The sequence below is a fragment of the Haliotis cracherodii genome, unplaced genomic scaffold (genome assembly GCF_022045235.1).
Source record: "Haliotis cracherodii isolate W230 unplaced genomic scaffold, xgHalCrac1.p SCAF_9, whole genome shotgun sequence".
NCBI lineage: Eukaryota > Metazoa > Mollusca > Gastropoda > Lepetellida > Haliotidae > Haliotis > Haliotis cracherodii.
The window spans coordinates 16,648,801-16,720,889 of NW_027266343.1; the positions used below are offsets into that span (position 1 = coordinate 16,648,801).

General features: G+C 38.0%; 1 pseudogene; it reads right to left on the minus strand.

Annotated features, from left to right (window-relative positions):
- Nucleotides 1-10,566: 10,566 nt before the first annotated feature.
- Nucleotides 10,567-45,495, minus strand: LOC139453288 (uncharacterized; annotated as a pseudogene).
- Between the last annotated feature and the right edge of the window lie 26,594 nt (nt 45,496-72,089).

Genomic DNA, 72,089 nt, shown 5'->3' on the forward strand with positions numbered 1-72,089 from the left:
AAAATGCCACATTTCTGCTAGTCTTTATGATACCCTAACTACTGGGCAGTTTGGCAAGGACAACAGGACGAGTGCCAATATTTAATTCTGGATAGCTAGAATATTGCTAAGTGCGGCGTTAAACAACAAACATAAATCGTGGATATCTTGACGTCACATGCATTATATCCACAGACTCTATTCAAGTCTATCTCAGCATGGCATAATTACACCCAAGTACACTACATATACCTAATATCGATTAAAACATCTCTGTATGTAGACATCGTTATTTCATGCGGTGATTATCCCCGTGCACAAGAAAGCATAGGGACTAGAAAATTGATAGCCGTCGTTCCCTGGTAATATTTAAGACGCGTTACACTAACGAAGGTCGCATTGGAACATAAATCAAGTTACTTCTCTGTCTACAAGGAGATTATAGATTTTATAGGGCTCTCTGAAACTGTAAGATAAGACTTCTAGTTCTCCAAGACACATGGTCCTGCTACTTGGTATTCCCTATCCGAGATTTATCAGCCAATAATTGTTCAAGGCAAATATTTGGTTCGCCCTGTGATTACTGCGTGGTAAGGTTGAAGCGGAAATCATTACCTTTCAAGAACGAGTGAGAGCCGAATATGATTCTGTTATTTGCTGAGTGAATATGATTTGGATATCTTGCCATAAACTCATATCGACTATTTGATAACAGAGTTGGGAATGAATGGTTTGTGTGTTTCTTTTCTTAGTCAGTGATGTCTGCTTGGTAAAGCACAGTTATGGAATGGGTTCCTTGTTATATTGGTGGTTAATGTTTAAAGTTAAAACTGCGTTAATATGGACCTTGTAATTCCGTAATGTTATACCGTACAAACTTGGCAGTTATAGATAAAAGAATATAAGTAGTCATGTAGTTCAGGTTCGATGTTTGATAAAGACCCCAGTCCCAACATACCCAAGATGGATTTCGAACTGACTTTATATTTCTTGCATTTTGAAATCATCACGTTTGAAGCGCTATCGCGACGATAGTGATGCTGTTCGCATTCAGGGGACAGATATAACGATAATTATTTGTTGACTTCCCTGTACCCCATCATCTGTTCTAGAACTCGTTTGTTCCTCTTAATGAAATATTCGGATTAACCGATTTATGGAAATGCATTTCAATGCTGTCATTGGTATGTAATGGGGAAATGGGGAAATTTAATATTTAATGTATCATGGCAATGTTTTTATCAATATGATAACAACACAGGAAGCATTGGCGTGCAGTCTAACAACCTTGGTTGTACAGACGTCATACAACCATGCTAACCCCATGATGTTAAACACCAGCTGAATGCTGATACACACGAAGCATTGACGTGCAGTCTAACAGCCTTTGTTGTACAGACGTCATACAACCATTCGAACCCCATGATGTTAAACACCAGCTGAATGCTAATACACATGAAGAATTGACGTGCAGTCTAACAACCTTGGTTGTACAGACGTCATACAACCATGCTGACCCCATGATGTTAAACACCAGCTGAATGCTAATACACACGAAACATTGACGTGCAGTCTAACAACCTTGGTTGTACAGACGTCATACAACCATTCGAACCCATCCCAAGGTTGTCAGAACACATCCAGTCGCTGAAGACATAGGTACTTATCGTTTCGGCGCCTTGTAGTGATTGAGTGAGTGAGTTGGGTTTAACGCCGCTTTTAACAGGATTCCAGTTATATCGCGGCGGGTCAGCTTCATGTGGGGGGAAAGCCCGAGGTGATGCAGGTCTCAGAGGTTTATCACTTCGGTGAAACCCACGAGCACGGGTATGGCGCTGACAAACCTAGAAACATAATTGGGGCGAACCGGGATTCGAACCCAGAAAATCATAGGTTTCTGGCGTGCCCAAGGGACGCAACTCTGCACAGCGAATCGCAGCGCCTTAGACGACTGGGCCACCCGTGCCCCCTCGGCGCCTTGTAATGAGAGAGGATGTAAAGGCCGCGTTAAACTGTTCTCGAGGACAGAGCTGTTTATGTTGATCCCAATAGGTCATGTCTGTTCTTACAATGGACATCTCCTAGCCTCAGTAAAGATAAGATTTATGGATGAACAACTTCTCTAAATTATTACAATTTAGAGCGACGTTTCGGTGTAGGTTCTAACACCGTTATAAAGCAAGTGACGGTGTTAGAACCTACACCGAAACGTCGCTCTTAAATGTTATAAAGACGTTGTTCATCAAAAAATCTTATCCTTACCTAGTAGTCCAACTTCTAAATGCCTATCAAAGAAGGAATCTCCTAGCCTCGTTTATGTGTCAGAAATGGTTTCCTTGAAATGGAGGGGCGGTCGGGTAGCCTAGTGGTTAAAGCGTTCGCTCGTCACGCCGAAGACCCGGGTTCGATTTCCAATATGGGTACAATGTGTGAAGCCCATTTCTGGTGTTACCCGCCGTGATATTGCTGGAATATTGCTATAAGCGGCGTAAAACCATACTCACCCACTCACTCACTCCTTGAAATGGCTTAATTTGTTTCATAAACATCGAAACTTCGTGCTCTTGGGCGTATCAATCTTTCGTGTAACAGCGAGTGAGTACAGTTTTGCGCCGCTGTTAACAACGTTCCATCAATATCACGGCGGGGCCCAGCAATATGCCTCACACCGTACCCACGTGAATCTGGGTCTTTTACCACTCATCTACCCCAGCGCCCCAGGGGTCCAATGATCACAAGAACCTACATGACACGTTTGTCATGTTCTTCATAACCTATAGAACAATCTTTCGCTGGACATTAGACATGAATTGATTTAGCAGAATGGCCTTGTACATCTGACGCGTTAAGTGTTTGTGTTTTTGTGGCCAGTACATTTCAGTGAAACAGTAACTTACTTTTTTAGTATAATATGAAACAGGTGATGTGAGCTGCATCGGAGTTTAACGTCGCCTTCAAGAATATTCCACTTGAATAGTGACGTGTTAGTGTGCGTGCGCGTGCGCGTGTGTTTATGTGTGTGGCTGCTTGTACTAGTCCGGATTAATGACGGGTTTAGAGATTATATACTCATATACACTCCGAAGTTGAACGTGAATACCCCACTCAGACACAGTTGACTGACTCCGAGCCGACCAGTCCTTGTTTTAGCTCCTTAATGCCAAGCGCCAGACAGGGTAACGAAAATTACGATCGTTTAACGTCTTTTGGTATGACCAAAATTGCGTCATATAGCTGGAATATTGCTGAGTGCGGCGTTAAACAAAAAGCAAGCAAGCACGTACTATGACACGGACGATTAATGAGGACGAAGAGATTCCAGACCAACGAATTACCATAGGACATTTGAAGCCGCAGTGTGGATTAATAAGGTTCTGTCAGAGTATCCAGATACCGTTACGGCATAGATTATCATACTAATGTAAATTGGGATAATGTCCACATCTTCCTAAACGGCACCTATGCACGGCGAACTGTTAACGCATCTTACCTTAGAATCAGTCAGAATGTCCGTGGTTCCAGAACACAATCTACAGATCTTCATCCAAGGCGAGCCTGTCGACGTCTTTCCTTCATCCCAAGATCTACAATGCAATAACTGGTAATTACTGCACTGACACACTACAGCAGATGAAGTAGACGAAACGCTTCAGCGGAAAGAGAAGGCGCATAGGTCTTTGACTTCAAGAAGCACTACCTGAAATAAGACCATTTACTCATTTGATCAAACTCGGCGTTTTATCGGTGTGTCCTCCTATGGGTGCAGGAATAGATTAAGGAGAAACTTATTTAGCCTTGTTAGCACTGCGATAAACAGTCAATGACCCAATACGGCCTCCATCGTCGTCATCACTACCTTCCCGTCTGACGCTGATTAATGAACGTTATCGGAGTGCTGAAGGCGTTTATCAAACAGGCCATTAAGTGAAATTGAGGCACGTTTTGTTTCGGCGCCTTGACGACTGAAAACGGTTTCTGTATTTCGAAGTGATAAAACGTGTACAACAAATCGTCGTTACCTGTGTCAAGAATTTATAACTGTCCATTTCCGTGATAGTGTTGTAACTAGTTACTATCACCAACTCTAGATCTGTATTGTCTGGATAAACGAGGTTCCACGTAACGTATGGAATTGGTAGTTGTGTTTATTGAGCTTGCGTCTTCTGTCAGTGAAGAAAATATGAAAACAATAGTGTAAAAATCAATATTTGATGAAATATTGATTGATGAAAATCCCCAGGGTTTTATTGGAATCGATTATGGCAGACATTTGTTCTGTGACACGCTTGATCTTATATCAACATGTTTACGACATCCCATTAATTGTTCTGTGTTGCTGTTAGGGAAAGCGTAACATGCACTCTTTATAGCCCAAGATAAAGTACAAATTATTCTAAACAAATGTCAGTATGTTTATATAGCAACCGCTATTCGTGTTTAGGGCTGGTAAAAGTGAGTAAGAACTCAGGGTGGGGGATACATATTATTTTCATGATGTGCTCTCCCGTAAGCTACTAAATTATTAATAACAGTACACAAAAGGACATTATTTTTTCGCGATCTGTTAGAAGCTAAACAGCAACCCATGCTTGCCGTAAAAGGCGACAATGCTTGTTGTAAAAGGCGACTAACGGGATCAGGCGGTCAGGCTCGCTGACTTGGTTGATGCATGCTATCGTATCCCAAATGCGTGGATCGATGCTCATGATGCTAATCACTGGATTGTCTAGTCCAGAATATTGCTGAGTGCGGCGTTAAACAAACAAACAAGTTCATATTTCAGGTGTCTGAAAAAGGACTAATGCCGATTTATAGTGCTAGCTGATTGAGATGCCGCAGTTTAACATGAATAGTGAGTTCATATGGTTTTACGCCGCTTTTAGCAATATTCCAGCAATATCACGGCGGGAGACACCAGAAATGGGCTTCACACATTGTACCCATGTCGGGAATCGAACCCGGGTCTTCGGCGTGACGAGCGAATGCTTTAACCACTAGGCTACCCGACCGCCCCTTTAACATGAATACCCCACTCAGACACAGTATATTGACTCCGAGCCGACCAGTCCTTGTTTTAGCCCCTTAATGCCGAGCGCCAGGCAGGGTAACAACAAGTACCATCTTCTAAAGTATTTTGGTATGACGCAGCCGAGGATCGAACCCCGGACCTTCCCCTCTCCGAGCGAACGCTCTACCAAAAGAGCACGGAGAGGGTCTAGTCCCGATGTAGTCGCCCTTGCAATCAGCAATAGGCACAGGAGACTCAACTCCGCATTACCCGTGTGAGAGAGAAGTAAGCCACACATCATCCCACGAACTCCTCTTGGAGATATTCCTGTCCGATAATTGTTTTTTAATTACATTTAACGATAAGCAAGCCCAAAGACTTTCATTATAGTCACCTCAAAAACAAGTAGTTAAAGTCAATTTATAGTTGATTATTAAAGAAGCATGTCTGATCAATTGAGGAATTTAATCTAGAATGAAAATATAATGGTTACCCTGCTGCTGTGTCAAGAACATGATTTATGACCTAATTTTCCTTATTATTCTAGACAACACACCTTAATTACCTCCTTTGAGCATAGTTAACTGGGTCAGTAATGCCAGTCTACATACATACCTTTACAGATTGTGTTTTAATTTAATGTCATGTTTACCACGTTTGAAATGGCTACTTTATATGCGCGCGCATACGCGCACGCGCACACAGACACACACAAAAGGCTATACACTTTATCCGCCGCACGCACGCGGGTCTTTGTATCCTCGTACCCTGATAGAGCGAATCGTCACATCACTGATCATTTGTTTAGTTCACCCCTTTCTGTTTTTACGTTAGGGTCTTAAATATATAATTCAATAGGCATGTGTGAAATTCAAATGACCAATATTGTTTCCGATTTAAAACTTTCAGGTTAAAATTATCATAGTGTTGTTTGAGTATTGCATTGGTGTTGTATTACGACTGTGTTGTGTTGTATGTTGTTATTGTTTTGCACAAGTATTGTATGAACATTCTGTTGTACATTCTTTTTAGCATTTTGTTGTATTACATTAACTAGTATTATTGTTCTGCATTGCATTGTTTTGTATTATCTTGTACTGAATTGTATTATACGTTGTAATGGATTGTTGTACCACATTATATAAGGGTTATGTTGTACTAAAATTTATTGTATTAGTTTTATTGTTTGGTATTGTAGTTTAGTATTGCTTTGTATTATCTTGTACTTCATTGTATCAGTAGTGTGTTGTATTATAAGCTGTATTGTGTTGTTGTACCACAGTATATTAGTGTTGTATTACAATTTATTGTATTAGTATTGTTCTGTACTGTACTCTGTACTGCCTTGTATTATCTTGTACTGCATTGTTGCATTACATTGTATTGTTGAACCACATTGTATTAGTGTTGTGTTGTACATTTTATTGTACATGTATAGGTATTATTGTTCAGTATTGTAGTGTAGTATTGCTTTCTATTATCTTGTACTGCATTGTATCAGTATTGTGTTGTATCTAATTGTACTGTATTGTACCACATTGTTTTGACATTTTATTGTATAGTATTGTTGTACTACATTGCATTGTATTTGTATAGCAATGTATTTGTTATATGGTGTTATGTTGTAACATAAACTGATGGAAATGAATAAGGGAACACCTAGTTTTAGACACAGTAAAATGATATGTTATCATGGGTTCCCAGTCTTGTCTACCAAATACACGTTGGAAAAAATGCACACAAAGACATCTCAACATTTGATTATGCCATTTGTTGAATTTGTATGCTCGCTAATTTAACTGTACTGACAGTAAAGCTTATTTCTCTATATTGTTCCCTTATTCATTTCCAATAGTATGTTTTATTTTATATCATATAGTAGTTTGCATTCTAATGTACTAGTTTTTTCTTCTATTGTATCATATATAGAGGATCGTATAATAGTGTTCATGTCACACTATGTTTACGTGAGTGAGTGAGTTGGGTTTAACGCCGCTTTTAACATTATTCCAGTTATATCACAGTGTGTCAGCTTAATGTGGGAGGAAAGCCCGAAGTGATGCAGGTCTCAGACGTTTACCACTTCGGTGAAACCCACGAGCACAGGTATGGTGCTGACAAACCTAGAAACATATAAATCGGGGCAAACCAGGATTTGAACCCACAATCATAGGTTACTGGTGTGCCCAAGGGACGCAACTCTGCACAGCAAATTGTGGCATCTCAGACAACTGGGCCACCCGTGCCCCCTACTATGTTTACGACACATGAGTGTCATAAACATAGAATGACATGAACACAAATATAATGTTCTATTTATTACCGAAGAAGATGTCAGAGACAAATTTTAGTGTTTACCTATAAGGACAGCAAGTCGCAACAGCATCAGAACCACAATTTGTCGAATGACATCAACAATTCCGACCTCATGTCACAATAAGATTCACATGACGTCAACAATGCCGTCCGGATGACGGAAACAATACACTGTTGTTTCATGACGTGATATGACCCTAGGGCACATATGATTTTAATGAACCCCCGATATGTTTGCCCTCGTAAATAATAATTGTATTTAATGTATTGTGCTGTATTGTATTATATGTGTATTTATTGTTTGGTATTGCCTTGTATAACAATCCCTAGACTAACAATGGTATGGTAGCTTAGAGTGTACCGGTATATTGCAAATATCAAAGATCCGGGGTAAAATAGGTCTTCAGCAACCCATGCTTGCCCTAAAAGGCAACTATGCTTGTCGTAAGAGGCGACCAACAGGATCGAGGGGTAAGGCTCGGTGACTTGGTTGATGCATGTCATCGTATCTCAATTGCATGGATTGATGCTCATGATATCAATCACTGGATTGTCTGGTCCAGACTTGATTATTTACAGACCTCCATCATATAGCTGGAATATTGCTGAGTCAGTGTAAACGACAAACAAATGCAAATATCAATAGTCAATGATAGATCATCTCAGTGAAAACAATGACCAATCCTGTCAAGCAATTTATTCAACAACAACTCCACTAGCAACACATTCTATTCAACTAAATTTCGCACCAAATTTAAGCAAGGAAGCCAGCAGCATTTTAAATGCCAACATCTACGCCTATACCGTTTATGGAACCTTGATGTAAAGGACAACCGTTTCCACAGAAATTCTGAAGAGATGAATTCAGGAACAGCTATCAATACTAAACAACCTATGAACCAAGATTTGTCTTAACTAATCCCATTACCCAACATATAAGTCTCTGGCAATGTGCATGACTGAAATGGGTTCAAATCAACACCAAATGCAACCAGCACTTGTACAGAAGCTGATTTTGGTTCATAGCAAAATTGTTCCAAGGAGGTCGTTCAAAACACTTACAATTTGCACTGATATTGTTTGGGGTGTGATTTTGGTCGGTGATATCAAATCAGTTTAAGTTATCACAAAGAACCATCTTTTCTGGAGAGAAGATTTTAGTCCATCAATGAAAATGGACTTCTAGTTCCTTGGGAACATATTATTGGGGCATATTAACTTATTGGATCTAGATTTTTATAAAAAAGAAAATTACTTTTGATAGTACTTCTTAAGCTGTTTGTTACGGGACCATGCAATCGCTCTGATGTTCAACATCATGAAACATGGAGTGGAATACTGTGGAAACGATCGCCCACAACTAAACTCTGTTACCAACTGCACTGTCGTGAAACTACTGAAAGACGTTCAGGTTAGACATAGGCGTGAAACTACCACTACAGACATTGTGTTGACATACACTTATGATATGAATTTCATATAAAAATAGCAATCATGAGCTCACAATAACAAGACAAGGAAGTATTAGGGGGCATGTTCTAAATAGAAGTCATTGACAAAGATTAATAAATCTTTTAAAGCAAGGTTGAAAACGGCTTTGTGTAAGGTCCATATGTATCATACTCAAAAGAAGTCAATGACAGCTACAGTTACCATAGCATGACAGACAGTCTGTCATGCAGCTCATGCAAGTCTATAATGTTTGGCAAGTCTAGATTACTGCAGTATCAGTCTCTGGGCTCGTTTTTATTATATTATATAACTATAATTTAACAACTGTTTTTTCTGTAAAATATGTTCATTTCAGAGACTAGATGTTAGTTACATGACATATTAACTGTAATAATATGTAAGAATCGGTTGGTCATTATCTTCTTTTAAGTAGTGTAATATGACAAGGGTGAGACATTTTTATGAATTTTGAAAATTCTCAATTGTTCTAACATCATCCCCTGATAAGTTTAAACAACACAAATTGTTTCAAATGTGCTAAATAAATAAGCACATTGTTGCAAGCTGATAATTATCAACAGAGGTATTTCAAAGGTTAATCTTTTTTCGCAAATATGACAATTTCATACAACCCCCTAAGTTGCTATGTACAAAAGAAATCGATTTCGTTATATTAAATACAACAATATTTCCATCAAACTAGGTTCGTTCCACAAACCTTGAACTCCCTTTCACCTTAAAACATGCACATTTCAAGAAAAAGTACTTTTCAAAAACATGGCTGCCTTCATTTTTGTGCATTCCAAAGGTACATCATTTTCTTTGTAAATATTTGAACAAGGGCTAATGAAACCTGCTGAAAAAGATTAGTCATCAGTTGGAGAAATGAAATTCAGTTGTTTTGGAGCTGACCATTCAATATTTAGGGGTTGGGAGAGTGTGACTTTCATTTGAGACATAGTTTTTTCAGAAAGTGATTCAAAAACATACAATTTTTACTCTGAAAAGGGGAGTCAAAGAATTTTGGGACCCACATCACATCATATGTGACGCACCAGGAGAAAACAGACCTTATGGGAGCAAGGACACAATTGTGTTGTGATGTGATAAAGAAAGATGTTTGACATCAACTTACTTCAGTAAATATCGCCATGTGTGTGGACTGTACAAAAATATTGATCTTCCTCTTGTTTGTTTGTAATGTACTAACACTATTTCGAAACATTTCAGCAAATATGTCTACTTTCAATTAATCAAACATTATATCTAAAAACTGCAATCATTACATAAACAGGTATATGTCTGAAAATGGGACTTTGCAAAAATGAGTCCAAATGTTTGATGCTATGTATCTGTAATAAATATGAATTCAAGCTTATGAATTCTATTTTTGTGTTCCAAAGAAATTAGTTTTAAAATATAGCAAGAAGTCAAAAAGTTATTTTTCACCCGTAAGGTCCCTTATCTCATGGTGGGTCACATATTTCAAAATATCCTACATGTTAAGGGAACGTATTCAATTTGGGTAATATCAAATTTTATTCTTTTCAACTATTTTTGGAATCAGATTATTATTTTCTTAAATCCCAGCTAACCCTCCCACCCAAAATATCAATTAGTCAGACCCTCACAAAAACATACATTACATATCTCCAATTACAAAATTTAAATGATAATTTCAATTCTTTCTGAAGTGCTTCTCAAAAACTACAGAGATAGGCCACATTAAAAATGTCTTGTTTCTCAATATAAGATTTTAGAATATATAACTTTCCATGCTCCCTCAGAATTTACCAGATGAATAACATAAAGGCTGAGTTAATAATACAATGTTTTGATGTGATCTGTTAGAACAAGAATAGTTTCTCCAATGTAGTGCTGTTCTGAGTATTTAAATTTCCAAAAAGGTTGCAAACATGTCAAATTCTAAATTTCTAAAATTTCATATAATCATAGCTTGAATTGTATTGCCAAAATATTTCTACAATTATTTTTTTTATAACATGCTCTTTATTAAAATCCACCCACATTTTCAAACAGTGTTGAGAAACAAGACATCTCGTAAAAATGGCCAAATGAAGTCATATATCACTGTCCATGATTTCTCACAAGAACCCTTCAAAGAGATCCAGAAACATTCATTAAGCCCACTTCGCCAAACATGATTTTCATTTCAATTCAAATATGAAACAAATCAAATTTGATTATTCTGATAACGACAAAGACCTTAACTCATACTCCCAACTGTTCCTTGTTCAAAGTCATGTCCAGCTGTTAGGACATCAAGGGCTCTTTTTCCTTGACAACAAATCTTTACAAGTCAATCAACATCAAACGATAAAAAAGGTAAATTTGTCAAAAAATCCTGAAATATTAAAATGAGGTTGAGGTCATGATTCACTTATCTCAAAGCTGTCTTTTATACAAAAAGAACCATACTCCCTCTCGAGCAACACCCAAAACTCAGTGTTGCAAAAAGATCTGAAAAGTCATATTATGTACACCTTCAATGTTCATATATTAAGTTGTGATAGATGCTAATATGAGACAACATATATATTACATGAACATGTTATGGTACTTGGAAACAATCATGGCTGAAACATTTGTTGATACTTGGGAACAATCATGATTGAAGCATTTTATGACACATGAGAACTTGGATTAAACATCTTAAAGCATCATATGACACATGGAAGCAATCATGATTGAAGAATTTAATAATACATGTAACAATTATGATTGAAGCATTTATGACATGGTAACAATCAAGATTGAAGCATTTTATGACACATGGTAACAATCATGATTTAAATATTTATGACACGTGGCAACAATCATGATTGAAGCATTTTATGAGATGGTAACAATCATGATTGAAGCATTTTTGACACATGGTAACAATCATGATTGAAGCATTTTTTGACACATGGTAACAATCATGATTGAAGTATTTATAACACATGGTCACAATCATGATTGAAGTATTTATGACACATGGTAACAATCATGATTGAAGCATTTTTTGACACATGGTAACAATCTTGATTGAAGTATTTCATGATGATTGCTAACAATCATGAGTGAAGTATTTTTATGACACATGGTAGCACTCATTATTGGAGCATTTTATGACACATGGTAACAATCATGATTGATGAATTCCACAGCAGAAATTTAAACCACCATCTTCGTTGTTGCCATATTGAAAAACAGAATCATGATGCTAATTTCGACACAAACAATACACATGTACCACACACAACAGGTTAATACAAATGGAAAGAATGTTTTTCTCAAGACACTTACAGAAAATGTGTTATAATTAAAAATTGATCATGATGTTGAAGTGTATTTCAAATGACAATGATCAACAAGTAAATACAATTCAATGGTGGTTATTTAAAAGTATGCTGAGCAAACCAAGCTGGGGTGACTTGACACATATCCTGTGCATATACTGAGGGCAACAAATAAGGGAACATGCCTTGACACACTTTGAGTTTCTGCACTGGGACCCTGAAGGTTGTAAGAAGGTAGATCTCCATGTCAAACAAAGGTTTACACTGAATGTAACTCTTTGCAACTTGAAAACTTGTGACAATATATTAGTTAGATATGGGTTGTGAGTGTGACCCATCGATCCATGAACACAACTTGCCACACATTGCCAACACAACTTACTTATGAAACACCAGCGCTAGCTGCTAGGTAGGTAACTGATGCTGAATTTCACCCAATCCGTTTGCCTTAAAGGCATTTTGTACTGATTATATTTCCCAAGTACTGTAAATGTGAAATGAAAAATAGAACTCTTGGATTACATACATGAAGCCTTCCGCTCTTGTCTTCACTACAGACAATAATATCAAGAAATCTATTACATTCCTGGGTACCATCATAGCATAAAGAAACAAAACCAAGTATGAATCTTGCATGAGTCTACATTTGTTATCAATACAATACAAAATCAGATCTACTATTCTGATTCAATACCGCTTAGTATGACGATCTGACAACCCTTCATACAAGATCACATCCGTTGAACTTCCTAATCAGCCAGTAAGCGTGGATACTTCTTAATTTTACGTACAAACGTGCAAAGCATTCTGAGCAGCACATCTATTTCTGTATGTTCAAAACGAATATTAATGGGCAGTTCTGAGTGGAGAATATAATGACAAAAATTAACTCTCTCACATTAGTCTGATTGCCAGCGCATTCACACCCAAAAAGGAGGAAACATTTCTGTTTTGTGTTAGTTACTCTTTCCAGGCTAAAAAAAGTCAAAATCGTGGACAGGAACTGCGATATAAGAATATTGTAAAGCCAAATGTTGTTAGAAAGCTGACATCTCATTGGCTGAAAAGCACATGCGTCATTAAATTTGATTGGGTTGTCAATATCCGCTCAGGGTTACACTTTTCGAACATTGCAAACATGCACTGAATGAAGTTCAATCAAAGCTAGCAGTCAAAGGGAAATAACTCTAGTGGCTACAACTCAACTAACACTATTGTTTTAGTAGAGAAGCAAAGAATTAAATAATCTTGTAATTATAAAAACCTATGATGCAACATCTAGTCTGACACTAAATTGTCTCTAATAACATTTACAGAAATGAATGAATAGGAAATATTACATGAAGTAAATATAGGTGCACCACCCAGTCAAGGGACCAGTCATTGTATTGCACCAGGTAATCTTTACATCATACCTTGATTCTAAAAGGCTGCCAGTATTTGTGATCATGAACATTACATGATTATCATGGATATATTAACAATAAAAGTAGATGTCAAAAACAACTTACTCTGCTACAATGGGGGAATAAGTACTTTTAAAGTCTATTTCTTAATCAGTGTCTTCCGATACAGTTCAGTACTCTAAGCATCAAGTAAATGGAGACAGTACAATGTGTAAATGAATATAGTGTTGTGCCAGTCACAACATTCTATGAGAAAAGTTGCAATGTGAGTTTCCCTCTATTTATTCGGCTGATTTATTTTGTCCTGAGTACATGTTCTCAAAATAAAGTTACAAAATTAAGATTTTAACAAATTCTAACAAATTGAGACAATTCATGACATCTATACAAAATATGTTCTTTATCCAATACATCTCTTGTTTATAAGGGACCGGTTTGATAGCTATATATATATAACAGCTACGCGATAAATAGAAAAGAACAATGAAGAACGAAGTGTTGTTTTTTTCACGATATAACATTGTTCTATCATGATTTGATGACATCGTATATTGAACTATGTTATTTTTTAGAGGGGAGTGTGTGAGTTGTTCCCCACAGATGTGGCTGGGCAACGCAGATAAACATGATGGCCGAAAAATTGCATCCAAATTCGGGAGAGACATGACAATCCTTATTGGGAGATAAGGTACATAAAATCGACTTGAGGATTGTAAGAATATGCGTGAAATATCCACCTGTGCATAAAAAGGCCTTGTTCGCCATTGCCAAGGTCGGATTCTATTGAGGGAGTCATCATTTTTTAAATACCGTTAAATATTCATAAAATTGCCCATTTTATCATCATCCTAAAAGAGGCTGTACATAATGTTGATATGTTATATAAGAAATAAATGACTTGTGGTCATTGTTTATCGTACAATTATGGCCTTCATGGTTTATTCTCCCTGCAGTGTTTTATTGTACAATAAACAACTCCCACTCGTCGTTTATTTCTTAAACAAAATGCAGAGAATTCTCATTCAGCTTGCACAGACATATTTATGTGTAATTCTGAAGTGTCTGTTTCAGTGTAACCATCAGAGATACAAAAACTGTTAAGTAGCAAATCAAACCAAATATATTCAATAAACCATTGTATTTTGTAAACAGCCTAATTCCCACCACTAAAACAAATAAATGACATAGCTCCCTCACGTTGAAATGAACAGTGAACTACCAACCACCTTTGCTGAATTAGAATGTTGTCTTGTAATTGAGTTATCACACCTTCAACAACAAAGCCAAAAACTCCATATCATCATTCTGATTAATACAAAGTCAAAGACACTGAAATATACAACTAGTGTCGATGACATACACTTAACTATGGCATTCAGCATAACGCTGTGATATCGACGTGAAATATACGACATGAAATGTACAACTGAAATACACATGGTTTATTATGGCGTCCCATGAAATGAAACTCTGTAAGTAGAAAATGCAGATATTATGAAGTTTGAGCAATTGATGGTTTCAGCATATTTTTGGCATACCATTTCAAAAAATCTATTTTGGCATTATTATGAATTCCATCCAGGATTCTCTCATCCTGTGCATAATGGCAAAATCAATCAAAACCAGTTGTTGATAATGACACTTTTATCAGCAAAATGAAACAAATATGTCATTGCATGGTTAGACACTCAGCGTCTGTAACAACATATCACTTCAGCATCTCCACATGAATCTTCATGAGGAAAGGGAGTTAACAGACTATAAAAGTCCAGTTTCCACCCTTGCCGAACTAGGCTGGATTTTTGTGGCTTTATCGTAGCACCACCAGTAGTTATTAGAAGTTTTGTCCCATCTATGCATCTCCTACTGACCAATCAGATTCCACCTTGTATATCACTTGCATTTGCTTCAAACAAAATGGCGGCGTTCAGTGAAGACGATATGAACCATATCAAAATCTATATTGGAATAAAACGGGTATTAAATCGCAAAGTACATTAAACTACAAGAGCATTGATTAAAACATGAAAAGATTAGGAAAATATGTGTTGATGTCGAGTTGGCGGTACACATACCTTGCAAATTCTGAAATCAACCTAACTCTGCATGACAGTTTACAAACCGGATGTCGATTACACGATTTTGATTGGACTAAGCATAGACTCGTTAGTCCAGCCAAAACATAACTCCATAATACCAGTCAAGTTCTGCAAGGGTGGAAACTGGGCTTTTAAAGTCAGTTATCTCCCTTGCCTTAGGACGATGCTCCACATGGAATAACCTGTATGTTCCATTAAGTATCTAATACTTACATATACATGATTAAGACGTCACAGCAATACTTTATCATGGTTGTTACAGTTTTTGATAGCACCATCAAAATCTGTGCAATGTAAGCATCTGCACAAGTTGGATGTTGGTCAAAGCTTAACAATCTCTGTTTCCTATTTCTGAAGTGTTATTTCCACGTCGGTCTATTTTCCACATTGCAGTACATAACAAGGGCTGGTAACCATGGTAACACAGAATTTCATTCTGTGTACTACATCAAAGGAAAAAGCAATTTCGCGACATCATCCCATTCGCATTGCTCTAACTAAAAAATATGAAAAAAAACTAAATAAATAAAATTACCAGCAAAAATGAAAGGTATAAATTATACATCAGGCTTAAAAAATAAAAGAATTGGTTCTCAGGCAATGACTTATGAAAATAAAGTGCACATGTTTTGTTTTTTTTTGGTCTTTTTTGCTTTTTCAAACTAGTATGTAACGAAATAAAAAGTTGTGTTGCCATCAACCTGGGAAAGGGCCTCCCTCCATAAAGAAGCATTAAAACTCCTATTGCCACCATGACCATAAAACAAAATGCGCAGTAAAGCAGTGCATGTGTAAAAGGAAGTAACTGCATGCTAAATTGGAAAGCATTATTTTTAAGCATGAGTATTTTTTTCTTTGAAAGGAAATAAAAATGAAACATGCGGCAGACTTTATGAGAATGCGGCGGTGCCTGAGAACCAAGACTATTTTTGGGGCGGGCCTTAGAAATTACTGTTTAGACCTCGGTTAAATATTGACCTCAGTTTATAATATCAGCTAACAGGTACATTCATCGAGTTTTACATAACATTGAGTTGCATCCAGCAAATCCATATATTGCAATATACAAGCCACATGTCCAGCAGTGGTAAAAGAAACTGAAATACACAACTACACACCAATCATCATCAATAGCGGCAGACAGTGCCAATCCTTTCACACAGACCATAGATCGCGGCCTATCTTAAGGACTAAAAAATGAATGTGATCAGGAAGGAGAATTATTGTGCGAGTGTACACTGCTCAACACTACAGCTTTCAATTTTCAAAAACAGCTTTTCTAATTCTTGATTTTTGTAATGGATTTCTAGTAAGTTGCAAACATTTATCCCACCTTCTGCCCTATATATCACTAAGACTGAATATCACTGACTGGAAAGAACTGTGAACTAGTAATGTCAAGAATTTACGGCTTGAGAAAACAAAATAAGAAACAGACATCCACTGAGCGCCATCTCTAGAAATGGTTGGTTTGTTGTTTAATGCCACACTCCAGCTATTCCAGCTTTATGATGGCGGTCTGTAAATAATCAAGTCTGGACCAGACTATCAAGTGATTGATATCATGAGCATCGATCCATGCAATTGGTATCAATGACATGCATCAACCAAGTCAGCGAGCCAGACCACCCGATCCCATTAGTCGCCTCTTATGACAACCATAGGCGCCTTTTACGGCATGGGTTGCTGAAGACCCATCCTACCCCAGATCTTCTGTACAAATGGTCATTATTAATCTGCCTCAATTCTCCAGTGTATCGTATCTCCATGTTATTGTAACATATACCGTGTACCCATTCATCACTTTTGTATGTGACATCAAACCTCCATCTCCCCAATTACAAACACAGATTTCTCTCACAAACTTGAGTAACCAACCAATATGCCTCTTCTAAACGCAAGTTTAGCAAAGATCTACAAGTGATTCCTTGATAGATACTACTCCCAAAAAGTTAAAGAAGACCTAATTATTTCAAATCACTATAGTTAATCAAAAGAAGTTAACAAACACCTGATTATTTCCTATGAATATAGTTCATTTACTATAGTGTTATGAAAGAATTGGGTGTTCTTTAACTTCTTTTCATTAGTATATGTAGGCGGGCAAAGACCGTCATAACTAGTTTTGCATAATGCCTCCGTCACATTTGCCACGACGGCCGTGGGGTCTAAAATATCTCCTGCCAATAGCAATTATAGGGCCACCACAGCATTCCCACGGTCACATACTGTAGCAGTCACATATGTTAGGGTAGCCGCACAGGGTATTTTGAATTTGTGGAGACAGAAAACCTGAGGCTGCCGTACGGCATTTAAAGTGATGATGCACGGCCGCCTCAAGGCATCCCTGCGGCGGCCGTAGGTTTTTGACAAATACCAAGGCAGACGCAAGGTAGCTGCGAGGTAGTCGCAAGGCGGCCGCAGGCAAACGCAAGGCCACCTTACGCCCTACATATGGTTGCAGTGGAACCACTCTACAGCATGGCAATGGCATGTCTGATTGCTATGGCAAACCTAGAATTTTTAAAGTTATAACTATAATCCCATGGAGACCCCTACAGACTGTAAAAGATAGAGATACGCCCTAGGGCGACCATGAGGCCACTGCAGATCCTGTGTGGCCGCCGCAGGTATCTCCCGATCTCGGGGGCTACGGCTGCCATATCCTAGCCGTAGAGCAAATGTGACTGAGGCATAAAAGTTGTGTCTATGAGAAGTGAGTCAGGACAGTGAGCTCCTGTAACAACAAGGTGGTTCCAGGTGTACGTGAGATGGAAAACAAGAGGGCAGGTCGGCCGGTAGCGATACTGCTGCTTGTTTCAATGATGAAAGAACAGTGGATTTTGATTTGGTTGTGAATGGGTCCAGGGTATTTATAAAAAGAGAATGGAGATAAGGTACTTTGGATAATGAAAGGTGTAATTAAGTTTGTATTTATACCGTATTCAAAGTAATAAGCGTCCCGCACAAATAAGCGCCCATCGTGATATTTGCTTCTGATTGATAAATGTATACAAGACTATTTACTCGTGCATAATACCTTTGTTATATGCAGCCATAATTATGGGAAATTAAATTCTGGAAAAATATATCTGTCGTATATAAACATTTCAGGCTGTCGGCATGAACCACGGAATTTACCATTTACAATCTTTCAACACTGTTGTTTTTCACCAAAATAATATTCGAATAAGAGCCCCCTATTTCCAATTTTGAGAGCGCCCTGGGCGCTTATTATGTCAAATACAGTAAGTGATGTTCATTGCGGCAACACTATGTATCAGACAGTCAGACATGTCCATCAAATTACTAAACTATACAGAGAAATGAATCAACAGGAAACGTTTTCTTTTTTTCTAAATAAACGAGGTGATCTTAATGCACAAGAACCTTTAGTGATAATTACAATGGAATATGATCTCGTTGTTTAACAAATGCAAAAGCATCAAATTATACAGTTTTACACAACTAGTTCTCTATTGGAAAATTCATTGAGCAAGAATTTTTCAATGCTGAACATGTTTTCAATCTTCTGTGGGACCAACCATGATATTTTTAAGGGAGAAATGAGAAGGGTGAGAATATGTTTTCGATCACTGCTTCAAGATTGATTTTGTTTTTCTGAAAAAGGAATGGAATACATGTTTTCAGTGATGTGAACAAGCTTACCCAGTGAACAACAAGTTAAGTTTACCCAGTGAACAACATGCGTACCCAATGAATAATTTCCTGTCCTTTTTGAAAAGCCAGTGGCCAAATTATTTTTCAGCAAATTCTGGACAAAATTATATTTTTGAAAAAAACAACAACCCTGCCCTCACTTCTGAATATCAAATGGTCAGTCTGCAATCTCATTAAAATCGGATCTTAGTTCTCGCTACTGCAAAACAAAGATCTGAGATCACCCCATGATGGGGTCACGTCAGACCGACCTTGCGCGATCTTTGATTGACCAATAGAATGACTAACAAAAAATTGACATTAGCCATTAAGAAGGCAGCTTTCTTGTGCTTTACAGCACTAATTTCAAATTAACGACTACACTTCGAAATATATTTTGACATATCCTCGATTACAAATTTGAAACCTGAACAAAAGAACATTCTGGAATGGCTAATATATGGTCTAGATCAGGGGTCCGGAAACCGTCATATGCGCCGGACATGTCCGATTGGGAATCTCAAATGTCCGGTTTCAAATATTGCTTACCGGACATTTAAATTTTTCTGTCCGGACATTTTAAAAAGTATTGTCCGGACATTCTTCAACTTTGACCGGACATGATCAACAGTTAGGCCTAAGCATTTTCTGTCTGCAATTGTAACACAATGAAGATTATCTACACTGACAAGCTTTGTTTGTTTTGATTGCTGTAAATACATCGTACCTAGAATGATAGTCCAATCGGTCAATCACTGTAATAGGCAATAAACTGAGTTGACACTGATTAATCGAGGATCTATTACTGAGAACATCTTGTTAATTTGAGTAAAATGTGTTTACAACTGTACATAAATACCTTGCATCATCGATGTACCTCATTATCCTCACAATGCTACGATACGTAACCTCAGACAAGAAGCGAAAGCGTGACGACAGCCAGTCGACCGATGCAGATCAGTCGAGCGGATCTGACAAACCCACAAAGTCTGAATGATCATTTCATAAGTCGTGGCAAACGACTTTCACTTGGTTGACATACAATGAGGATTTGCCGATTTTATTGTTTTCAGTAGCTTGTCGTATATTGAATCTTGATTGACCGCCATTTTGCTTTCTGTGACGATCGATATCAAATTTTTTTATGGTCAATAATTAAGTACAGATAAAAAAGTATTCAAATAACTATTGCTATCAACGATAGTTTAGGATTTAGGATTATATTATCTGTCTTGTTTTTAAATAATCTTTAGTTTAAAAAAAACACTTTTCCCGTGAGGTCACGTGATAACCAAATATGGGATAATAGTCTCGATCCAAATGTTACAACGCGTACACTTGAGCAGACTCATGAATATTAATTAGACCGTTCACAACGTTGACAGATAGTTATTATAACAGAAACAAACGTATGTTTTCCATATATATCTAAAATGATATTATTTGTTATTAATTGTCCGGTGAATTGAACAATTTAAATTGAAACAATTCATAATTCATCATATTATGAATACGTAACAACTTGTAATTTGTGTGTAAAAAGTCGTACTAAAACATGCTGTTTGAAGGGGGCGTGGCATAAATGTAAATGTCCGATTGGGATTTTAAATTTTCCGGACCCCTGGTCTAGATTGTATGGATTCAGTCGTTTAGCCCATAACTATCGTTCGGAATACCCCATGTTAAAGTTTTCGAGGTTGCATGATTAGAAATCACATTCCGAAGATCACTTTCATGATCTGGTAAGTGACGCTATGATTGGTCGGATGATAGGTCGTTCTGATGTGACCCGTAATGGGATGTCCTCAGATCTTTGTTTAGTGGTAGAGAGAACTAAGATCTGATTTTAATGAGACTGGGTCAGTCTGATTCTCTATATTTAATTCTGTCACTCTCTAAGAATATGACATGCTGATCTGTAGTCAAATCAAATTTGTTTCCACACAGTTTTGCAAATCAATTCTGGGAGAAAAACTTATGAAACATTTCTAAAATGATAAACACATCTGACAGAAGAGTAGTGGGATCACATTGTACTGTCAGAAAGAATCTGTTTCTATGTTGAAGCTGATAAAGAATTTGGGTCAAATAAATAGACAATAATAACAAGCTTAAACATATTGAAAGCACATAGGATTAAACAGCTACACGTATATCACAAGCAAATGAATGCATTAATTCCTGCGAAGCTTTCAAGACTGATCACTGTGGGATGTAGCTCTTGTAGTTCTTCATCTTCTTTATCTGTTTCTTTATCTCAGTGATGAAGTCTGATGGCTGGACCACAAATGATATCTCAAGGCCAACGGCACTCAGTCTGTGCTCAATCTGAAACAAGGATATCACGATGAGGTTCAATCTGAAACAAGAATATCACCATACGGTTCAATTTGAAACAAGGATATCACAGTGAGGTTCAATCTGAAACAAGAATATCACCATACGGTTCAATCTGAAACAAGGATATCACAGTGAGGTTCAATCTGAAACGAGGATATCACAGCAAGGTTCAATCTGAAATGAGGATATCACAGTGAGGTTCAATCTGCAACAAGGATATCACAGTGAGGTTCAATTTGAAACGAGGATATCACAGCAAGGTTCAATCTGAAACAAGGATATCACAGCGAGGTTCAATCTGAAACAAAGATATCACAGTAAGGTTCAATTTGAAACGAGGATAACACAATAAGGTTTCAATTTTAAATAAGGATATCACAAGATTTCAATTTTAAACAAGGATATCACAGCAAGGTTTCAAACTGAAACAAGGATATCACAAGGTTTCAATTTGAAACAAGGATATCTCAACAAAGTTGCACTCTGAAACAAGTATACTAGTGAAAGGTTACGATCTAAAATAAGGATATCACAGTGAGGTTTCAATTTGAAAGATGGATATACAATAAGGTTTAAATCTGAAACAAGGATATCACGAGATTTCAATGTGAAACAAGGATATCACAATGAGAGGACACACTCTGAATCATCTACATTAAAGAATACAACATAATTATTCTGGTCAAAACATCAGTGTGTATTCAATTTCCATTCTCAGCTCCCTGGGGACCATACAACAGTAACACACCTCAAGATCCTTGAAATAGAGGCTGACAGGTCTGCTGTTGATCTCGGTGATGTACCAGGAACAGAGGTGACCTGGGTTCAGCACACACTCCCCCTTGGCCAGTAGGCCATGTTTTGCTGCCAGACCATTTGGGTCAACATACAGAATCTGAAACACAAACACCCAAATTAACAACTGAAAATCCTTTTCTAAAACTGTTTTCAAATTTCATCTTGGATACATGATGCAGTCAGATACATCACATCTGTATTCTGCAAGTTTCTGATATTTTGGCAGACGTTGGAACTTGCATCTTGGGGGACACAGGTGGCCAGTCTAAGCGCTGCAATTTGCTGTGCAGAGTTGCATCCTCTGGGCACCTATGAAACCTATGATTGTGGGTCCAAATCCTGGTTTGAATCCCCGTGATGTTAAGAGGGTTGTTATCCCCATACCGATGGCCGTGGGTTATACCAAAGTGGTTAACGCCTGAGACCTCCCACATTATGTGATCAAGCCATGATATAACTGGAATACTGTTCACTCACTCACTCATAGAAGGAACTGCATACCAGTGAGTGAGTGAGTGAGTGAGTTGGGTGTAACGCCGATTCCAGTCATATCACGGCGTGTCAGCTTAATGTGGGAGGAAAGCCTGAAGTGATACTGGTCTCAGACGTTTACCACTTCGGTGAAACCCACAAGCATGGGTATGGTGCTGACAAACCTAGAAACATAATCAGGGCGAACCGAGATTCGAACACACAATTCTGGCATGCCCAAGGGACGTAACTCTGCACAGCGAATCGCAGCGCCTTAGATGACTGGGCCACCCATGCCCCCGGCATACTAGTGAAACTGCATACCGTGAACTTAACATGATGTCATAGAGGTATCTCCACAAAAACTTGAGTCAACTGAGCAAACTGTTTGGCTCTGATAAATCAGAAATCAGCAGGTGTCGGACACCTTTGGAAAAATGGACAAACATAAGAAACGTGTATTGATCAAACATTTGCAGAAAAAGGGCTTTTAAAAAAAATATGATAACAACACTAGGAAAGGATGCCCCATCCTATGCCACACAAAGAATGTGGGCCTCATAGTTTAAGCGTGGCAGGTAGCGCCTTGAATATGCCCCCCTTCCTAGAAGGCCTGAGACGTCAGCAGCATCAGAAATGATCCAGAGAATCCACAATATCATGATGATGGACCGGCGAATGACTGAGCGTCATATTGCTAGTTAAGTAGGCATTTCCCAGGAGAGAGTGCATTACATTATCCCGGACACATCGGCAATGAAGAAAGTGTCAGCATGTTGGGTTCCAAAGTTTCTGACACGAAGGAATTGAACTGGAATATTGTTAAAAGCGACAATGCCATCATGAAATCCATATTTTGGAGGCATTGCATCCCTCATGCATACCAACTATGATTCTTTTGTTATTGATTTGAATCCTAGATTCATTTCCAGTCAGATACAGTCAAAATAATGAACTCAGAAATTCCCATGTTTTCAGAAGTTCCCATGTTTCCTGCAAAAAAAAGTTCCCTTCATACCTCTCCTGTTCCTCCTTCTCTTCTGATGCCAAGACTCTGGCCCTCCGCTGACCTCCTGATCTCGAAAACTCTGGCATTGGGGATGCGGCGGACCACGACCTCCATCTGTTTCGATGCATGCTTCAAGGTCTTCATGGCCACATGGGCGTTTACCACAGGCTGGCTGTTGATGCTCAGTAGCTCATCACCAACATGGAACTTGCTGTGGAGGCGCGGGAAGTCCTTCCAATTCCAGCCTCCAATCCTGAAACCATTTCCCAGAACCATTTAAAAGAAATATTTTTTAAAAAATTCTTATTTTTGAACCATGGTAATCATGTTAAGGTTTTGGGGATATTGGGAGTCTTCACAAAATGGAACAAAGTAATTCAAGGATTCTCACTGAAATATCACTGAACCATAAGTAATAGACACTGATTACAATGGGTGTTCGTGAAACTGGTATGAATGACCTCCTCTACTGGCAGAACCCACATCAAAATAAAAAGCAACAAAATCCACATTAGAAATCTCTGCTACTGCTAATAGTTTAATAATGTTTGATGGCACATTACAAATGTCAAGGGAATTGGAAGTGTTTTAAGGCAGACAGCAAAATGTGGCACATTATAACTACAAGTAATTTAACTCACCATTCCTCACTGATGAGTCCCTTAATAAGACTTTGTGGATTGAGAAAAAACACATAAATTTACCACCATACTTTCCTGTGGACATCCACCAGTGCAATCCCCTGCCAAGACTTTGTCAATATATGCATCACGAAATATAACTCACCAAACCTACTTGTTGATATCCACCAGTGCAATCATTGACAGGACTTTGTCAATATATGCATCACAAAATATAACTCACCAAACCTACTTGTTGATATCCACCAGTGCAATCATTGACAGGACTTTGTCAATATATGCATTACAAAATATAACTCACCAAACCTTCTTGTTGATATCCACCAAGGCAATCCCCTGACAAGACTTTGGAGTAAGCTCCAGGGCAACACCAGCAGACAACATCTCCCCTTGAAGAATGTCTATCTGATTGTGTTTCAGTGATATCACAGTATGAGCACTCTGTCCCCTCTCCATCCTCATCCTTATGGACAACTGGCGATCCGGCCTCCGGACAACAGCATCATCGATGTCTTGTGGTGTTGGTGGTGGATGATCCGAAAATGTCCCATCCCCACTCAAGTTAGGGGGAGATGTTATTGGTCGTTGAATTCGAAAGCTCTGACTTCTTCTTGCCGGGAGGGGTGGAGGAATGTCTGATGTGCTCGCTGCCCTGCCTCCGCGGGAATCCCGTCTTGGTGGAATTGGGGGAACAGCCTGCTTTGAAGGTCCTGTGTAAGACTGGGTCATGTGGCTAAAGACTGGAGATGGAACTCTGGGCATTGGGCGGTCCTGGATGTGTTTGACCATGGGGTCATCAGTGGACTCGGAACACCATGAGGGCAAAGAGTCAAATCTTGGTGGCAATGGTGGGATGCTGGCTGTGCCATTGCTCACTGGGTCTTTTGTTGCTGAAGCAGCAGTAGGCTGTGGAGCTCGTTGGGAAGGGGGAACTGAGCATATGGGTGGAGGGACATCTGATTCAAAAGTCTCCCAGTTCTTAAACAACTTTGTGCTTCCATGATCAACACTTTTAGAATGGGGAACATGTGTGCGTCTCCTTGGTATTGGTTTATTACTCGGAGCAAAACACCTGGGAAGAGGATCAACACTTTTTAAAGAAGTTTCAGCAGGTGATGTGAATGTTTCAGTAAACTCCGGTTCTTCAGCACCAGGGAAAGCACTATAGAGATTTTCAGATCGTTGGTTTGTATTTGAGACAAGATCAGAATTACGAGCACCACCACCTCTTAATCCAGAATCTTGAGCAGCAGCTGCAGAAAATGCATCCCCTCCCGAATGTCGACAACCAGAGTCATTGCTACAAGAGGCTTCCTTAGGCAAGTCCACAACAAGCTTTTCCTTTGATATACCATCTAAGAGTGAACCCTGATTTTTGATATGTGATAAAACGGTGGTCTTTTGATTCGGAGGTGACACATTTTTGGAGACATCCATTCCATTTTGTGCAACTTCCCCAAATTTTGAATCTTTCAAAAGCCAGTTTGAAAGTTCTGAATACCCATCATCCAAATCATCTATACATTTGGCCTCACTGCCCAAACTATTGGTATTGTTATTTGAATCCTCCACAGTCTTAGGTCGATTTTGAATGTTTGCCACAGACATCTTGTCCGATTTAACCACAACTGACCTCCCCAAAGAATCTCCTTTCTTTTCTATCAATGTAATCCGATTCTTTAGGAAGAATTCCCTGCCAACAAAGTCCCCGGAATAGTCAGATGTGTCGTCTTCACTAACAAGACTAGCACTGCTAACTTTACGAAGGAGTTTGTCAGTAAAGTCTCTCTCTGTCTTTTTTTTTTTCCGTTTCTTCCACCTGTTGCATTGCTCTAACTGTCCCGAAAATGTCTTCGTCAGGGACAGAATAGTTTGCTGTTGCCCCTTCCTCTTCTTTTGAATCCTCCTCCAGCTCATCTTTGTTTGCATGTCCAATCTTGTTGACCACAGCCGGACAGAACGAGTAGACATGCTCATGATCTTCTTTCTGAAAGAATAGGGAGAAAAAGTCAGGGTGCTGTTTTCATGAAAAGTGTGAACGGAACCTACTAAATTAGTGGACCTAGCTATGCCACGAACACACAATGCTATTTACAAAGTAGTCGCAATGTAACAGATGTTATATTTGGAATAACACTTTCTCAGCAAAGTACAGATTCTTGTACTTTTTTGGGTTGACTCCCATCCAGGATTCGAACCCACACTGCCAGAGTGAGGCACCTAATCATCAGCACACATATGTTCACAAAACACCCACAGACATAAACCAGCTTTATAGAAAAGGGACAAGGAATTTTACTTGTGCATTTGTAGATATTTCGTTTGATCGTTGTTCATTTGTTGTCAAACGCAGTACTATTTTAGCAATGCAACAGAAGTCAACAGAAGTAAATAATGGAGACAGGACCAGACAAACCAGTGATTGACATGATGAGGGAAGTCCCAGTCTTCAAAACAAAATGGCCATGAAAATGGGACATGTTTTAATTAGAAAGCATTTAATATTGGTAACTGTAATTGAAAAATATGTTTTGTTTCTTTTTAACATCACACTCATCGATATTCCAGCAATATGACAGCGGTCTGCATATAAATCAAGCCTGGACCAGACAAACCAGTGATTGGCGCAATGATCCAAGTCGTCAGAGTAAGACCACCATCTGACCACCGAACCATTTTGTCACTTAGACCAGGACCTATATGAGACAGGTTGTTACCTGGAATCCTAATGGGGTATTTATAGCCATAAACAAGTATGTTCCTAATGGGGTATTTATATCCATAAACAAGTATGATCCTAATGGGGTATTTATAGCCATAAACAAGTATGATCCTAATGGGGTATTTATAGCCATAAACAAGTATGATCCTAATGGGGTATTTATAGCCACAAACAAGTGTGTTCCTAATGGGGTGTTTATAGCCACAAACAAGTATGTTCCTGATGGGATATTTATAGCCATAAACAAGTGTGTTCCTGATGGGGTATTTATAGCCACAAACAAGTATGTTCCTGATGGGGTATTTATAGCCATAAACAAGTATGTTCCTAATGGGGTATTTATAGCCATAAACAACTATGTTCCTGATGGGGTATTTATAGCCACAAACAAGTGTGTTCCTAATGGGGTATTTATAGCCATAAACAAGTGTGTTCCTAATGGGATATTTATAGCCATAAACAAGTGTGTTCCTGATGGGGTATTTATAGCCACAAACAAATATGATCCTAATGGGGTATTTATAGCCATAAACAAGTATGTTCCTGATGGGGTATTTATAGCCATAAACAAGTATGTTCCTAATGGGGTATTTATAGCCATAAACAACTATGTTCCTGATGGGGTATTTATAGCCACAAACAAGTGTGTTCCTAATGGGGTATTTATAGCCATAAACAAGTGTGTTCCTAATGGGATATTTATAGCCACATACAAGTATGATCCTAATGGGCTATTTATAGCCATAAACAACTATGTTCCTGATGGGGTATTTATAGCCATAAACAAGTATGATCCTAATGGGGTATTTATAGCCATAAACAAATATGATCCTAATGGGGTATTTATAGCCATAAACAAGTATGATCCTAAAGGGGTATTTATAGCCATAAACAAGTATAAGAGAAACATTGTGTATGAATCAATGACACTATGATGGGATTATAAGTGAATGAATGCATGTTGTTTTGTGCCATCAGTATCCAGCAATATTATGGTAGCCTGTAAAAAATTAAGTCTAGGTCAGTCAAACCAGAGGCTGACTGTTTGAGGAAGAATTCACGCTGTTGGTGCTAGCAACTTACATTCATCCAAGTCACACAGATGAACTAGTGGATGACAAGCATTGGGTAGTGGATGACAAGCATGGTAGTATACAAGACGCATGTGGTGATGGGTCCTATTCTGCACGGAAATCCCTATGGAGACTATAAGGATAATCAAATCTATCATACATGTATTACAGAGTTAATAAGAGAAGATACCATACCCTCAGAATTCCAAGTCGTTGAAGTGTACTTTCCAGACAGTCACACCATGATATCATCATCTCCCTGCAAAAGAGATAGCAAATTGGCTTCCTTGTTTAGATCTGATGAGGATTACAAACATCCCCACAAATAGTCTTCTTGTTTAGATCTGATGTGGATTACAAACGTCCCCACAAATAGCCTGCTTGTTTATATCTGATGCAGATTACAAAAATCCCCACAAATAGTCTTCTTGTTTAGATCTGATGTGGATTACAAACATCCCCACTAATAGCCTTCTTGTTTAGATCTGATGCAGATTACAAACATCCCCACAAATAGTCTTCTTGTTTAGATCTGATGTGGATTACAAACATCCCCACTAATAGCCTTCTTGTTTAGATCTGATGTGGATTACAAACATCCCCACTAATAGCCTTCTTGTTTAGATCTGATGCAGATTACAAACATCCCCACAAATAGCCTTCTTGTTTAGATCTGATGTGGATTACAAACATCCACACAAATAGCCTTCTTGTTTAGATCTGATGCAGATTACAAACATCCCCACAAATAGCCTTCTTGTTTAGATCTGATGCAGATTACAAACACCCCCACAAATAGCCTTCTTGTTTAGATCTGATGCAGATTACAAACATCCCCACAAATAGCCTTCTTGTTTAGATCTGATGCAGATTACAAACATCCCCACAAATAGCCTTCTTGTTTAGATCTTATGTGGATTACAAACATCCCCACTAATAGCCTTCTTGTTTAGATCTGATGCAGATTACATACATCCCCACAAATAGTCTTCTTGTTTAGATCTGATGCAGATTACAAACATCCCCACAAATAGCCTTCTTCTTTAGATCTGATGTGGATTACAAACATCCCCACAAATAGTCTTCTTGTTTAGATCTGATGTGGATTACAAACATCCCCACAAATAGCCTTCTTCTTTAGATCTGATGTGGATTACAAACATCCCCACAAATAGCCTTCTTCTTTAGATCTGATGCAGATTACAAACATCCCCACAAATAGCCTTCTTGTTTAGATCTGATGTGGATTACAAACATCCCCACAAATAGCCTTCTTGTTTAGATCTGATGCAGATTACAAACATCCCCACAAATAGCCTTCTTGTTTAGATCTGATGTGGATTACAAACATCCCCACAAATAGCCTTCTTGTTTAGATCTGATGTAGATTACAAACATCCCCACATCAATGGATAGAAAATAGAATATGTTTCCATGGACACCATGAATACTGAAAAAAAATGTCTGAACAGCAAATGTTATAGGATGCAACATTCAGGTTTTCTGTAGTTCAGGAGAAAGCTTAAGAAGAACTTGAATGATCATTGATGGATGGGTGAATGGATGATGCACTACCACTAGACTACAGAGGCGGTCATAGATGGAAGGAAGGAGGGTTGGATAAATGGATGGACGGATGGATGCATACACAAATTACCCATGACCCTGACGGTGATGTCAATATCAGCCGAAAACAAGGAAATATAATGTTTCGTTATAAATGTTAAGGATGTGATATGATAAAAGAGTCTTATTCAAAGGCAAACAATATTTTTTTTAAAACACATCATAATATCATAGGGACATTATTTCTACGACAGGAAGTAAGGAAAATACTGACAATCTCGACCATGATCATGTGACCTGAGAACACTAATCAGGATGAGATAATCAAAATCATGATAACGTGTAACAATTAAACTCTACCATGATGTGACCTGGGAAGATCACTACATGTTCCAGACTGCAGCTACACTATTGTTCAAAACAAATGTCCTGACAATCATAACCAGGGCACATATTTCATCACAACAAAACATACCTAAACAATTTTGACATACCGTATTCGACATAATAAGTGCCCAGGGCGCTCTCAAAACTAGAAATAGGGTGCTCTTATTAGAATAATATTTTGGTGAAAAACAACAGAGTTGAAAGATCGTAAATTTCATGGTTCATGGACAGCCTGAATTGTTTACATACGACAGATATATTTTTCCAGAATTTAATTTCCCATAATTAAAGATGCATACAACACACATATTATACACAAATAAATAAGTCTTGTGTACACTGATCAATCGAAATTGTTCACTTGCCAATATATTAGCAAATACCGCTGTGGCACTTATTAGAGTGGAGCTCTTATTACGTTGAATATGGTATGTTATTATGAGAAGTGGAAGAAACCTTCACTGACAACCACTGTTTGTTTGTTTGTTTAACGCCGCACTCTGCAACATTCAAGCAATGTGACAGCCGCCTGTTAATAATCAAGTTTGGACAATTCACTGATTGATATCATCAGTCCCTTAACGATAAATGCTGTGGCAGTACAGTGACACACAGTTTGTTTTTTTAACAGAAGTCATTGCATCTGACCCCCTGATTCCATTGTCGCCTCTAGTCATGGATTTTCAGAGGTCAGTTTGTTCATCTTTGTTTGTTTGTTTGTTTGCTGTTTAATGCCACACTCAGAGAAATATTCCAGCTATATGATAGCGGCCTGTAATTTATCAGACAATCCAGTTATTGACATCATGAGCATCGATCTACACAATGTGGATACGATGACATGCATCACCCAAGTCAGTGAGCCTGACCACCCGATCCCGTAAGTCGCTTTGTACATGATACTTGTCTTGTGTGTTATTGAATTGTTTCTGTATAATTACCTGGAGGTTGTAGCTATAATTACCATGAGGTTGTAGCTATAATTACCTGGAAGTTGTAGCTATAATTACCTGGAGGTTGTAGTTATAATTACCTGGAGGTTGTAGTTATAATTACCTGGAGGTTGTAGCTATAATTACCTGGAGGTTGTAGCTATAATTACCTGGAGGTTGTAGCAAGTTCAATGACCCTGTCACCAAGTATGATGTTGAAAGTGTGAATCCTAGCATTCCGCAGAAAGGTGAAGGTCACTTGCTTACAGGTTGAGAGGTCAAATGTGTTGATTGGTTCCGCAGAGAAAACATCAGTCTCCTTATCGTAATATTCCAAGTACGGCTTTCCTTGCCGCACAAGAAAAACAAACCACTTGTTGGGGTCAATTTTCTGTGAATAGAAAAATGTAAAACATACAAGCACACAACATATGTAATCCCCTAAATGTTCATGTAGTTAAGTTTTTGTACAATAATACATGTTATGAGTCATAAACATGATAAATTCCTGGGCTTGTCAAAGACATGACACAAGCAGTACCACAAGCTGCCCCAGGTCATTGTAAAATGAATGAAAAAGGAAATGGAAACGGATTGAAAAATGTTGTCAGATGGGACTGGATTCCAGAAACATTTTAGACTTTTTGCTGCTGATGAGCAAGTCTTCAGGATTACTTTTCACGAATTATCTTTGTTCCTCATGAAATTACAATTTTGATGTCAATCCCAAATTTGAAATAAGTCAAACGGACATCCCCTGAGTTATATATTACCATAAGTGTGGTCACTATTTCAGAACCGTGAAGATCCGGGGTAGAATAGGTCTTCAGCAACCCATGCTTGACGTAAAAGGTGACAATGCTTGTCGTAAAAGGCGACTAACGGGATCGGGTGGTCAGGCTCGCTGACTCGGTTGATGCACGTCATCGATCCCAACTGCGTGGATCGATGTTCTTGATATTAACCACTGGATTGTCTGGTCCAGACTCAATTATTTACAGACCGCCGTCATATAGCTGGAATATTGCTGAGTGCGGCGTTAAACAACAAACCAACCAACCAACCACTATTTATCAGAACAATCTCAGTAAAACCAGATCTTATAAGTGCTCGCTTCTGCTACACAAAGATCTTCAATTATAGACTGGGACCTGTTTTCCGAAAAGGTTTTAGCACTACAACTATCGAAAGTATGGGAGTTATGATCATCTTAGCGCTAAGATCGCTTTGTGGAACAAGGCTCAGGGCCCTGATCATAACAACTGAACATGTTCTTAGGGAGACTTACATCAAGCAGGTTGGAGAGTCCCCTCTCTGAAGAGAATGCCTTCCGTAGATATCCCTGTTTGATCACGTTATCCATCTTGTCATACACCTGAAATTGACCAAAATTGGGTAAGTGAAGATATTACGCATTAAATAATATAAGAAGGTTAAACCTTTCAGCGAAATACTTTATGATGATTGCACATTGTACATTTTAGCAGATCCTAAAGCTGTTGGGTCAGTTGAACGGTAGTGATTTTATGCCTCTTTTAGCAATACTCCAGCAATATCACCAAGGGATACCAGAAAATAGGCTTCACTCATTGTACCCATCGTCGTGACAGGGCGGTTGGGTAGCTTAGTGGTTAAAGTGTTCGCTCCTCATGTCGAAGACCAGGGTTCGATTCCCCACATGGGTACAATGTGTGAAGCCCATTTTCTGGAATCACCCCACTGTGATATTGCTGGAATATTGCTAAAAGTGGCATAAAACTGAACTCACTCACTCACTCACCCCTCGGCATGACAAGCGAACGTGTTGACAACGAGGCAGTGGGCTTATGACTCCAGCTGATTGGTCAGCTGAAGCAATACGAAACAATATGAAATCATACTGATGTACTGTACATCAGACCCGTGAAGATTCCGGGGTAGAATAGGTCTTCAGCAACCTAGCCTTGCCGTAAAAGGTGACTATGCTTGTCGTAAGAGGCGACTAACGGGATCGGGTGGTCAGGCTTGCTGACTTGGTTGATGCATGTCATCGATCCCAAATGCGTGGATTGATGCTCATGAAATCAATCACTGGATTGTCTGGTCCAGCCTCAATTATTTACAGACCACCGTCATATAGCTGGAATATTGCTGAGTGTAGCGTTAAACAACAAACCAACCAACCAACAATCAACTGTACACCACTCCTCACCTATGAAGTACATCAGAACAGCTCTTGAATGTGATAGTTTTCTAAGTGATAATCTCAGTGGGTTATTCTTTCTTTATCGACACAATGACACAATGACACAATGACTAAACTGAGTCCATGTACACGTATGAATGGCGAATGTAACTACCTGAGTGAAACAGGAAAAAGACACTGATTTGATAGCTGACTCACATATCGTGATAAGTTTAATCGTGATAACACAGCATGTTCAGTCCTTCATTCATTTATTGATACACATAATTTTTCATAATTATCATAAATTACCTGAGCAAATCAAGACATGGTATCAACAGGTATAATATATACATGGAAAGTGAAACTGTTATTGACATTCCGTGAACCTGGTGAATGGCCACACCTACATGGTATGTCGCCTATAACAAGTGAAATGTACATAAAACTTAAAATCTTAGCACAACCCTGAAAACCACAACAACCTTAATACCCTACAACACTAATACCTAGGGATGTCATGATTCAACCATCTCCCGATACGATACGACCATCTCCCGATAAGAAAAATATCATGATACCATGTCCACGGCACAATACGTATCATGTTATTTCAATTGAGGCAGTTTTGTGACATTAGTTACATTTCATAGGGCATAATCATGTTAAAAATGCTTCAATAGACTTGCCCAAATAAAGTAGTCAGAAAGGCAATTCAAATGCACGTTAGTCACTGTATTTCAGTGAATGTCATGCTGTTCTAAATGTGTGAAACCATACAAGATTAAAATATGAATCAATACAGATGAGGGTGTATCCCCTATAGTAAAGACTAACAATATTTACAATGCACCGATGTTCTGGTGAAGCGTGACATTCTTCCGATACTCTGTTCTACAACACTGAATAACCCAATGTGAAAGTAAATGTGTTTCTTTAAACACATCACTTTACATTTTGAATTATTGCATTAAGAAGAGTCATGTATTATTACTTCAGAACTTCATCTTGAACTTAGTTTATGTAGAGACAATTTGGCTGCAGAGTGTATTGCCATTTCAGGGTATAATTACACCACAACGGAAAACGTATCGTGTACTGCAGTAAACTATGATTAATCTGTGGTTATGCCCAGGAGCTGTTGCAAATAATCCATGAATAAACTGTGAATAATTCAGATTTCTGCAAAAACTAATTTATTAATTTATGGTGAGGTGAGGTGAAATGGGGTTTAACGTCACGTCAAAGATTATTGCACTTATATAGCAACGTGCATGCACGTGTGTGTGTTTGTGTGGCTGCTTGTACTAGTCCGAACTGATGCCGATTTATAGTGCTTAGTAAGCTCACTGAGATACCATGCCGCAGTTTAACATGAATACCCCACTCAGACACGGTATACTGACTCAGAGCCGACCAGTCCTTGTTTTAGCCCTTTAGTGCCAAGGCCAGACAGGGTAACAACAAGTACCATCTTTTAACGTCTTTTGGTATGACGTGGCCGGGGATCAAACCCCAGACCTTCCGCTCTCCAGCCTGACACTCTACCAGTAGACCACGGAGGCGGTCTATTAATTTATTACCCTAATTAGGAATTTTACGGGACGATCATTCCGTTATATCATGGCAGGCCATGGCAATACTCTCTAATCAAATCTGGCTAAATCAGGCTAAAATCTAATTAAAGGACAGGTAGCGTTCGATAAATGAATAGATTTTTAAAATATTTCTACCGTATGTTGCCTTTAGATACTCTTTTCGACATGAATATCTGATTCATGATCACCTTGCATTGTGTCTCTTGACTTGCACAAATCTACATTTATATGTACTTGCATGTAGTATTTTGATAAATACCACTGTGACAAGTGTTATTATCAGTTGATATATGCACTTGGGTAAACTGCACATATGAGCATCTTCCCGACGCAAGGGAGTTAACTGATTGTAAAAGTCCAGTTACCACCCTTGCCGAACTAGGCTGGAATAATGTAGTTATTAAAGGCCTAAGTCTAACAAGTCTATGCAAAGTCCAATCAAAATTGCATAATGAAATCAACATCCGGTTCGTAAACAACATGGATTTCAACATTTTACAAAGGACGTCGACAGGGGTATCGACAGATATTGTTCAAATATTTTCATGTTTTTATTCAAGATGCTCACGTGATTTGATGCACTTCACGAGGTAAGACACATTTTGTCACAATATATATCTTGATCATCGATCAGATTGTCTTGACTGGGCGTCGCCATTTTGTTTGAACCAAATGCAAGTGACCCATTGGTCAATAGGAGCGGCACAGAAAGGACATAACTCGTAATATCCACCGGTGGAGATACGATCAAGCTCTGAAATTCCAGTCTGGTTCGGCAACAGTGGAAACTGGATTTTTAGTCAGTAAACTTCCTTGACTCAGGAAGATGACAACTGAGAGACTTCCTAATCACTGACCACACAGCTGATAAAAACATGGAAGTTCATTACTCCCACACACTTGTATTAGATACAAATACTTCAATTTCCTTGTTATTTAAATATAAAACCAAACATGAGCTATACATTCTTCCGTGTGTGTATCATTTGCTGAGTGACATTATGATATATCAATAGAACTTGTACAATCAAACATGCTTTACACATACAGTATAGGGTATTTAAATCAGACAAATGGCCAATAAAACAGATTAGGCCAGACATTTATTTTATTTTTCATTTCACAGGCCCACCACCCCTACTGAAGAGTAGCCGGGTCAAGAAATAGATTCAACAAATAAAATAAAATAATAATTCACTGGGCTGTCTGGTCCAGACTCAATCATTTACAGACAGCCATCATATAGCTGGAATGTTACATATCACTGACATTTCTATTCTGATAAGGGAACACGGATGGCCCAGTTGTCTAAGGCGCCGCGATTCGCTGTGCAGAGTTGTGTCCATTGGGCACGCCAGAAACTTATGTTTGTTGGAATACCAGTTCGCCCCAATTATGTTTCTAGGTTTGTCAGCACCATACCTGTGCTCGTGGGTTTCACCAAAGTGGTAAACGTCTAGGACCTGCATGACCTCAGGCTTTCCTCCCACATTAAGCTGACAGGCCGCGATAAAACTGGAATACTGTTAAAAGTGGCGTTAAACCCAACTCACTTACTCACTCTATTCTGATAAGAAAGATACTCAAAGGTCTGAGTGTCAATGGTTGGTTTTCTTTAATCTAACACTTAAAAAGTGCAATGATACAGTTATGAACTACGGTTATTAAGAACGAATATTAGTGGTGGCTTTGAGTTCCTTATAACCATAGTTTACTGTACAGTTTTTTTTAAATGTGCCACAAATCACCAGCCTTGGCCCCTAATGCCTTGCATCTTACATTACTGAGGTGAGGTGAAACATCCTGTTCAAGCTTACTGCATCCCCTTAACACTAAGCAAAGACCATCTTTTACATCTTTTGGTATGATGGAGCAGGGGGTTGAAGCACCGACCTTCTGCTCCCTGGGCAGACTCTCTAACGGCTAGAAAACAGATAGAAAGATTGTGTGGTGTTTCTAGCCAACTTTAAGTACCGGTATCTATTACCTGGATATTGAAATCAAAATCACCTCTTAATAAAGTTTACTGTCTGCATGGACTGAACCCTCCCAAATCATGAGATAGATAGATAGAAAATTATTTCTATTTCAACCGACCTTGTGTGGTAAAGCAGGAATAAATCCGTGAAACATTAAATTACAGAAGCGAGGCCTAAATGTCTTGTACTAGTTTGTGATCATTGTACATGCATTGTCCTCAGTGCATCCACGTTTCCCACACCTTGACTTACCCTCTTCACACATTTAGTCACTGTAAATAACCACATAGAATTGTAATTCGAGACTGGGTTAAGAACTTGGAACCAGGGTCAAACAGGAAAAAGTACACTGTGTGTGTGTCACCATGATCTGTCAGTGTCATGTGGGGGAACATGGACAAGTCATTAGATGTGAAGCCCTGCCTTGTACATTGTATACTGCTATGGAAGTTGGTAGGTCAAGTTGTACGTTGTACTGCAGGGTGCGATTTCCCAATGACACAGGTCACTGGTGCTGGTTAAAAGAATGCACTGATTGCACTCGGTTAAATATTTTACCAACAGGCAAATATATTGCACTTGTACACAAGATTCATGTTTAGTAAACAAGGGCTGCAATGAATACACTATTAGGCGAATACAATTCGTATCATGATTATAGGGTAACGAATACGAACATAATGTAATGAATACCAATATTTATTCACGAATACAATAACAAGTCAGCAGTTGATGTATTACTTATGATATTCAGTGAAACAATAAAAAAATAAATTATTTGACATGGTTTGTAAATTATTAATACATTATACATTTATATACTGCACTTATCCAGGTACTAGTATCTGCTCAAATGCGACAATGACCATGAAGTGACTAAAATATTGTCAAATTAAATATGAACGAGTGTTGTCTTTGAAGAAATCTCTGATATAATATGATCTTATGGATATTTTAAGGGTCAGTGTATGTAAATGCACATGAACATGACTGCATGTTCATAAACATTCAAGTCTAGAGACCACGAGTAACGTATTCAATTCATGAATGGATACAGTTCGATACACTGAATATGCGAGTGAATCGTAACAGCCCTAATGTTTACATCTTGTTTACTACAGATCGGTAATCCTGGCTCTCAGTACAACACGTCAGCCAATCAAATCCCTCTTTGTCATTAATTTACATACATTTTAATTCTTGTAAGAAAAATGGAATATAACGACCAATCAAATCAAATATAAGGAAAAATAGTCAGGTTTCAAAGGGTACAGAACAAAATTGTAGTCTGCATGTCATGACAGTTAACGTCCTCGTGGCGATTTCTTGATAGTTTTGACCATAAATACAGACATTAGACAGGAAATTACACAGTTGTAGAGCTTTAGTGGGAAAGAAAACAGTCAAAACTGTCTTTCTTCTTCCATTGAAAAATAGTGAAATCAGACATTGAGAAATATCAACGAAAATATAGTCGCACTTATTACTCAATTCTTCTATAAGTATTGACTGTTATTATTGATTTATCTACAGAGATACACTATTGCCAATCATTTCATTCATACTGCAATCAACTGATTGCAAATGGAAGACGTTAATCAATGACATCACAAATATCTGGTACAGATTATAGTAGCCTAATGGGTCCATAGGTTTGTTTGTTTGTTTTGTAGTTTAACACAGCTCCCAGCAAAATTTCAGCTTTATGACGGCGGTCTGTAAGTAATCAAGTCTGGACAAGACAATCCAGTGATCGACATCATGAGCATCGATCCACACAATTGGGATACGGTGACATGCATCAACCAAGTCAGCGAGCCTGACCACCCTATCCTGTTAGTCGCCTCTTACGACAAGCATAGTCGCTTTTTATGGCAAGCATGGGTTTCTGAAGGCCTATTCTACCCCGGAATCTTCACGGGTCGGTGTCCATATGAACCTGTATCCATAATACCAGATATATGTACATTGTAGCTATTCATTCACTCGGGGCGGTCGGGTAGAATAGTGGTTAAAACGTTCACTCATCACGCCGAAGACCCGGGTTTAATTCCCAACATGGGTACAATGTGTGAAGCCCATTTCTGGTGTCTCCTGACGTGATATTGCTGGAATATTGCTAAAAGCGGCGTAAAACCATACTCACTTCCTCACTATTCATTCACTAACCTCTGAAAACAGAACTGATAATAACCAGGCATTATAATAGACAGAATTGTCACATGACATTTCCTGTACATATTCCTGCTTGAACAAAGAACCTATGCTACAATCGGTGCAAATGTTTGCAATAATCTCGTCTCAACTGGCAGGAAACATGGCTTAACATCACATCTCCAATCAATCATAATATGTAACTAAATAAATAAAAAAAACGTAAATGGACTTATATACCTTCACTTCTTTCTTTGTGTTGGGGCAGTCGGGTAGCCTTGTGGTTAAAGTGTTTGCTCGTCATGCTGAAGACCCGGGTTCGATTCCTGACATGGGTACAATGTGTGAAGCCCATTTCTGGTTTCCCCCGCCATGATATTGCTAAAAGTGGCGTAAAACCATACCCACTCACTCACGCTTTCTTTGTTAATACTGGACCATTTCATTCCTCTCATGTCTATTGTTCATTATTGGAATGTGGTTTCGGGTGACACTATCGAAGGTCGTGTATTTATGACTATAAGTTAATTACCTATCTACTCACACAACTCTTATCTGTATTAAATATTTAATATTTACTATAATACAGTCCATTCATTATAATCAACATAAATGTCATTCCTAATTTGGACGAGCACACAGTGATAGTGGTATTCCGTGTAAGTTTAAATCTGCAAGATGGCCAACAAAATCATTTTTTGGACAATACAAACAGTGGCTGAAAATACTGACAGTCATTTGTCAATGTATAATCTATTTGTAATTCAATATTCGTTTACCCATAAAGATCTGGGTTAGAATATAATAAGCTTGCTGTAAAAGGCGACTATGTTTGTCGTAAGAGGCGCCTAATGGGATCGGGTGGTCAGGCTCGCTGACTTGGTTGACGAATATTACATATCACTGACATTTCTATTCCAGTAAGAAAGATACTAAAAGTCGGTTTTCTTCAATTTAACATTAAAAACATGCAATGATACATCTGTAATGTTTGGGAAATCACATGAAATGTGCCACTCATCCCAAGCCTCAGCACCTCATGCCTTGACACTTAAACATGTATTACTGAGGTGAATTTTAACGTCTTGTTCCCCTTAATGCCAAGCACTAGGCAGGGTAACAACAAGTACCATCTGTTAATGTCTTTTGGTATGACAGAGCAGGGGCTTGAAGCACCGAGCTTCTGCTCTCTGGGCAGACGCTCTACCGGCTAGAAAACAGAACGACTTTGTGGTGTTTCTATCCATCTCTAACTATCTATTAACTGAACAATGCAATCAAAATCCACCTCTTATTAAAGTTTATTGTCTGCATGGACTGAGTACATTCCCAAATCATGAGTCAAGGATGCAATCTTTAACCCTGCGATTGATAAATCTGGCTTACTTTCCACATCAAGCTTGACCTGTTTTCAACTACTTGATAAAAATTCCATCTATATATCTATACACATTATTATCCAAAACCAATACATTGCCAGGGCAACTACAGGTCATGTGACCTTTGATATCAATTGTTTAGGTTGAAAGCGCTAACATTCGCAATTTCTGGTGAAGATATCCTCCGTAGACCAATACATACTGTCACACTCATGTGACCTTTGACCCACACCATAATGACTGATTCTACTTGAGATGTATATTTAACCTGTCCAGAGCGATGTAAAGAGTTCTTATTAATTCTTTGACTATTTGTCTTTTAAATCACAGGCTATGTTTGTTTGTTTGTTGTTTAACACCACACTCAGCAACATTCAAGCAGCAGTCTGTAAAAATTCCAGCTGTATGACGGCGGTCTGTAAATAATCAAGTCTGGACCAGACAATCTTGTGATTGACATCATGACCATCCACGCAACTGGGATACAATGACATGCATCAACAAAGTCAGCGAGCCTGACCGGCCGATCCTGTTAAACGCCTTTGACAACAAGCATGGTCACCTTTTACAGCAAGCATGGGTCGCTGAAGTCCAAATCTAATCTGGATCTCACAGATGTGTTGAATCGTGACAAGGATATGTAAAAGTTGCTATCAGAGATGAAACATAAGTATGACTCCTATCACTCATTCATCTAATACATGCCAATGCAGCAGGACACGGAGTGTTCCCACAGATGACATAAATCTTATAAATCTTAGTGACGTCATCCTTTTATTCTAAAGGTTGCTGGGGACACGGGTGGCCCAGTCGTCTAAGGCGCCGTGATTCGCAGTGCAGAGTTGCGTCCCTTGGGCACGCCAGAAACCTATGATTGTGGGTTCGAATCCCGGTTCGCCCCGATTATGTTTCTAGGTTTGTCAGGACCATACCCCTGCTCGTGGGTTTCACCAAAGTGGTAAACGTCTGAGACCTGCATCACTTCGGGCCTTCCTCACACATTAAGCTGACACTTAGTGATATAACATGAATTCTGTTAAAAGCGGCGTTAAACCCAACTCACTCACTCACTCACTCACTCTAAAGGCTGTTAGAACCCATGCCCAGACTGGTCATCAGCATAGATATATAAACATCATTTTAATATGCATCTCATGTTGATTTTTGACTGGGTAAATCAAACCTCGGTAACCCCACATATCATGTTTAGTATTGTAACCCACTCTTTTCCCACTGAGCTTACGTGGCAGGTGTTCAATCTAACATGCCACTGACTTCAGTTTTCTGCATGCTGCACATGGTCTTTCTTTCATCCGTTATCATCGAAGTCATTTTAGTGAGTGAGTGAGTATAGTTTTACGCCGCTTTTAGCAATATTCCAGCAATATCATGGCAAGGGGACACCAGAAATAGGCTTCACACATTGTACCCATGTCGGGAATCGAACCCAGGTCTTCGGCGTGACAAGCAAATGCTTTAACCACTAGGCCACCCGACCGCTCCTAAGTTACTTCAAACACTCCTCCCTAGATTTGATTGAAAATGTAAATATGTGAGCATTCAAGAGAATGTCAAGATTAGTATTATCACTATCCGCCTACCTCATCCATTGATACACACTGCGATACCTTAGGCTGTTTTTGCATAGACAAGATCTTACTTCATACACAAATTCAACATTAAAATAATAATAATGGTGTATGTAAAAATTTGCTTTATATATATTACATTTTCATTATTTTATCAATGACTTAACTTCTATTCAAACCTTTTTATGATCTAGGCACATGTTATATCAGTTATGTCGACATTCAATTGGAGGGGGCCTAAAGGAAAAAGATAGATGACCAGGAAGCGTAATTCTGTCTCAAATAAATATGAAACAGAGACAGTCTCGTGAAAGCTGAGTGTATATTATCAGAACCCACTCAGTGAAAGGATCATATTCCAGGCACTAACTCAACCTTCTCTGTCAGACCGGACCTCCTCCAAGGAAAACATTTTTAGGCAACAATAAATTAGTTATTAGATTTTTAACTCAAACTCAAAGAATGCGAAGCAAGAGGCACTTTATTCTTTCATACACACCTCTCAAAGAAGTTAAAGAACAATGATTTTTGAATTTGTATACTTCAGGGCTGGTTATTTAGGTACTGCAAGAGACATCCTTCCAATTGTGGGTGTTATTTAACTTGTGGCTGAAAATACTGACAGTCATTTGTCAATGCATAATCTATTTGTAATTCATGATTTGTTTACCCGTAAAGATCTGGTTAATAATAGAATAAGCTTGCTGTAAAAGGTGCCTATGCTTGTCGTAAGAGGCGACTTATGGGATCGGGTGGTCAGGCTCGCTGACTTGGTTGACAAATATTACATATCACTGACATTTCTATTCCGGGAAGAAAGATACTAAAAGTCCTCAATGGTCAGTTTTCTTCAATTTAACATTAAAAACATGCAATGATACATCTGTAATTTAAAGAGGCTCTTTATTTTTTCATACACACCTCTCAAAGAAGTTAAAGAGCACTGATTTTTGAATTGGCTATACTGTCAGGGCTCGTTACTCTGGTATTGCAAGACACAGCCTTCAAAATGTGGGTGTTCCTTAACTTGTTTAAGTAGCTGCACGTTCTGCTCCAAATTCCATTTAGCATGGTTAAATCTACAGGTAACCTAGCTTTACATTGAAAACACAGTATGTTTATTTCCTAATCTGTTGTGTGCTTTTTCTGGACATTTCGCTTATTTTGTATCCATAATTGTTTACGCAACATTTCTTTGGTTGGCCTTATGGTACTCTATCCCTAGAGGAAATGTCATTTTGGTCATCAGTGGGATCCCAGTTACACACAACACAATTATATATGAAACAAATTGTTTGTTTGTTTGTTTGTTGTTTAACGCCGCACTCAGCAATATTCCAGATATATGATGACGGTTGGTAAATAATGGAGTCTGGACCAGACAATCCAGTGATTGACATCATGAGCATCGATCCAGACAATTGGGATACAATGACATGCATCAACAAAGTCGGCGAGCCTGACCACCCGATCCTGTTAGTCGCCTCTTACGACATGCAAAGTCGCCTTTGCCTGGTTGAAACAAATTAACTTTCATACACTTAATAAATAAAGATTTTTTTTTTTTTCTATCCTTCAGTTTTGTTCATTTCCAATATTTAAAGTAATCAAACATATACAATGGCTAAATCTGTTGATATTTTTCAGCATATTTATCATATACATACTTCAGAATTAACACTGCCCAACAAGAAGAAATGGATGATTACCATATTGACACTATGATGATATGGATGAGAAAATCTGAGCTAACTACAGTGGCAAATTTGAGTACGTGGACACTTAGATAGATGTTTAGATGAATATATTGCGAGTTACATGCCCTTTGAATAACTTCCAAGCTCCCAATGGAACGCACTTAGACAGAGTGAGATATCGGTGGGACTCGGGAAGGGATAAAAGGCTGAGTTTTTGCTGTGCAGTGAAATATAAATTACATTTTGAGTCATGTAATGTATTCTTACTACAGAGTGAGATATCGGTGGGACTCAGGAAGGGATAAAGGCTGGGTTTTTGCTGTGCAGTGAAATATAAATTACATTTTGAGTCATGTAATGTATCCTTGTTACTTCTTACTTTCCTTACCTACCTGTTCATGAAACCCGTTCAAGTCTCACCTGTTTAAGTCTTACTCGATGATGGAACACCTGGTCTTGGTTCACGAACCACCTATTCATGTCTCATCTGTTCATGTGTCACCTGTTCATCTGTTCATGTCTCATCTGTTCATGTGTCACCTGTTCATGTCTCATCTGTTCATGAGTCACCTGTTCATGTCTCATCTGTTCATGTGTCACCTGTTCATGTCTCATCTGTTCATGTGCCACCTGTTCACCTGTTCATGTCTCATCTGTTCATGTGTCACCTGTTCATCTGTTCATGTCTCATCTGTTCATGTGCCACCTGTTCACCTGTTCATGTCTCATCTGTTCATGTGTCACCTGTTCATCTGTTCATGTCTCATCTGTTCATGTGTCACCTGTTCATGTCTCATCTGTTCATGTGTCACCTGTTCATCTGTTCATGTCTCATCTGTTCATGTGTCACCTGTTCATCTGTTCATGTCTCATCTGTTCATGTGTCACCTGTTCATCTGTTTACGTGTCACCTGTTCATCTGTTCATGTCTCATCTGTTCATGTGTCACCTGTTCACCTGTTCATGTCTCATCTGTTCAAATGTCACCTGTTCATCTGTTCATGTCTCATCTGTTCACGTGTCACCTGTTCACCTGTTCATGTCTCATCTGTTCATGTGTCACCTGTTCATCTGTTCATGTCTCATCTGTTCATGTGTCAACTGTTCACGAACCACCTGTTCATGACCCACCTGCTCATGTTTCACCTGTTTATGACTTACCTATTCACGTCTCATCTGTTCATATCTCACCTGTTTATCTATTCACATCTCACCTATTCAAATCTCACCTGATTGATGTCTCCTCTGTTCACCTGTTCACGTCTCACCTATTCATGTCTCATCTGTTCACCTGCTTATGTCTCACTTGTTCACAAGTTCAAGGCTTACCTATTCATGTCTAACCTATTCACATCTCACCTGTTCATGTCTCATCTGTTCACCTGTTCATGACTCACCTGTTCATGTCTCACCTGTTCATGTCTCACCAGTTCACAACTCACCTATTCACATCTCACCTGTTCATGTCTCATCTGTTTACCTGTTCATGTGTCCTCTGTTCACCTGTTTTTATGACTCACCTATTCATGTCTCATCTGTTCATGTCTCACCTGTTCATGTCTAATCTGTTCATGGCTCGCCTGTATAATGTTCGACTGAGTCACCACCTCACATCCTCGTAACACATGTGCCATTTCTGCCCTTGTCGGTAGTGATAGGCCCTTATCCATTAGATTATTTCGTCAGTTTCACCAAGCACTACAAATTTCACTCTTGTGAAATTCCCAAAACACAACATCTTGTTATCGTTTTCATGATAGAAAACAACAGCAACATTCTCAGGAAAGTAAAAAGATTAATCATCCATTGTCGATTTCATCTCTTCCACATGACATGTGTTGTACATTTCAGACAGCTGTTTCAAGAGGCCGTCACATCATATGTAAGACAAGGGCAGTCGAGGAGCACCAGATGGAACATAAACACACCACCCTTGACATTAAGTCCAATAACTATCCAATGAACAAGCGTCAATATCACTCAAATTGCGAGAACATATTTCAAACTCCTAACTTTCCCACAACGACATTTGCATTCCTGGTACGATGATGTGAATCCAAGCCATATGACTCAAGCATGCTAATTGAGAAAATTACCGAAAACTACCTTTGACGACAATTATCAAAACAAGCCTACACGTTAATAACATGATCACTATAATGATTCATACAGATCGTATGCATAAATTAGTATGAAGGTTCGCTGTGGCGAGTGTACGATGACACACTGTGAAGGGTACTGCTGTTCCGGATCAATCAGGACCTGGTCGGCCACAAGTTGTCATTATATCTTCATGAATGAAATAAGTGGACTGTGTCACGTATCCATGTGCGATGTTAATGGAGATAGGATTGACTTATGGTGAGAGTGTTTGTTTGTTTGTTTGTTTGTTTGTTTGTTGTTTAATGCCGCACTCAGCTATATTCAATCTATGTGACATCGGTTTGTAAATAACCGAGTCTGGACCAAAAAATCCAGTGATTGACATCTTGAGCATCGATCTACATAATTGGGATACGATGACATGCATCAACCAAGTTAGTTGCCTCTTTCGACAAGCATATTCGCCCCTTACCACAAGTAAGGGTTACGTAAAGTTAGACACAGGATGTGTCCCTAACATGATAAATCACCTGTTTAATCCTTTAATCTAGTTAATCCCACAATCAACGCCCTACTGTTGAATCCAGTAACAACCTGTGATATCTCAAATTGTAAAATGTTTTATTTTGATGATGTACGTTAGTTCTGAAAATAGTTTTGCTTTCATTTGAACACCTTTCATTTATCACATATACATGTGCGATGTTAATGAGGACAGGATTGACTTATGGTGGGAGTGTTTGTTTGTTTGTTTGTTGTATAACTCCGCACTTAGCAATATTCCAGCTATATGACGCCAAAGTAGACATAATTTGTGGATAACAACTTCTGTAATTACTGTAAAGCCGACGTTTCGGTATAGATCCTTTTACTGTTGCCAAGCAAGGCTTGCTTGGCAACGGTATAAGGATCTATACCAAAATGTCGCCTATACGGTAATTAAAGAAGTTATTATCCACAAACCATCCATCAACTTCTAAGTAATTCGTATCAAACAATTTGATTTATATGATGGTGGTCTGTAAATAATCGACATCATGAGCATCGATCTACATAATTGGGATATGATGGCATACATCAACCAAGTCAGCGAGCCTGACCACCCGATCCTGTTAGTCGCCTCTTATGACAAGCATAGTCGCCCCTTACAGCAAGTATGGGTTACGTAAAGTTACATACGTAAAGTTAGACACAGGATGTGTCCCCAACATGATAAATCTCTTGTTTAATCCTTTAATCTAGTTAATCCCACAATCAACGCCCAACTGTTGAAACCAGTAATAACCTGTAATATCTCAAATTGTAAAATGTTGAACTTTCCCTATGATAGTTGTGAAAATAGTTTAGCTTTTATTAAAACACCTGAAAACAATTAAATTTGTCAGCAGGAAATTGCTGACTTGTATGGCTCAATAACCTGATTACAGAATGTGCAGAAAGTAGAGAAACTTCAGTTTTCTTTCAAACTCTTATATTTTATCACCAACTGATATAATAGTGCATAACATTGACGTGTATTATGTGCACCCCAATTCTCTGGTTCAAGTTTTGAGGTTGAAAAGGGGGTGTTAAAACCATGCTCAATGACTTAAATCTGTTTTCAGAGATCAAGCGGAAGTGGACAAAACTACAACATTGATTAAACTATCTCGATAATAGTCACTTTGCAAATATATATCTCTTCCTCTCTGCTGTAAAGACTGTAATATATACAAGGAAATATGGACTGTCATGTTAATTTTCAGTCTTTGTAGGGACGTATTTAAAGATTACTTACAGATTGGTCCAGAAGGGTGTTTAAGACAGCCAATAAACAGTAAATAAGGAAGATTAGGAAACACAGCTAAACAATATCTCTCTCTCTCGACACCAGTCATGTCAAATGGACATAAACAATGAGTATATATCTGACAACAACAACAATCACGAGAAATAGCCATAAACAATGTCACAGTTTAAATCTGTCCACAACAATCACGATCTCCCACACATGAAATGACCCAGCTGACTTCGACATGTAGACTATATATAGATACAGTCCAGACCCGGTATATTGGACATGTGACTAAATTTCACCACATTTCACCGCTGCTGTGCACCAAGATGACCTGTAGCCACCAAGATGACCTGTAACCAGGACAAATGAGCAACTCAGTGGTGGGACCTTACCTTGGTGTGAGTTAGCTTGACAGTGGTGCTGGATGAGCCGACAAGCTGTCAATCAAGTTGTCCATAGCTGTCAGTCCCCTTGTTTCCCCTAGGTCATACTGGGGCTGAAACAGAAGCATGGTGTCAGTAGCACTGTTATTGTTAAGGTGTCAGTGATTGATGCTACTAATGTCCGGCCCCAAAAGTAGTTTTGTTTCCATGGTTACACATAAGGCCACATTTTTAAAATTTTGTTTCGCTGATTTATTCCAGCTTTTCCACACAAGGTTGGTGGAAATAAAACTAAAAATAAATAGCTACGTCAATTATTTATTAATTGACATGAAATTTATTCTGCTGTGGTGTTAAATCTGCAGGTGGCCTCTTGAATCACTGATAGTGATGTAGACATGGAATTTATACATGACACGTTTTATTGTATAAGAAAGTCTATATTACTAGTGGTAGACATAACAAAAATAGATATTTTATGTTTAATGTTTTTCTGGACTTTTCAGTAGGAGAGGTGGGCCCGTGATACAAATAATAAAACAAATGTGGCCTTGGGTCTCATGCAAAAACAATGCACTGATCCTCAATATCATTCCCACCACACACAATGTTAGGGCAATTCATTTTGTACAACTGGGATCTTAGGTTGGAGTGGTTGAAGAAAAAAATAATTAAATAAAACATATTTCAATAATTATTTGTGGCAAGAAACAAGATTTTTGTATATGCCTTAATCATAATAAAATAATAAATCCATTTATAAAGTGTCAAATTCCATACACGAAGTGGTTGCTCAAAGCACTACATGATGGAAAAGCTCAAAAATATAATTCCAAATACATACCAATTTTATACAGTTCTGTGATGTAATTTAGACTTCAAAGATTGTAGAAAATGTTAAAAAGGTGTGTAATGGATACCATGGATACAGGTCACTGTAAGTAGGAAGACAAAATAAATTTCTTTGTTTTAAAATGTATCTGTAACCCATGAACATCCGAGGAAACTATTTTCTCAACTATCATCAGGAAATTACAACAATTAACAATTTGAGATATCACAGGTTATTACTGGTTTCAACAGTTGGGATTAACTAGATAAAGGATTAAACAGGAGATTTATCATGTTGGGGACACATCCTGTGTCTAACTCTAGGTATGTAACTTTACGTAACCCATGCTTGCTGTAAGGGGGGAATATGCTTGTCATAAGCATGATGATGAGGCGACTAACGGGATCCGGTGGTCAGGCTCGCTGACTTGGTTGATGTATGTCATCTATCACAATTACGTAGATCGATGCTCATGATGTCGATTATTTACAGACCACCATCATATAAATCAAATTGTTTGATAGGAATTACATAGAAGTTGATGGATGGTTTGTGGATAATAACTTCTTTAATTACCGTATAGGCGACGTTTTGGTATAGATCCTTATACCGTTGATGTGCATGTCATCTATCCTAATTGCATGGATCGAAGCTCATGATATCAATCACTGCATTGTCTGGTCCAGACTCAATTATTTACAGACCGCCATCATATAGCTGGATTATTGCTGAGTGTGGCGTTAAACAACAAACAAACAAACAAACAAACAAACAAAAAATGGATCTGTTGACCTTCATCTGATTCTATTTCTAAGAGTGAGTGAGTGAGTTGGGGTTAACGCCGCTTTTAACAGTATTCCAGTTATATCACTGCATGTCAGCTTAATGTTGGAGGAAAGCCCCAAGTGATGCAGGTCTTAGACTTTTACCACTTCAGTGAAACCCACGAGCAGGGGTATGGTGCTGACAAACCTAGAAACATAATCGGGGCTATTTCTAAGAAATAAACTGAGGTAACTGCGAAGGAAGGTTTGGTTACCAGACCTAATGGTTGCAACTCGGAGAGACTTGAGGCAGTTGAGTGAGTGAAAAGAAATGTGTGAGACTGAGGATCACAGATCACAGATTCACACATTTTAACACCAGCACACAATGACATAATCCAAAGGAGACAGTTCAAAGTCTAACCACTTACCTTCTCAATATTCCAATCATTTACCATAACCATGGCAACCAATAATTCTTGCATCAAGAAGTAAAAGGTTCCCTTCAGTTTGGTTCTCAGACATGTAAAACATTGAGGTACGGAGGCTAGAGAGCCAGTGTGCAGGAGACTGATGGACAGAGGGGCTGTTACATTATCTACATCCATGCACTCCGTAACAGCAGGGGAACATATAAGATTGCAGAGATGGAGAAACCATTCCGAGAAGGAGATATTTTAAGAAAGTATTTGGGTAGAAATGTACCAGACGTGATAGAGATTGACGATGGTGTAATGGTAGTTAGGTATCTAATGTTGAACACCTTAAGCTATTCCGCGTCAGTGAACTCAAGCTTTAGAAGCAATAGGCTGGTGTCTGCATCAGTGATGTTTATCCTAGAGTGATGGTTTGTCAAGATACTACTGATGTCTTTGATCTATCACCAATACAAATAACATCATAACAACAATACTCATGGTAATAATAATAATAATAATAATAATAATAATAATAATAACATTTCATGTTTACCGGTTACACTCTGTCAACATGACACCATAATGATATTCTTTTGATAAAAACCCTTTGAGTATGTCTGCTTAGCGAAGAGACATCGTGACCTAGTGACACACTTTGCAATGCATTGTAGAGTGCATGTCATTTCATTTTTTTATAGAAAAGCACAGGCATATATGCATAGAAAACAACACAAAAGGACAATTTTCAAAAGTCCTTCAACAAGTTCAAAATATTGACCTTCGTGTATTTTAAGAAGATCATATTTCGACACTCCATAGAGGGATTTACTTATGTCTATCTATCCATGAATCCAGGCGACTCAGTAATACATGTTCGGGGCCCATGGCCATGGGGGGTCCCAGTTTGATTAGGCCATGCATTTTTTATTTTTCGTTTCACAGGCCCGTCCCCAACTGAAAAGTAGCCAGGCCCAAAAATAAATTAAACATAAAACATATTTATTTTTATTATGTTTCCCGCTAGAAAAAAGGCCCTCATATATAATAAAAGATGTTGTATATAAATTCCATGTCTACATCAGCGTTATTCAAGAAGCTAGCTGCAGTTTTAACTTGACCGAAAGACAAACAAACAAACAAATACATTATTGACATAGCTTTTTATTTTTATTTTGACCGAACGTGTGTGGAAAAGCTGGAATAAATCCATGAAACAAAAAATTTAAAAAGTGTGGCCTTAGTTATGATTCAAACAGCCATACCTGTTTTGTTCATCAAAAAACACCAAATGCTTTTGTCCTTCACCATGAAGATATTTCACAATACAGACAGGGTTTTACCCGATGCAAAATATTACATCCTATAAGCGTACAAATTGAGAGTGGGTGCAAAAAATAAACATGTCACATGTATATAATATTAAACCAACATTCTATTCTGTAAGAACAACACGACGAAAAATTCAAAACGTAAATGGTTAGATTTTCTTCAACCAATGAAATGGAGCATGTGCGATAACATGACATCAGTACGTTAGGGCTGGGACGAGTCCAAATTTACTTCCCGGGTAATCGACACCCTATTACCCGGCCCTACCCGGATACTTGCTATAGGTCTTAAGAGTTGGGTACAAAATGTCGGAATGGTAATTGTTTTACCGCTGCCCTGGCAAAAACTATTTAGATACATATATAAAACAATCTGATCATGTATACTCTGCAGTTGGTAGACGCTTTATCCTTACTGGAACATATAAAAGTCAGAACGAATGCTTGCATAGTGAGTAAGAGAAATGTGAACATTTGCTATACTTGTAGTGTAATGTCATTAAATGAGTGTAATGAGTCCGGGTAGTCATGTGGGTACCCGGGTCCTACTCAGGACCCACCCGACCCGAGTACCCGGGTTACCCGTCCCAGCCCTACAAGGGGTGACAACAACTGACCCCCTGGCTATAAAATTGGGTCCCCCATTGTCCCCTGAGGTGGACTAGAAATAAGACAGACCCAGGTAAATCTGGTATACCTTTTGCATGGCGTCACATAACATGCCTACCTCTGCATGCTCTATCTACCAAATCTAAATCCTTATTGTGTGCTTTGAATATCATGGGTAGACTTAGCTCTGGTGTGAGGGAGACTGACTGGTAAGCTGAATGATGTCAGGTCACCACTTAGGTCCCCATCTGCTGAAGGCAACAACAAGGATGTGTTGAGATGTATCCTGTAGCCTTGTCAATTAAAGATGGTGGGCGTTTGTATCAAATAACCACCAACATCCTCAATCATCCAGGGTAACATATTATTATTATTATTATTATTATCATAAATATGCAGGACCCTATTCAACAAAGCAATCTAAGTGCTAAGACGATAGTATTGTGATTGAGTATGGTTTTATGCCGCTTTTAGCAATATTCCAGCAATATCATGGCAGGGGGACACCAGAAATAGGCTTCACACACTGTACCCATGTCGGGAATCGAACCCGGGTCTTCGGCGTGACGAGCGAACGCTTTAACCACTAGGCTACCCGACCACCCCCTAAGACGATAGTAACTCCCATATTTTAACATAAACTTACGACAAGCATGCTAAGATCGCTTTGTGGAATGAGCCGTGGCACCCATTCCACAAAGCGATCTTAGCGCTAAGATGATCATTAAACTCTACATAGGCTCACGATGGTCATAGCGCTAAGATTGCTTTGATCCATCAAAGCTTCATTTTGGAGTTATGCCGAGCACAGAATCTATAAGGAACCAAAAGAATTTTATCATTTGCACACTTTATTTGGTGAATTTGTGATGTATATACTACATGTACTAAGGCACAAAAAGAAACTGCACATATCATGGAATATGCACATTTCTTTTGGTGCATTTAGTGATATAGACAAAGCACACAAAAAGAAACTGCACATATATGATCGAATATGCATCATTCACATGACCTTTAGTTGCCTTTAGTGTACAACCAATCAATATGATCCTTACGAACAAGAGTTCAGCACAGACAAGCAAAAGACTGTTACACAGAGAAATTTCAGCCGGAAAAGATATTTTCCTGCGTATCAAGATGCGGAGACAGAAGTCCATATGTTATCAGGCATTCCCAGTTGTATTTGAGACATTCACAAGCAACTCAAGTGCTTGTTACATCACTGACTGTTTGACCAGCGGATACTTCCAACATTGTTTCATTCAAACATGACTCAAATTGAAGCTATGGTTGCAAATCTGGGCTGGATGAATATCATAAAATGTGTGTGTGTGTTGTGTGTGTGTCTGTCTGTCTGTGTGTGAATCTGGACTTATGCCAGTTTGAGGGAATATCATCCTAAAATGTGTGCACGTTGTGTGTGTGTGTGTGTGTGTGTGTGTGTGTGTGTGAGAGTCTCTGTCTGTCTGTCTGTCTGTCTGGACTTATGCCAGTTTGACAGAGTATCATCATAAAATGTGTGCATGTTGTGTGTGTGTGTCTCTGTCTGTCTGTCTGTCTGTACTTATGCCAGTTTGACAGTCCTAGCCCACTGAGATAACATGCCACAGTTTATACCATGGATGTCTTCTGTCTTCTGCTTGACCGTCGACGTGAAACCTATGCACGCCGCTAACTTAGACACAGCATTCTGAGCCCAAGCCAACCAGAGCTTGTTTAAGCCCCTTAAAGCCGAAAACCACGCAAGATAACAACAAGTACCATCTATTGACATATAGTGGTATGACACAGACAGGGTTTGAACCACTGATCTCCCTCACTCAGTTGTATCATGGCCATGTGCTGCAGGTCTCAGATGTTTACTACATTGTGAACTCCACAAGCATGTGTATGGTGCTCACAAACCCAGAAACATGACTGCCACGAACCAGGATCTGAACCCACAACCATAGGTTTCTGGCGTGCCCAGGAGATGCAACTATGCACAGGAAATAGCGGTGCCTTAGATGACTGGGCCACCTGCGCTCCTTCATAACCCAAATGGATGAGCATTGATTTTACTATTACTACCGTATGTTATTATGTAGGGTTATTTTCTGTATCGATACAAGACGATACACTAAAAAAAAAATTACATACTACTCGAAAAATGACACCCAGCATTTTTGTCAGTCAAATTTCACTAAATGAAATTAGGGTTTCAAGTTCACTACTAAAAATAGCTGCTATGAAAATATGTCAACCATGTCAACACCTAGCTTTACCTTTTGAAACTGCACGGATCGACACTGTTGGGAACGATGGCATGCAATCAACTGATACTAGATTATTCTGCGTTAAAATTACCAAAAGTATTTGGTATTTTTGCGGTTAAGCAACCATTTCCGCAAAATATTTTTTTTAGAAAAACTTGAACCCAAATCCAAAACAAAATAATTTCTGAAACTGTCATTATTTACAGTTATCATTGGATCAGATACACAATTATGCAAGCAAATAAACATGTCACCAATATTTATTTTCAGTTAGATGTCATCAAGGTTCAAGTAGTCATAATACCATGAGAGTGTTTAAACAATGTTAAATTTTAGAATTATTTCTTTCAAATTTCATTTTATTGCAGGATTCATATTTTGTATGCTATAATTACATCTTAAATGTTTTGCATCATTTGGGCAAAACACGTAGGATATGCTTGAATGATAATAATGAAAATAAAGGCAATTTTCTGCAATTCTGCTGCGAGATACATTTTCCGCAAGTCTTTCCGTTATCATGGAATCGCAGAATTCGTCTGGAACTGATCGACCAACTCACCAAGCCTGACCACCAGATCCATTAACTTGCCTCCTATGACCACCATAAGTTGCTGGGAGATCCGGGGTAGAATAGGTCTTCAGCAAACCATGCCTGCCGTGATTTAAGGCGACTATGCTTGTTGTAAGAGGCGACTAACGGGATCAGGTGGTCAAGCTCGCTGATTTGGTTGATGCATGTCATCATATCCCAAATGCTTATGCTTATATGATGGAGGTCTGTAAATAATCAAGTCTGGACCAGACAATCCAGTGATTGATATCATGAGCATCGTGAGTATCTAAGCATTTGGTTGGTTGGTTTGATATTGCTGAATGCGGCGTTAAACAACAAACCAACCAACCAAATGCTTAGATCGATGCTCATGATATCAATCACTGGATTGTCTGGTCCAGACTTGATTATTTACAGACCCCTGTCATATAACTTGAATATTGATGAGTGCCGTGTTTACAACAAACAAACAAACATAAGTTGCAGGAGGCCTTAGTCAATTCTGACTTAGAATCCCTCAGGAACATACAGTAATCTGTGATTACAGATAATTGGGCCTGCAAGAGTCCAAATTTACTACCCGGGTATCCACCCCTATTACCCGACCCTACCCAGGTACCCACTGTAGGTCTCAGGGGATGTCTCAATATGTCTGATTGTGAACATCTTTTAGCATAGGCCTGGCAAAACGTATTTCGATACATGTATTAAACAATGTGGTCCTACTCAGTACCCACCCGACCCGGGTACCCGAGATACCCGTCCCAGCCCTAACAGATAAACAATTTTTCTTTACCAGAAAAAGTAACACCTGCTCCCAACACCGACGATGCGACGCTTTCGGCTAGACAAAACCGACAGCTTTACAGTGGAAACCGCTCCATAGCTAAATTAGTCAAACCAACATCACGATAGGTTGAAATTGTATATATTAGATCTGTGTCATTGAATTGTTAATAAATTGAATGTATATCACGTAATATGTTATGAAAGAGGCACTTGAGTTTATTCTTTTATTCATGCATGAACATTCAACAATAGATATGAGGTGGGCGTGGCCAAATGCAAATGTCTGATTGGCAAAAATATATTTCCGGATCCCTGTAAGAGAGTGTATGTTTGTTTGTTTGTTTGTTGTTTAACCCACACTCAGCAATTTCCAACTATAATGATAGTAGTCTGTAAATAATCTAGTCTGAACCAGACAATCCAGTGAGTGACCCACTTTATTTGACCCATTGTATTACCTTTTATATTTTACACCAAACATTTTGTGTTCAAAATATTATCTTTTGATTATCGCTGATTTTGTGTTGCCATTTACTGATTTCATAAATTAGTTCTGTATGTACCTACTGTAATAACACTTACCGTATTCGACGTAATAATGCTATCAAAATTAGAAATAGGGGGCTCTTTTTTGAATATAATATGAGTTGAAAGATACTAATTTCTTAGTTTATGCTTACAGCATGAAATGATACAAAAGAAAAGTCTGTATGTATTATACATGACACAAGTGCGAATAAATAAGTCTTGTGTACATTGATCAATCAGACGGGTGCTAATTGGGATTGTTCACTTGCCAATATATTAGCAAATATCGCCGTGAGTGCTTAGTGCGAAGCGCTTATTACATCGATTACGGTAGTCACAAAAACCTCTATGTGTGAATGGCTTTGTCAATATCATGTGTGCATTATTCCTAAGTAATGTTTCATTCTTAGACATGTTAGAAGGCAAAAAATCACAACAACGGTTAAAGTGTTTTCAGTAGGATTGGATTTTTAACATGTCTAAAATGCATGGTGCTCTGTTATGTTCTAACTAGGTTAACATGGGTAGGGATGTCATTGTATTTTAGAAATATACAATGGATTGGAATTGTTTATCGTACAATAAAACACTGCAGGGACAATAATGATGAGGGGTAATCCCTCTGCAGTGTTTTATTGTATGATAAACAATAACCACGAGTCGTTTATTTCTTACATGATATGTCAACATTAAACAGCCTCTTTAAGGATCTTTACAAAATGAACAAGCTTTAAAAATATTTACCCATATTTTAATAGTGATGGCTCCCTGAATACTATCTGACCTAAGCAATGTCGTACAAGTCTATCATATAAACAGGGGGGATTAAGTTAGGTATTTCCCCGATATTCTCACAATTTTCACATAGATTTTCTGTACCTTTTCGCCCAATACCGATTGTCAAATCTCTCCGACTTTTAGATGCGATCATTCGGCCATTGCATTTATCTGCGTTGTCAAGCTACTACGTCCATGGGAAACAACCCACTTGACACTTCCCTTTCAAAAACGGTGGCGTCCAATTACGACGTCATTAATTTGCATGAGTATATTCGAATCTCCAGAAATGACATCATAATAGAACAATCTTTTATCGTGAAATAAACTATGTTCGTTCTTCATTGATCTTTGCGATTTATCACATAGCTATCTTATACACTAGGATATCTGTGACTTCTTAATGTTGATGCTGTAGATGATACAAATTTATGAATCATTTCAATAGAAAATTAAAAATTCACTGCCACAGAAATGTTTAAACGTTAAAATGGTTAAGACCACCATGGTTTTGATGGACAATGAGCCTGACAAGAAGGAAGAAAGTTCAATTTTAAACATTTACCATATTCGATGTAATAAGGGCCCTGCTCTAATAAGCGCCCAGAGCGATATTTGCTAATATATTGGCTAGTGAACAATCCCAATTAGCACCCCTTTCAAATGATCAATGTACACAAGACTTATTTATTTGTGTATAATATGTGTGTTATATGCACATTAATTATGGAAAATTAAACTCTGTCGTATGTAAACATTTCAGGCTGTCAGCATAAACCACAAAATTTACGATCTTTCAACTCTGTTGTTTTCCACCAAAATAATATTCTAATAACTATTTCTAATTTTGAGAGTGCCCTGAGCACTGATTATGTGGAAGACGGTAATGGATTAGCCTAGATCATATTTAGCATTAAATTGAATTTCAGGTATTTTTAGGACATTTGTTACCTAAACACACACAGAATAGCTCATGTTATTATTATTAATCAAGTATTGACATAGTAAATTGAACACGGCAGAAATTGGTAACCCTCTAAACATACTAAATATAATTACTAAAAAAATATAACCCACCTTCCCTAACCAGTTATAGACAGTTTGATCAAAGTCATGATTGAGAAACTGGAATATTTTTGTACAGGCCTAATGAGGCTTTCAGTAATATTTGAGTTTTATCACAAAATGGCAGCTTTATCATGATGATATTTTAGGGCAAATGATCAAAGTGACAGGTCATATGTATTGGCATCTTCCCGAGGCAAGAGAGTTAACTGACTATAAAAGTCCAGTTTCCACCCTTGCCGAACTAGGCTGGTATTATCGAGTTACATTTTGGCTGGACTAACGAGTCTATGCATAGTCCAATCAAAACCTCGCAGCGAAATCGAAATCCGGTTCATAAACTGTCGTGCAGATTTCGGTCAATTGCAAGATTTGAAAAGCATGTGCACCGCCAACTCGTTGTCAACAGATATTTTCCAAACCATTTCATGTTTTTTATCAATGTGCTCACGATTATTTGATGCTCTTGCGATGTAAGACCCGTTTCATCACAATACAGATCTTGATTATCGATCAGATCATCTTGACTGGGTGCCGCCATTTTGTTTGAAACAAATGCAAGTGATGGAATCGGATTGGTCCATAGGAGAGGCTCAGAAGGGAAATAACTCATAATAACCACTAGTGGCGCTACGATCGAGCCAAGGATTTCCAGCCTAGTTCGGCAAGGGTGGAAACTGAACTTTTATAGTCAGTTAACTCTCTTGCCTCGGGAAGATGATGTATTGGCAACTTTGGTTGAGGGACATAGGGATCTATCTAAACCTCTGCCAGCTCAGAGGCGATATGCAGCCCTAAGTCTGCAGCAAATGTCAGTAGAAATTCCCACATTTTCCCAGTTCATGTTAATACATATACTGTATTCTAGGGCTGCAACGATACAGGAAGGTCACGATACGATACGCATCTCGATATTCTGGTCACGATACGATACGTATCTCGATACGCAATGATAAATAAAACAAGACTTAAAGCATGTCAAGATTGAACCTTTCATGATTTTGGAACAGTCAAAATTATTTTATAATAACAAGACTACTGAAGTTGGAACTTTCTCTAACTTTCCTTAAAAACAATTCAAAGTTCGAACACCAGAAAATAATTAATGTACTCCACCGGTGATACAACTTCAAAGAATTTTATCAGGAATAATATATTCCAATATCGTGTTACCTTAGTTGCAGCTTTTACTATATATGTATATATATATATTTCAAATTATAAGAACCACAAGTGTAGCATTTTGGTACTGGTGATTGCTGTTGCAGGATATTTTTACGTATGGAACAATTTGATCAGTCACCCTAGGGACTTCCCGTGCTACATGTATTTCGATTGCGAAAACTTTATGTTGACATATATTCGCCAAATTGCCACACACATGACTTTTAAGGAGTCAAAGTATGGCATTTTTAATATATGTATCCATTCTCTAGCAACTAAAGTTCGTTTCAATACGTCAAAAGCGGTAATATTACCGTGGTTGCAGTATCTCTTCACACACGATTTCACATAACTTAATGAAAACAATATTAAATGAAATTTTGAATAAAATTAATAAAATATATTACAAACACAATTCCAGATATATAATGAACACGTTTTAATAACAAGATAGTATAGTAATGGTATTTAATTGCGTACTTCAGTTCGGATTTGCTGACAGGTATTTCCGGTGTTATGTGCTTGCGGGGATCAGCTGATAATGTTTTTTGAGATGGGGAAAAACATGTCGGTGTAAAACCTGAGCTTATTAAAAATGTAAGTACGTTTTGGGGAGCCATGCGTTACCGCGCGCTATAACCAAGTTAGCGGTTTATTAAAAGGCACAATAGCGAGGAAACGCTTTACTTGAGATTTGCGTTCCGTATCGTGGCGTATCGATAAATGGGCCCACGTGTATCGTATATCGTATCGTGGGTCAAGTATTGCGATGCATCGGAATATTGGTGTATCGTTTCACCCTTACTGTATTCAACGTAATAAGCGCCCGGGGCATTCTCAAAATTAGAAATAAGGGGCTCTTATTGGAATACAACTTTGGTGAGAAAAAACCAACAGAGTTGAAAGATCGTAAATTTTGTGGTTTATGCTGACAGCCTGAAATGATACAAAAGAAAAGTCATATTATAAGTGCATATTATACATGACAGATATAATTTCCAGAATTTAATTGCCCATAATCATGATAATTAAGGGTGTTTATAGCACATGAGTGCGTATTTTACACCAATAAATAAGTCTTATGTACATTGATCAATCGGAAGGGGTGTTAATTGGAATTGTTCACAAGCCAATACAATAGCAAATATTGTCCTGGGTGCTTATTAATATTAGAGCAGGACCCTTATTACGTCGAAATGTTATGGCTTTGTATCCATGACTTGTATTTCACTGATAACAGGACTAATGTGGAGGAAGAGGAGTTAATGTGAAGTTAAACATTATTACATTGAATGCAAGGTTAACTTTCAATTCTAAAAATACCTCTGAATTTAGGAAAATAAGAACTTTAACATCTTATAATAAATCCCAATTTTGAACAAAATAATTATTCTTTTACCCCAATTTGCCTAACTAGGGCATTTAGTTTGGAATGCTAGATAAATCTATGAGATGACCTCAGTGCTGACAGACCAAGGATTATTATCAGGAATTATCTTGGCATTCGAGCTCCAATCAGTGAATCCTGGCAGTTAAAGGGGACACAACTCCATTTACACTACAGAGCCCATAAGGCTACACTTTTAAAATGTTATGTTTCACGGATTTATTCCAGCTTTTCTACACAAGGTCGGTCGAAATTAAAATAAAATTAAATATGTCAATCATTTATTTATTTATCATTCTGCTGTGGAGTTAATACTGCAGCTGGCTTCTTGAATTACTGATAGTGATGTAGACATGGAATTTATGTATAACATTTTATACTGTATACAAGGACTATGTCACTACTGGGAGACATAATAAAAATAAATATTTTCATGTTTAATTAATTTCAGCTGCTTTTCAGCAGGGGAAGCGGCCCGTGAAATGAAAATAAAAAAATGTGTGGTCAAGCAGTGTTTAAAATTTAGCAAGTCTGGGGTTCTTGTCATTGCCCTAAAGTTAAACAGTAAAGTCCCCAAACATGAACTGTAAACTGATACTTCAACAACATGACTCAACAGACCTATGACCTATGAGATCACATCTCTACATGCTGCACTCTCCTCATCATGGTCATGAGAAACAAAGCACGCTCAGCGCCCATTGTACACTTGCCATAGTGAAAGACATCACATGCCCACTGACACTAACAATACACTGGCCTGGTTCTAGGGCAAAACAATCATTCATTGGTTGTCTTACAGAAATACCTTTAACGTTTTCCACATGTTTCTGTTACATAGAATACAGTAAACTATGTTTATAACGGATATAGAGAATCTCACCAAAGTGCCTTTTGATATCAAATATATCAACACGAGTTGATAAAAGTGGAAAGACTCAAAGGCTTGCTGAGGAGTTTTTCCACTTTTATCAACATGATCAACAAGTGTTGATGTACTTGATATCAAAAGACACGAGGGTGAGATTTTATCTATCATCCAACATCATTCTTCCAACTTTTTCAGTTTGTAGACAGTAATAAGCACTGTCTTAAGTGTAAAAAGTAGAGCTAACAGCTTCAGTAGCAGAGCCATTAGTGATGTCATTTGATTGTGACATCATGGTAACAGTGATGTCACAATTGCGACTGCAAAGCATTGTGATGCAATTTCATTGCAGCGATATCTACAGTGTAGCTATCACTTGATCTCACCCATGTGATATCTCCTGTGGGAGCAAGTTTTGGATGATAAATGCTTATAACATGTATAATGAACTGACGGATATAACGAATAGTATTTTGGTCCCGGCCATTTGTTGTATATATGCTTATAACGAACTACGGTTATAATGAACTATAATTAGTGGTCCGTTTGAGTTCGTTCTAACCGCGTAGTTTACTGGATGTGATATATATACTGTACTGTAAAAAGAACCATGGAAACTTAGAAAATTGACAAAGTGGGGTGTTTGTTAAAACCAAACATAACAAGTTACATTTGTTTTCTGAGATTGAGCAGTTAACTACACTTAGTTCAAATGTTGACGAAACTAAACCATGTTAGATAATAGTTACCAGGCATTGAAGTACCCCTCTGTCTGCTGTTTTCTGTAAAGAAATCTGTAATATAAACAAAGATAAGGACGGTTGTTGGGGCTGTCTATAAAGATTACTTACAGACTGGTCTAGAAGTTGATCAAAGGGTGCTTATCATTGAGCAGGTGCTTAGTATGGTGAATAATAGACAGAGATAGAAATTAACGATTGCCCATAGGCCCGAGGCTAGTAGAAATTATCTTGGGCTATCAAAATTATAATTCTTGTAGGCTGTAAGTACTTTTACACATGCTGTAAATTATCTATCGTCCTCTCAATTCCCCCTGTCAAATCACTGCGCAAGACATCATGATCATGTAAGCAATTCCAATTTCACTCAATCTATATATTGTGAGGGCTTCTTAATATCTTAAGGTATTTATGGTACATTAAACATTGAAATTTTGATAGTCTTCATGTTTTATGAAGGGCTGAGTAATAAAATCCCTATATAACTAGCCCTGTGGGCTTGTTTGTTTTTTATACCGGTAGTTATTTTCCATTCTTGAAAGGTTACTGGTGACCTTTTCTGTGTTTATGTACATGCTTTTAACATTTTTAATGAATGTTTTATGATTTGCTCTTGTCACTTTATGGCTTATATTATCGATGATGTGATCAATAAAATTTTAACTCACTCACTGAGACACTCCAACCAAAAATTCAAACTAGTAGTATCCATCATGTACATGATGTCTAGCAAGTTTTGTCTGACAGGTTTAAAAGATATTTTTAGACCACTGAGTAGTTAGGCCAGGCGTTTTATATTTTTCAGATTACAGACCCGCCGACTCTAATTTTTTAGAAAAAGTAAAATATAAAAAAATCAGATTTCCACATTTTTTTTCCGCCGATAGCCGCATAGTCAGTTATTTTATTTGTTATCATCAACTTTTAATAAAAAAAACATATGAATTTACCATTGAAAACAAGTAAAGAGATACATAATCGATCTTTGTTGATCTTGAAGCCGAACAATTGTCCGTGTTGTAAGTGGTAGAATTTTTATTGTTACAAGGGGCTTTATCGTCACAAATGACCTTCTTTTGTGCACAGAATATGTTCATAAAGTATGCCTGAGGCATTTTGCATTTTAAAAAAAGGCATCTGGCATTTTTTTATTTTTTTCTCCCTCCTCCAACCCTGGACTTTGGGCTGAAAAATCCATAATCCTAAAAATAAAAAGGCCTTACTCACATAATCATTCTCATTGTGTACCGATAGTTTTCTTTGAGTATTCAAAATAGTTTTGGGATTATTAAACCAACAATAACCAATTTTAAAACTAATACTTCTTAAAATCCTCTGTTGAGTGACAATTTGAGTATTTTCATCGAAGGAAACTAACAGTTTTAGTCCACCAGTCCTTATAATGATAACAATTATAGCGAAACCCTTAAAAAGGGCAAATTTCTAATATGATACGTTAACTATTGGGCAGTTTGGCAAGGACTATAGTGCCAATGTCTAACGCTGATCAGTCCTTACAGTAGAGTTCATGCATATGTGATGCCTCACCATTCCATCAGTAAATATAAATCTGTAAACAAATGGACACCAAAGAAATAAAAGCATGCATAGGGACAAGGCTACACTGGTTAAATTTGCAGTGTTGTTAAATTCCTACTTGTCTGATCTGATATGTGGGACTGTCAGAAAAGGTGATACGTAGAGCTTAATGAGTTGAACATAAGAGATTAAATTATGAGCTCTTGAAAATGAAATATTTACACAAGGGTTCTTCATGTTCCGTAGAGTTGAAAGTGAGAATACATAATTTCCTTGTTTCATTTAAGTGCTGTTTTAGCCTGGATTTTAAGAAATTGGCTATTCTTGTGTCGGGAGGTCAGCGTATATTGTGATATTGATGTCTTGATATATGTTTTAATGTTGACACTGTATCGATACAAATTTAAAAATATTGACACTTAATCAATAATTCACTGTTTAAAGATCCCCATGTTAAGATTGACATTAAAAAAGCAGAAAGTTCAATTTTAACATAATTTTATGGAAATCAGCCTTGTTCATATTTAGCTGATTGGTTGCTGCCTGAGATAGGAAATGTCTATCTGCAGACTCAGAATAACTACTTTTATCATTAATTGATATATCGAAATATCATGAAACCTTTTAGATGATATATTGATAGTAAAATTTCCAATCAATGACACATCTATTCATATGAATAGAAGTGCTTTCGTCCGAAATTACCATTGATGTTCAAGGCTTGCACTTTGTTGAACATGTTGAAGACACTAAAATTGAGTGGTTTTTTTTCATAAGAAAATTTTAAGCAACTGGTGCCTCAAGTCTAGGCTTAAATGAAATAAAAAGAAGAGATATTGTGTCCACAAAATTCTGGACATGTGGCCTTTGACTCAGGACAAATAAATTTAGACAGATTACTTGCTCCAGGAAAAGTGAACTTTTCACAATCTAAACATCTGATTTACATGCCTATAATAAATGAATGACAAGTTTAATGATTAGGTTAAAAAGCTATTTTCAGGACCTTGACAAATGTACATTTTTCAGACGGCCAGTAACTTGAATAAGTATAACAGTATCATTTAATGATCTAACCCAAATCAGACTTCCTAATTAAAGAAAAACAATGTTCCCAGGACTCAGGTGACCATTTCCAGTCTGGGTCTTGATATACCGCATTCGAAGTAATAAGCGCCCACTGTGATATCCCAATGTACACACGACTTTATAAATTTATTTGTGTATAATACGCACTCGTGAGCAATTAAATTCTGGAAAAACATATCTGTCGTATATAAACATTTCAGGGTGTCAGCATAAACCATGAAATTTACGATCTTTCAACTCTGTTTTTTTCCCCAAAATAATATTCTAATAAGAGCCCCCTACTTCTAATTTGGAGAGCGCCCTGGGCACTTATTACGTCCAATATGGTAGTATGTTTTGTAATTAGTGTCACATTTGTAAGGGAAACATTTGTGTAATTAGGTTACTATAACTGGTAGGCTCATCTCCACCATAACATTTGGGTGGGTATACAGGATATGAGAAATATGCTGATCCGCAGGACTGACCCTGGTATGAATCATGTTAATATGGCCTTGTGAACAGCCAACTGAACCGGCTGGTCTGGCCACTGGGCATTGCTGGAAATTATGGTTAATTATATGCAATTATGGCATTAAAAAATATGTGAGATTCATCCAAACTGCCAATTAATATTTTCTTGCATATTTTCTGTGGGACCTGTGATTTTTCTGTGATCCTCATGGGCAACTTGGTAAAAATATGTTTATCAAACCCTGGTTTTGAACTTGTAACTGACCTTATTCTTACTGCAATGACCGCCAATTGACCCAAACATAAACTCTGCCAACTGGTCCCAGCATAAACTCTCCTTAAGCCCTTAGTCTTTATTAGTTGGTGTCCAGACCTGTTTTCTGAAAACCTTTGTACAGTGGCAGATCATTCAATTTATGTTTTGTTCTTGTGAAACGAGACAGTTGGTAGGATAAAGAAAGTTTCTTTTTCAAAATCTTTATTTTTCAACAGACATGTTTGTAAATATGGTAAAATGTGACATGGATTGCAGGCCTATAGGTATTTGTTATCTATACATATACAGAATAATTAATCTTATTATTAATTGATATATTGTGATACTTCTGAGTTGGTATATCGATCAGTTATTTATCTAGACCTGCTCAGATGCTGATACTTGGCCCCAAGTTTAAAGAGAATGAGAGTAAAAATTCCCAATTGATATTAATATGAATGTTTTCAAAACTCCACTTTCGAACAATATCCAGATTTTTTAACAATTTGTCTGCAAAGGGCACATAGTTTGGAGGGCTAGATAAATCCCTTCTCGATACTAAAATTTCCATCAATGACACATGCTGCTCGACTCATGTGGAGTACTGGTGAAATTATAAATAGTACTCATTACGGCTACATCTCAAGTTTTGTGGGTTATTTTTGTAAGTGTGATTATCAGACTTGGAGGGGATACAAAAAGCCTATTCTTCATTCTGATTTTTTTCTAGGGGTAAACTAACAAACACTTTAGGATGATGGTCCCATGGTCAGGAATCTACATCTAATCACTCTCTGCCCCAAGTGTTTTCGATGTCATATTAACACCCGTGAAGATTCCGGGTTAGAATAGGTCTTCAGCAACCCACGCTTGTCATAAGAGGCAACTAACGGGCCTGGGTGGTCAGGCTCGCTGACTTGGTTGATGCATGTCATCATATCCCAATTGCGTAGATTGATGCTTGTAATGTCAATCACAGGATTGTCTCGTCCTGACTTGATTATTTACAGACTGCTGTCATATGGCTGGACTATTGCTGAGTGCAGTGTTAAACAACAAATAAAAAACCCATACATGTCGAACAAGATCTGTCAAGTTGTAGTGTTCAGTGATATATCTCCTTAAGTAACACGAAGCAACTGCAATCAATCAGTAAGTAGAGACGTGCAGTGAAATACAGGTACGCAAGCTGAACATGCTGAAAGAGCACGTTGGGTAATTACACACAGTGTTTTTATACTATAGAATTGTACATAAGCAGCTCAAAATTAATCAGGTCATGGTGAATTTATTGGCGTAATTGACATTATTAGACATGAAGCTTCTCTGGAGGTTTGTTATTTCAAGAATAAATCAGTTTTGTCGACATGATTTATGATATACCGTATTCGACGTAATAAGCACCCTGCTCTAATAAGCGCCAACGGCAATATTTGCTAATATATTGGCTTGAGAACAATCCCAACTAGCACCCCTTCCGATTGATCAATGTACACAATACTTATTTATTTGTGTATAATACGTGTGTTATATGCATCCTTAGTTATGGGAAATTAAAATCTGGAAAATATATCTGTCGTATGTAAACATTTCAGGCTGTCAGCATAAACCACAAAATTTACGATCTTTCAACTCTGTTGTTTTTCACCAAAATAATATTCTAATAAGAGCCCCAATTCTAATTTTGAGAGTGCCCTGGGCGCTTATTAGGTCGATTACGGTATTATGATTTCAAAGGAACACAAGATTCTATTTATAATAAAAAATCATTCATCTAATATTTTTAGTTTTAACCGGAAATAACCAGTGTCTGCATTTATGGAAGAATAAACATAAAAACTGCTGTGCACATTGTGTAAATCCACGATTTATGTGTGTTAATGATTAAGCGAGCAGTCTGTCCTGCTCACTTTATTGATATTATAAGAATTGACTTCAATATATTTAGCATTTATGGAAATGAAAGCGTAAAAATTACTCAGCACACTGTGTAAATCAACAATGCGTATTTACGCAAAGTCGACACAACGGTTTTTTACATTTGTATCCCTATAAATGAAAAAACATATCGGTGTCTTTTCTCATAAATAAATATGTGAACAGTAATAAATTCACAGACTGCTTATTTGATCACTAACAATAGTGTTCGAAATAACTGCCTGCCCGCCTGTAACTTTTCTGTCGAGCTGCATGAAATTTTCCTCCTGCCCAACAGATAATTTTAAGACTACTTACGTATTCAGTTTTATTTAGATTTATCTTAGTCATCATCTGGTCTGTCCGCCCATCCGTATTCCGTTTCCGAAACACAACTTGAAAAACATTAAAGATTTTTCATCCAAACTTGGTACATGCATCAACCAGGGGCTGAAGTGGTGCCTTTTGCTATTGTAGGGGTCAGGGGTAATTGTCATCTTCTGATCAGCTGATGACTCTTGTTACACTCAAGTAATGGTTTGCATTATTTCAACCAAATCAAGATGCAATTTGTCTTATAATTTTTCAATGTTTATAATGTCTGAATTTGGGCAGGTAACCATGGTAACTATGAAAATGTGCAGGCAACACTAATAGGTCACCATCCCTACTGTCTTGTTGGGTTATAAAATTATTTCAAACACTGATTTACAAACATAAATCTACAGACATCAGTGGCATCATTCAGTGAATTAATGCAACACAAGCCCCGACGTTCATACAGTTTGGCCCACACTCTATGAAGGTTCATACTCCAATGAACTCACACAAAGTGAAAGCCAATTCTAAAGTGACCTCATGGTACCCGAGAACGTCACAATGTGGCATGGTATCTCAAAGGGATAGCACTATAAAATCGGCATTAGTGCATGCAAATCGCTATATAAGTGAGTGAGTGAGTATGGTTTTACGCCGCTTTTAGCAATATTCCAGCAATATTACGGCGGGGGACACCAGAAATGGGCTTCACACATTGTACCCGACCGCCTCAACAGGGCGTGACGTTAACCCCATTTCACCTCAATATATATGAGGAGCAACCTATCATGTCAAAAACTGCTTATGGCATTCAAGGCCATTAGAAAGGAAATGGTCTCTTCCATGTGGGAAACATGTTGTGTCAGCTGCTACTCTTTGCCATGCATAAACTTGTTAAAAAGTACATCTTTTTATATTTGTTGTGAGAAGAAATCACTTGATAATTGCTGACAGCTAACGCAACAGTGTCTGTTTATCATTGTTAATTAGAGTTTGGGGCTTCAATCTTTGAAGAAGAACATGGAGAAGAGAGGATAAAGAAGAGGGTGTTCTTCTCTTTTCAAGTAATCAGATTAGAGTGTGCGATCGAAGGTCATAAGATTTATGCTTGTCAGATCAAATAACACAGAATCAAAATAAAGAAAGTCAACAGGTTATTTTCTTACACACACGATCTCATGAATTAACTTCGCCGATAAAACGTACCTTACATCGTCTTGCTTGAGAATGTATTGGTCGTATGCGTCACCCTTCACACGAGAATTGATGTGACATGATCTGATATGTAATATACTTCCTTGTCTGATGTCCACTCTGATAAATTGAGCTCGCGAGTCAGATTTCTCTTTCAACCATTTTCAAATTTGTACAAATATCCTTGTGCCTTGAAAAGCATCACATATTTTTTCAGTTGCTACGTTTTCATATAGGATATGACCACATCCTGGTCTTGTCAAACCACAGTCACGTCTGGTTGAGTGAGCATTGGTGTTCCTTTCTATATTATGCTTCTCCTGTCACGACAAAAATTATAAACATGGAGTTACCTCCCTTGTGTGAACGATAACTCTTTCATTTCCGGGAAAATGGTGACTTCATATAGTATGGTCTGTTTCAAATATCTCAACTGCCACGTCCTATCAGTCCATAGATTTTCAAAGCAATTTATTTGATTGACATTTGCATATGTGATGAGCAATCGTGAATCTGATGTCCAGTCAAAACGTTTCAGCGCCAAAATGGACAAGATTATTTGGTCAAAACGCCACATTTTTCTAGTTATACTGTTGAGTAAAATAGCGATATATTTAGTCACAAACCAGATATATTTTTTTATAACTATGAGAAAAACACATTGCAACAATGTAATTTCTTTTTTCAAAACCGTCTAAAGCATAATTATGTTTTTCAAGACGTTTCGGGGGACAATTTCTTTTTTTCCCGATAAAATCGACCTACGCAGTGGGGTTACGATGACATGCATCAACCAAGACAGCGAACACCCGACCCCGTTAGTCGCCATCTCCCCGAAGCAAGGGATCGAGTTAACTGACTGTAAAAGTCCAGTTTCCACTGAATATTAAAATCAGTTAACTCCCTTTCCTCGGGAAGATGGTCTGTCGCCCGACTGTCGGCCCTCGTTTAGTGGCAGATCACGAGACTGGATGAGACCAGAGACCATATTATACTCGGACCCCATGGTACCGCGGCATTCATCGTATCGCGGCATTTGTGATTTCCAATAGTTCACGCGGGATACGCCTCTTAGCGGCTGTCTATTAATGCAAATCAGTAGCCTGGAAGTGCTCAATTCGTAAACAATTTCAATTTCCTCGGAATGTTCCGTCTGCTGTACGTAAGGAGTTATTAATCCGTTGATACATATTTCTGGCATCTGTTGTAATATTGCCTTACCCCCATCTATCAATAGCCAACGATATAACCCGCAGTTCCCTAAGTAACCTTTCTCTATCGACCTGAACTAGATCACCTGCATATTCATGGCGACTAATAAGGTAATGGAAGTTACGTAGTCCGCACATTTTTTTCCCGCTCTGTGCCCAGAATCTTTTGGGAGATCATAAGGGCCATAATGCCAAACTTAGTAATACGTTCTTCACTAGTAACCAAAAGATAAATACATACTTTGGGCATACTAGGAGTGCTTTTTGTATATTTATTGTTGACATTTAACATTTTTCCATTTTGTGACAAATTATTGTCATCCAATTATTTTTAAACAATCTTAAAATATCATTTCTGATATTTTGATGTTGACTTATAAAAATATTTTTCTCTTACTTTTCGGTAAATATGCATTGAATACCTATTGCTGATAACACATTTAGAATTTTACTTGTGCTGTCTTTGCACTTGTCTGGACAAATCACTGATGTGTGGCATGATCATACCAAGTGGTTGGTAAAATTATGTCCTCTTTTTGTCCAATTCGGACCCCCATACACAACTTTTCTCTGTACCGCGATACGATGGAGTTCTCTCCCTTGTCAAACAGAGCGCGAGGCCCGGCTTTTACTCGGAGCTACTAATGTAAATAAAGAACTTTTATCAGTAAAATATGCATTGTTTGATAACATGAATGATATCTGATACAGAGAACTCGAATAAGCATAAAGGTTAGTGAGTGCATTTTGTTCCGTTTAGTGTACATGACAAGTACCGCGATATCCCCTGAAATTGCAGGCTATATGGTCTCTGATGAGACACAAGTGAATGAAGGCGAGGCACCTGACGGTTTCGCCAATGTCATTGTTAGCTATGGCGTGGGGATGGGGGGATTCTTGATCCGCCTCTACTGTACAATTTATTGCTTGTCCTACTTGAACATTCTTTCGGAAATGATATCCTTGTGCATATTGCCTTATTTCAAGGAAACTGCAATATTGTCCGCCGATTGTACAGCACACTTGTATAACTTCTTTGAGTAGCATTTAGAAGTTGAAATGGTAACTAAGACAAAATTGTTATGGATTCTTTATTGCAATTGGACGTTTCATCATTTGCTTGATAACGGTGTTGGAATCTACACCGATGATCATTTGCTTGATAACGGTGTTAGAATCTACACCGAAACGTCGCCAAATTGTAATAAAGAAGTTGCTCATCCATAACAATTTTGTCTTAGTTACACTTGTGTAAGTTGTGTTGACATGTTTTGGTATTTGTTTTCGAATTAAGTCAGATAATTGTTTACGTTAGAGGACAATACACACTTAAACACAGGGACTCGTCCCCCAGTTGTCTGTACAGAGTTGCGTCCCTTAGTCGTGCCAGGATGCGTCATTCGCCAGATTACGTCACCACCACCCTCTCTCCCTCCCATCACTCCATCACCAACCCACTCACTCACCCACTAACCTATACAGAAACTGTGCATATGCATAATTTTTCTTACTACACACTCCACTCGATTATCGTGGAGTACCTCTCCATGCTGTGATGATAAATTTAAGAAGGAGACATTAAATACTGGATAATCGAGGACATTTGCACTCTACAAATTCATTGGCTGGTATATTCCGCAGGAATAAACATACGGAACTTAATTGCCAGTTTTAGAGCATACAAAACAAAAGAAAAGAAAGATAACGGTAACGAGAAGAGAGAATACATTCATACGTTACGACAATATTGTAATACTATATCAATGGATCTATACACTTCATTGATATCGGCCAAAGCGGGTTATGTCATTGGGCGTCGCTATAGATGTTTTGTCGAAATGTACTTCCGTTTACAGATTTTTCAATTGAATATTGACGTTCAGTTGACAAATTGCATTTAGTTACATTCATAAGTCAGATTTCACTTTCGTATTATACCGTGACTGTGCACATTCGACAAGTGTTTGGGTGGAAAAGAATCCAGACGTCTTAAAGACGGTCTCTACCCTACAGTCCGATTTCCCATAAATATTGAGTGCAAGTA